The sequence below is a fragment of the Pempheris klunzingeri genome, chromosome 9 (genome assembly GCF_042242105.1).
Source record: "Pempheris klunzingeri isolate RE-2024b chromosome 9, fPemKlu1.hap1, whole genome shotgun sequence".
Lineage (NCBI taxonomy): Eukaryota > Metazoa > Chordata > Actinopteri > Acropomatiformes > Pempheridae > Pempheris > Pempheris klunzingeri.
This window is the reverse complement of record NC_092020.1, coordinates 20,469,811-20,541,899: the sequence shown is the minus strand read 5'-3', so window position 1 is coordinate 20,541,899 and position 72,089 is coordinate 20,469,811. Positions and strand designations below refer to the sequence as shown.

Sequence of the window (72,089 nt, the reverse complement as noted above, 5' to 3'; positions counted from 1 at the left end):
AGGTAAAGTGGGTCGTTCATTAATCCAAGATTGGTGGTTTGATTCCCATGCTCAGTGTGCTTGAGCAAAACACTTGACCCTGAGTTGTTTCCAATGAGCAGGCCAGTGCCTTGCGTCACTGTGTGTGTGTGACTGTAAAGTGCTTTGTCTGTTACGGTAGATGGCATTATGTAAAAGCAATCCGTCCGCCGTCAATGATAGTATAAGATAGTTTGTCTTATGAAGGTTTTTGCCAGACATGTGCATTCATTTTGTGCTTTAATGATCCATTATTTCATGTTGCTTTATCTAAATTTTTTATCATCAACAATCATAACAGTAGAACACAGGGTTATAAATATATTTTATCATTAGAGCACTATTATTATCAGGAGAAAAATAAAAGAAGCCACACACAAAGTGATAACACTTTTGATGCTGTGTGTTATTATCTCCATACAACCATTCACTTCCGGCGGCTGTGTTTTCTGTCACATTTAGTCCTTTGATACATGAGCACCTAGTTGGCTGGTGAAGTAGCGACAGCACACTCGTCCTACAAGGATCCTACTGGATATGTCATACTTTCAGTGTGTTAGGAGTCCACTACAGGGTCTCCTCCCAGCTGGATATACCCCCCTAAAAACAGAGACATCCCGATGACATGCCTTAACCACATCAACTGGCTCTTTTTGACACAAAGTAGTAGCACTTACCCCGAGCTTCCTCCATGTGTCTGAGCCGCTCATCCTCCTAAGGATGAGCCCAGACACCCTGCTAGTTTTAGCCCATGATCTTATACCAAAAGATTGTATCATGGGTTGGAGCGTAGGTCGAGTGGTAAATCTCAAGCTCAGCTTTCTCTTGCACTAATCAAGCCTGTTGATCTTGTGCCACATCTTACCTTCACTTGTGATCAAGACACTTCAATAATTTAATAGCATAACTTGGGGAAACAAAACAGTCCCAACTCTGTATATTATCTATCTGGAATTTTGATGTATTTCCTTTATTCTAATGAGGCAACAATTCCACAGTTTTCTTGCCATTTTAACACAAAAAAACACAAACAAAACATTGTCATGAAACTACATACTGATCAAACAGACGTGGGGACAGTATTGTACTGCAGATTCTTCTGATACTTATCACAAGCTAAACGAAGGCTGTTGAAGGGGACGAATCGATGCCAAAGAGGAGCAGTGGGCGTTGGTCAATGACGGAGTCGTGAGTTTTGCAGCACTGCAGCAATCCATCATTTAGGGTTTCCAAATCTTTGCCACACCCGCTGCATATTGATTATACTGGGTAATACACGGTCACAGGGCACTCAGGATGTTTGATTCCAGAGCAAAGCGTATGGATTTTTCCTTCATAGACAGCAGCATACACGCCCTTTCAACCACTCCAGTGGTCTGGTAAATAATTTATTTACCATCTTTTTCCTGCGGGAGCTCAAGTATAAGTAGGCCAACATGTCTGACAGCGTGGTGAAAGACCTCCTTTGCCTGCTGGTGGTAATTCTGTGCATTAAGTCTTCATAGAATTAGATATTAACTAGCTCTCTTTCCGCTGTACAGTCGCGGCTTTGATGCCAGGTCTGCTCAGCGTTTTGATCTCAGAACAGAGAAGCCTGCAAAAAGCAGTCACATGGTTTGGCAGTACTGTTCAGTTCAGATGGTGGATCAGGGGGAAAAAAATCATCCCCGATGTGAAGACCCAGAAAAACCACCACTGATCACAAGCTGGAAGGTAGTCTGTTGCTCCCCCTGCTAGTCAGGGGAAACTCCCCTCAGTCTGTTTGCTTGTTGTTGTGTAGAGTTCTGAGGACATAAATATCATTTAACTTCAGTTCTTTACTTTTTATCTTAAGGGAGAGTTATTTTTTCTTTATATAGTCAACAAATCTCCAGAAGAGACTAAAACTAACATATTGAACTAGTTAGTAGTATAATTTCATTGTTAATTTTGTCTTTTTTCAGGGAATTGTTGATAACACCAAAAGATAATAACACCAACTTATTTCATTGAATTATCAGTAAGTGTCTAATTGTCTTTGGCCCATGAAACCTCTTAACTGCTCTATTTAATTTCTAGACTTGCGCAGCCACAAAAATGGAAAACGCTTTCTCTTCAGTCCTGAATTATAATGTATAGCCTACTTTTTCAAAATATGTGGGCTTCATTCAATAACAGTACTATGGGGATTATCCTAATGGTGTTAAAAGCATTCAACACCCACTAATAACATTGTGGTTGCTCTGCCCTTGTGATTTTAGTAAACAATTATCCAGCATAGTGTGCAGCAAATTTTCGAAGCAGCTAATGAACATAATGATCTCCCCAAATGGCATTCAAAAGGTACACACAACTGCTGAACCATGGGTATCTTCCTGGCTTCTAAGATTTATGATTAGAAGTTCCACAGACATTGTTCTCGATGTGACAGAATCAACCAAAACTAACCTGAAACCTGTCAAATGAAGAGAAGGTGTCGGCCTTCTTTTGTTACTGGAGACATCAAGTTAAATATGCTGGAAAGAACCTCCACCTTAATAAGTAATAACCAACTGCAACAGTGTCGAAAACAGCATTGTTTTGACACCATTGAAATTAAAGCAGGTGCTGTGATTAGCAAAAACTAACAATAAAAATACATTCTTGAAGGAGATGGAAATACTGTGGTTTAACAAAAGACCAATCCCAGCAAACAAATATGTCAGTAGAAGCTATTTTGCATTTATATGCTTATAAAATACAACTGTACAAACTCAGGTTGAGTCAAAATGATGTCATGTGGCTGACATTTTTTATTTGGAACCAAACTGTCACTTCCTTTTGAAAATTCTTCCTTTTTTGCACACTGATGATTCTTCAATCAGCATGTAACAAGATGAAAAAAAATACTAGGCAGCTGTCACACATCATCAGGGAAGGGGGAATCAAACATCTTGAGGGTCCATGATAGAAAATTAATGAGATTTTTTCTGTACGTTGTCACAGTTTTGTCACAGCTGGACTCTGAATGGTTCAGTACCCTCACTGGGGATCTTTCACTATAAATCTTATTATGTTATTTGTACTTTTATGGCTGGCTACGGCACACCACGTGACCACAGTCAGCCATATGCTTTGGTTAGCTGAAGGGAATTCAAGCAAAATCACGGTGAAACTGTGTTCTGGTAGAGGAGCTGCTGCACTAATTTCAGTCCACAACACCCACCTTCTCATTATAACAGGATAAATAGTAAATACAGAGCTATGACTTATTTAGCATGACAGTGTCTCACTCTGGCAGATTCAACTATACTAGTATATGCTGGGGGTGACTGGGAAACCGTGCAGTACCGGGGGACAAGTACATGTGTGCTTTCCACATCAATGTTTCAGGATCTGTTCACTCCACTGGTCTCCACAGAGGCCATGGTTCCACTCTCTGCTGCCCTTTTTGCTTCAGGCCACCAGCAGACACACTCAGCTGTATACAGATCTGAAGCTAGTGTGAAGGACAGACCATGGTGACAACTGAACATTCTGCACGCAGAAAGAAATGCAGGATTAATGTAACTATTGTGACACAGTAAGTGACAAAAATTTGTTGAATTTTTATTTTTAAATGTCTGCAAATAAACAAATATTCTCTCTTGTCAGTTTGCAGAAAAACACTGGTTAAGTGATTAAGTTAATCTGGACATTTCATTTTGACCATTTGAAATGTTAAGAAATACAGCTGAGGAAGATCTCTTTAGGCCAATATGGACATAAAGTCTTTAAAATAATTTGAATAATAATATGAACACCTACAACAACTGAGCAAAATCCATCTGCTGAGGAACAAGAACCACTAAATAAACCTTGTGGTGGGACTGTTTTGTCAGTTTCACATGTAATCATTTACCTTTTGAGGTAAGTCTGATATTATAACTACATTAGGGAGAAGGATGGGTTTCATGACCCCTGCAACATTTAATTACACATGATTGTTAAACACTTGATTATAATCAAGATAATTATGGATGAACTGAATATTTATAAGCCCTAAGAATAGGCCATCATGGAAAGTTACTTGTGTTAAGCAAGTACCAAATGAGATTTAAATGAGCAGGCTAATTAAATATCTAAGAGGACACTCTTCATGAGGGCAGTGAGTGCTTAAAAACTGCCACACTTGTCTTATTTTATTTCTTATTAAAATAGATATGCATGTGCCTTGCGCTGCAAGGTCAGCAAATCTTTGCAAATGTTTCACTTAAATTAAGAAATAAAATGTTGGAATCAAGTGAACTCAAATTTGAGTCTACAAGGAATAGAACACAACAGCAGATTTTCACTCGTGACAACAGTGTTTTTGGATCATGAATTTGCTGTTTTACGTGGATTTGAGAATGCTTTCAAGGATATGTGGAAAATACATGTGTACGTAGGTCCTGCAATGGATCCCATATGTCCCTGCAACACGAAACAAGAATCAATCAAAAGCGAGTCTAGACATGATGAATAGCAGACCGAAGAAACACAAAGTGATTTAATCAGCCTCACAGAAAAGCAGGTTGAAACCGGGTGTCAGGCCACAAGCAGAGACAGAGGCCCCCTCGAGGTTAATCTGAACTTTCAAAGAAATCCAATTAAAATGGCGGCACTAAAGAGACAAACACTTGCGGCACATCTTTTGTGTAACACTGCTTCTGTACAAGAAAAAAATAAGGTATTTTCTCCCCATGACACCTGGGGAAATAGGGCTCAGTTGTGGCGGCTATTATAAGAGTCAGCGTTCCCTTTTGTTCAGTGGAAATGTGGAGTCTGCACCGACACAAAGACTCTTTGTTTATCCGCTCAGTTTGTTTTCCTGGGGCAACATTGCCAGCTTTCTCTTGAGGTGACAGAAATGGAAAGATAAGACCACAGTAGTATCCACAATTGAACTGTAACAAAATTGGAATTGGGTTCTACTGAGTATATTTTCAGATACCAAACCTGCCTCCCATTGTGAAAAGAGGAAATTGTAAACCTTCAAAATATTTTCTTTTATGACCTGAAACTGTTCTCATGCAGACACTTTGTGCTTATTGAACTCCACTCTCTCCACTGTCGCTCTCCATGCTTGGAAATGATTTCAATAATCTTTGTCTCAGTTTGAAGCTTTTCCAACACATTTTATGTCTGGTTCTTTTGATTCTATGTTTGTGAAAAGGAATTTCACAAAGTTTTCCACTGGAAATGATGAAATCATGATTCGATGCCACTTTTACAGGACTTGCAGACCCTCAGTCTAACAGGACTGTGTGCATTGTTGCAGTGTGATGTGTCCGTCCACCTGAGAGACCGTGACTACTGGAGGAGGAGGAGAATCTCTGCACGCCAGGCAGGGAGGGTTTAGGGAAGCCTGCAGCCTGCAGCAAGTGTCCACACAGCAGAAACAACCAGGTTAGACATCTGGATTAAAATAATAAAGGAAGAGGACAAATCATTCACTCATCTACTGTTCAAGGATTCAGTATAGAAAATAATTGAAGTTCATTTGTATTGTCCTGAAATGGACAGAAGGACCTTTTGCTTTAACGTAACTTGCTAGTCTAGACTGTGGGAGGAAGCTGGAGTACCCAGAAAGAACCCGGGGAGAGCATGCAAACTCCACCCAGAACGGTTCAATGTTCTAACCACACACCACAAACCAGCGGATTTGAACCTAAAACCTTCTTGCTGTGAGGCAACAGTGCTAACCACCGCAACACCATGCTGCCCACAAATGAAATGTATATAAAATGAAAGACACAAAACAAATACGATATACATTCAGTGTCAATATTTTTCTGACTTGTCAGGTACATTAATTAAAAACATTTATTCATTATGCTAATAGAAAATGTAATCCCCAAGAAGCCGCGGCCCACTGAATTCAACCACTACCGACCTGTTGCCGTCACATCCATAATCATGAAATGCCTGGAGAAGCTGTTGTTGATCACCATCCTGTCAACCCACAACTGGACCCCCTCCAATTCGCCTACAAGACAAATAGGGGCACAGAGGACGCTGTAGCCTGTCTGCTGCACCTCCTTCTTCAGCACCTGGACTCTCCAGGTCACTTTGCTCGGATACTCTTCGTGGACTTCAGCTCTGCTTTTAATTCCATCCAGAGGCATCTGATGATCCAGAAGCTGCATCACCTCATCATCCCCACCCTGCTGATCCATCTCATCCACAATTTCCTCAGCAACAGGCAACAGGTGGTACGGCTGGGCTCAACTACATCTCCTGCTCTCACCACCAACACAGGAGCACCGCAGGGCTGCGTGCTAAGTCCATTCCTGTACACACTCTACACAAATGACAGCATCAGTCCATCACCCAGGATAACGTATCTAAAATATTCGGATGACACAGCCATTCTTGCCCTACTCAAAGATAATAACTCTGTCATGGACTACCACATTACTGTCACACACTTCACCCAGTGGTGCAAGGATAACCACCTGGACCTCAATGTCAGCAAGACAAAAGAGCTGATAGTCAATCCGCCTTCACCCCAGCACCCCATTGTCATTCATAACCAACCAGTTGAAATAGTGGACAGTTTCAAATACCTGGGAGTAACAACACACTTACCTTTGATCAGTAAAGCTAGTGGGAAGTGTTGTCTTGTGAAGTATTGTTAAGTCTGCTGTTGTTGTGTTGTCATGTCTACCGTCTGACTGTCAGTTTGTCAAGCAGAATCAGTGCTGTGAAAAAGAATTTCCCCCCTGGGACAATAAAGTCTAATAATAATAGTAATTCAGCCAGCACTACTTTTCCTTCATAACCTATTTGCTGTTGACAGTTTAGTTAGTGGAGCTTAGTTGTTACTGTACCTCCTCCTATGCTATGCATGCTCAGCTCACATATAGCATGTTAGCTCACTTACTAATTTGGCACAGTGCTCACCCGGTCTGCCTCAGCATCACTGTTTCCGGTTTCAGGTCCAATTTCAACTGTGAGAATCTCCACTGTTGTGCTATCTGAGAGTACTGCATGTGTTTCATGTGCAGTAACCAAAATGTAATGCATCCAAACACTGTCATGCAGTTGAACTGACTCGCTGGCTTAATGAGCAGTCATATCTGCACCTCATAATATGACTCAGGCTTTATTGGGTCCTAATAAAGCACAGACCTAAGGAGTCATGTATGGTTCACTTCTACTACTTGCTACTACGAGCATGTTGTAGCTCTATGACCAGTGACTGCTTGAGACTCAACATCCACGTTACTGTATATCCTTTTCATCTGCTTGATCATTTCTGAGTCAGAAAATCTACCCATTTCCCCAGAAAATCCTCCTTAATATTTACACACCTGTTTCCCCCCCTTCTGTCAGTTGATTCTTGCCAGAGCTAAACATTTGTAAGGTGTCACAGATAAGGAGTGTGCTGAAAAAAATGTAATGGTAATCCTGCTGTTTAAGAGAGTATTTGCTAATTATGAATGGGCTGTCCTAGTTTATAATCAGATATCTGCCTTTTTCACATTCCAAAAAGTAGCACATTCATAAAAACTTGAAGTTTAGATTATAACAAAAATTATATGGGTTTCAACCTTTTAAATGATCCAAGTAATTATATTTTCAATGGATGTGGAGCTCAAAAGGGAGGTATTTTTCTCTGATCTGTGGACTTTGAACATGTTCATCAATACTGAGATGCCCCACAGCATATGAAGTACTATATTCAATCAATCAATCAATCAATCTTTATTTATATAGCGCCAATTCACAACAGTGTTATCTCAAGACGCTTTGCATAAAGAGCGGGTAAGACCAAACCCTTTAATTAAGAGAGAAACCCAATGATTCAGGTATTCAAAATTAAGGATTCAAGAATCCCCATGAGAAAGCATCAGATATTGTATTAGGCAACAGTGGCAGGAACCCCCCCCCCTTTAACGGGAAGAAACCTCAAACAGAACCAGGCTCAGATGTGGGTGGCTTTCTGTTGGGGTTTGTGTTGGGTGGAGGTTGGATATTTGAATGGTACAATTCAGTAAACTATATGAGGCATAGTTGTGGTACATTAAACTGCTTAAAGTAATTGGGATTCTGCATTTTAAGCACATAGATCTCTTAGAATGTCATGCATTTACAAGGATCTCAAATTAAATGACCTTCTCCTTAAGCCACTGGCTTCAAATAAATATCATGAGTTGCCCACTTCCTTCACAAAAGCCAGCATTTCAATTTCAAAGCTGCCCATTTGCTTGAAGCAGAACAGGCCCCCTCTGCATAAATCTTGGCCCATCTCTTGACTGTGGAACAAATGAGTGCCTTAAATTAAATTTGAGACAATTAGGCCGCCTGCTATACGTAATTGGTTTTCTGGATGGATGAAACGGTCACAACTCAGACCGGGATGAGAGGAAATGTGGGCGGATTAAGGGATGCAACAAGGGAACTTGGTCTGAGGAGTCCCAGATGTTTCATCAAACAGTTTGGTAATGAGATATCAAAGTGTTGTGTTTCCACAGGGAACAAGTACAATCTTTCTCTCAGACTTGCATTTCCTCTTTTTCTCTTTGCTCCTCCTCACTACATGGCCAAGGCCTTGAAAGCCATAGAGAGCGTGATTTACTTTACTTACCACTCTCTGTCACAGCTGCCTCAGAGTCAAAATTCAGATGTCAGGCTCAGAGCATTACGCACTGTTATCAAATTTCCATAGACGACTGGCAGTTCAATTTTGCAGCTCAGCAGAGCTTAATCCAAGGGAGCACTTTCTGGGAAGTAAGGCTGCAGATTTATCCCAGCAAAATGTGCTGCAATATTTAGTGCATCCTGTTTGAAAGTAATAAGTCCATGCTGAGGAAAAGACCCAAACCAAGCCTGTGAGGCCATAATACAAATAGGCCTGTTTAAGACCATATCTTGTAAAGTACAGTTTTAGGAGAGGCACTAACCCAGAGCTGACAGAGAGAGAGAGAGAGAGAGAGAGAATTCATGAACAAGCCAGGAAAGTGTAAGAGGGGAGCAGTGTAAGTAAAAATGAGCTGACTTGCAGACTTCCACATGGAACAAACTGCATTATTGGTTCAGGCCTTAAACATTACTCATAAACATTGAGGGCATTACGCATAACACCTTAGAAATGTCTCACCTCAGTACCCCCTTGTGGTAATATAAAATAGACAGTGAAAGACAGCTCAAGATGCTTATAATGAATGAAACACTATAATGCATAGTGTTTAATTTGCCCTCTTCTTCTTATTGAAGTTTACCAATAAGTTTTTGTTTGTTTTTTTTTTTTTAAAAGGAAACACCAGTTCAGTCACAAACACCATCCCAATGCTAAGTCCGCTCACACTTTTCACTTCAACCATTCGACAGGTGAATCTGCACCACACCTGGTTTCACAGTGAGATTGCTGGTTGATGAACTGTAAAATGACTTTTTTTTTTTGTGCAGACAGCAGAAGCAGTGTGGGAGTGACACCTTCCTTGAAGAAAATGTTATTGGAGCATAGCAGTATTTATAGACGGAGCAAAAACATGTGGGACCATGTAGTATTCATACCCCCAGTCTACATTTTCTATTTCTTTTTATACATAATGCAGACCTCTACATAGGATTAGACAATTTAGAGCTTGTGTGGCAAAAGTTAGCATCATCATATGCCAGCTAGCCCTTCAGACTCAGAGGAGAAATGTTCTCTAATTGAGGTCAGGAGTACTCTTTAACTGAACTTTTTAAAATCCTTTTCAGCCCATTTGTCCGCTCCTTTTAACACAGTGAAATGGAAGAATGTCCCCCTGGAGTCTAGTGCTGAAATTAAATGCCTTATAATACGTCAGACCTCTTGTCACTGAGGTGGATGGAAAAGCAGCTCCCACGTCTGTCACTGATACGTGTGGGGAAGGTCTCTGGGCTACTTTATTCATTAAACGGGCCTATTATAGCTTCATCTGCTGCAATGGCTGCTGTGATCTTATGTCAATGGACTTGTCAGTCAGACTCTTCCCCGGATGCTGTGATATCAATCGAGGTCCCCTGGACTAAAAGCTAAACAGAGGAGAAAGAGACTTTCCGAGCGTGATGACAGCCAAATAGCAGTCTTATGGATTTGAAGCAAATTACATTTACCTCTCAAGAGTTCATTTCCATATAATCAAAATATGCAAAACAGAAGAGAATCAGTGTGCATATCTTTTTGGAGCATATGGTGTATCAATTGGATATAGTTTGATGAGAAAATGACCAAAGCTTTCTCAGGGTGGCTGCCTGTCTCTGAGGATTAGTCGTGCAATATGGAAATCCAGCACTTGTGGTCACGCACTGTTGATCACACTGTACATTACATATTCTACAGCTGGAACCATACTGTGTTTCACACTGCTCCCACACAGAGAGCTATATCATTTATGAACATATCCACTGTAAGTGGGATACTGTTTTGTTTTCTAGAGACCACAGACTTAAGATTAAGAAGACCTTACTTGCAATTATATACATTTTTATAAAAGATTTCCTGAAAACAGACATGATTTGATGGATAAAGGCAGATGCCAATGGGTGTAGGAGCTTTTCAGAGCCCAACTTAGTGAACAGGTAAAGAACAAAAACATAAGAAAAATAATCTGCGCATATGCAATATGCATACACATAACAATACAACCCATTTGTTATCTTATGTCATCAATACTCTCAATGAAAGCAGTTTTTGGACAATGCCAATGGGAGGATGTGCAGGTAGTTTGTCATTTATGTATGGCCAAAATTGTTCATCACATTTAAAATGGACACCAGAGAGCGGGGTTCACGTCCCAACTTAGGTCAACACCCTGGTTAACATTATGCCTCAACCTTAAAGTATAAATACAGAGCAAGAAATGATATGTGTAAAAGGGTTAAGTTCATGACCAGTAAAACAGACTTTGGTCTTGAATGACCAGTAGCATACAGTGGCTAATGCTAGTTAATATTGGCAAACATATTGTTAGTTTCTCTTCTCTACTGGTACACTATGGTTTATTGTGGCCGCAAAGACCACTGGGACATTCTATTCTGTAGCTTTGTAGGAAATGTAGGGTCCAATCAATATTGGGTGTGTTCAAAGATGCAACATGATGTTTTACAGTAGAGTAACTATGTGCTTAACCTATTGGATTATTTCTACATGCAGAGCAGTTCTGAAAAATGTTTTAACCGGAAAAGCACTGCAGTCATTATGTCATCAGTTATTTTTCCTGTCTTTAATGTCTCTCTCAATAATTCTGAGATTCTGACTCAAGAGGCCTTTAATTATCATGTAGTAAATCAGCAGTGAAAACAACCAGATGGTCACTGATAACAATAGGTCTGCCCAAGCCATGTTCTCATATCTTTATCCATCCTCAAAAAAAAGGATCTTTTTCCAGATTCCAGTTCCAGTCTGTGCACAATGGCTGTTTTATGGGTCCGGTGCCCAGTGGAGAGCAGTTAATTGACATTGACTGTTGCATGTCTACAGGACACCAATAGAGCCATGGATCCCCTGCAGCCTGAGTGCTGCTCAGGGAGCACAAAGGCAGCTCGGTCTGAAAAGGCTACCTCAGAGCATGAATACTAATGGAATTGATTTATACCTCCACTTCCTGCAGGGAGACTTGTGGACGTTCATTACCAAGGAGGAGCCAAGACTCTTGTGTGTGCTCAACTGCCTGAAGTGGTGGAAAAGCAGGTGTGCAGCGAGACTGGCTCTGAACAAACCGAACAGTTAAGTCTGGTGCCATTGTGGACCTCTACCGGCTGTGTGAATAATAATAATAATTGTAATAATAATAACAATAATAATGGCACACAAAAAGACTTAATAAAAAGAAACCTATAATGGTTACAGTATAGTAAATTTCAATGTCATTTCCAGCACATTTTATTGAAAAGACTTGTAAGGGGATTCTGTACCAAACGTTTCTATGGCAAAGAAAACAGTCTTGTTTGTAGTTCTATATTACCATTCTATAGTTAGTACTAAATATTGTAGCTTAAGAATAGTCAGCTCAGCTTAAAATAGCTCAGTAGTGGGCTAGCTAATTAGTCATTTAGAAGTCATTAATAAAACTAGTGCCCAAGACATATAGGCTTTTATGTAAATAAAACTGACACGAGAAGAGAGATTCTTAGCCGAGAAAGTTAAACGGTTGTTATTACATGAATCTGGTGTCACTTGGACATTGTGAACACTTCTGCAAGGCAGAATTTATGTCCAATGCCAATATTCAGTGCCATAGCAAGGAATAGTGCACTGTTTAAAGGTACACTCCACCACCTTTACTCATGAAGTTCTCATCGAGGTGTGTGAAACTCAGCATTTGAAAAAGGTTGTATACTGTTGTCTTCGGCTCTAGAGGAAGCTTTCCAAATTTTTAGATGGACCCAGATAATGTCATACTGATGTCACCAGGGTTGCTTTTGGCTTGAGACTGAGTTTATAGCATAAAGCCTGCTTTAACAAGAGGAGATGAGGAGTTTGAAAAATGTTGTAATTTACCAGACAGGGATGGTCTGACAAAGGATGCTATTGAGTTGCATTATGAGAAGTGTAGGATTGAGAATTTCTGAATTTTAAGTGACATTAGAAATCAGGATATCTCCACCTCTACTGTACATATTTTCTAAAACATCTTTGACTTAAATGCCTCTTGTATCAGAACAACCAAAATGTTTGACACTGAATCTTTCATAAATTAACCATATGTTAGTCATACTGAAGCTGCTGCACACATTTAAAAAAACTGATGAATGCAGTGTTTAAGTCTATTTCAATACTAGGTAACAGTGGAATGATAAAATGCACTGAAGCATGATTCTTAGCAAACAAAAATGACTGCATGTCTTGCTTCTTTGACTTGAGTGTGAGCCAATTCTATTGATCTTCTTAGTAGCTTAATTTGCTGCTGTGGACTAACTCATGTATAGGAGACTGTAGCTAATTGTTAAACTTCTAATGCCTATAGTATGGTACCATGCTGATAATAAAATAAAGAGCCTGTCTCTGTGATCTGTTAGGGAACTGGCACCACATAAATCACTAAACATCTGTTGCAACAGACAGTAAGAAAGATTTTGTTTCCTCCTGCTCTGCAAACCACATGTGTTTATCAAAGCATGACAGGATACCACAAAGCTCTCAGTATCAGCCAAATGAAAATACTTATTTATATATCAACTCAACCACTAATAAATGAATGTGTTCAATTATTCTTTTTTTTTAAGTTTCTTTTTGTTACAACACAGCTACATAAAATTTACTGATGTATGAGTGGAAGGTAAATAAAATGCCACTGTGTGTGCTGACAGGTGGTGAAAGCAACCTTTTGAAAGAACCTGATTTAAAATCCAAAGCAAAACTCTGACAAGCAACAAACCCGAAAATGTCAAAGCATCATAATCAATTGATACCATTTTAATTTCGGCCTCTTTTTTGTGCTGGAATGGAACCCAACTCTGAAGTCATTGCCATCCCTAATCCTTGCTTGCCATTTCTCCATTATCTTTCTGGTGAATTTGTTTGATGTAAAAGGTTCGCTGATACCCATATCATAGACCCACTTATGACAAACAAACTGCTATGAGAGATATGCCATTTGGATAACTTTGATGTCCCAGCAGGGGTTTTGAAAAACCCTCCAATCACGATTTGAACAACACAGTGCATTCTGTTTACAGCCCTTTTCGCTTTTATTGAATAGATGTTGAAATTCTGTCTGAGAAAAAATAAAACGTTAAAAATGCACAACAGCCATGTTGAGATGAAAAACAGGATTGACTGACAGAAACAGTAACATGTGATATACATTGAAGGTCTTTGCACATATAATTCCTTAACGAATGCCATGCAATGGGATATGCTCCATGACAGCAGGTCATGTCTCAGTCTCACAAGTCAGGGATGATGTTGCCTCCCAAACCAGAAATTCACTGTATGTCACTACCACTGCTTCCATATATTGTTTTTTTTTTTTTTATTTTACACAAGGAGAGCAGTAGCCAAATGCCTGCTGCAGCACTGTTTGAATGCAGAAACACAAGACGATGATAAATTATATGAAATCACTTTATTCTCAGAGTGTGCGGTGATTCCATTTTTGCAGGAAAGTTACAGATTGAAATATCTGTCTAAAATGGCATGCAGTGAGGCTAACAGGTGGAGCTTTGAAACACAGAGAAGACACAAAAACGATTTTTATCAACAACCTTGCCTACATCGCACACCATAAGCATGCATACATTTTGTCAACAAATAGGGAGATAGAGAGAGCAGGAGGGAAAAGGGTGAGAAGATTTTGCAGTACAAAAGAATGCACCAAATTAACATGTTTTTTAGTTGTTTTTTTTTTTGAATACCAACCACCAGAGGACAGAAACAAGACCGGTTACAGACGAGAAAAGAAAAAATACTGCACGAGATTAAACATCTTCTCAACACATACAGAACAGAGAAAGACAGATGCAAGGAGAGAGGAACATCAGACAGTTACATTCAAGTCACATCAAAGGAGTATTTCTTTAAGTGGAATATTTTTCAGGCAGTTTCTTAAATCGTATTAATGGCTGCATGAGCGGCACAGATGAGAGACTTCCAACTGAACACTGACGTGGATTTCTGACGCGGAGTCTACTGGACGACTAAATATTGATTACGCATGACTTGGGCAGTTTGTTTGGGCAGTGGTCTATAAGCCATTTAGAGCGCAATCAATTGGCATTTACATGATGAAGATAAATGGGTTTGTGATGGCGTTAGAGGATGAGATGTGATCTGATTTCAGAGCATACCAGTTTGGAAAAGCTTCACTGGTAGCCTGAAGAACTGCACACACTGATGATGTTTGCTAAGGTGTGTTGCTGGGAAAATTCTATAAATGGGTTGATTGGGCAGTAATCGTAGCTTTCTGGAATATTCTTGAGCCAAACAAGAGATATGTCATTCATAAATAAAAGTTGATGTAGGCTTGTTGGCCCCCTGGCAATGACATTGTTCAATCTTTAGCTAAGAAGGCTAATTATACTAAGAGAAGGCTAGTTATGGTTTAAACTTCTATTCAAACATAAAACTAAAATACCTGAGAATTTCAAAATAAATAAGATATGCACTAAATAAATAGAATGAAATATCCTGTCTAAGTCTACGACTACCAGCACTATTCTTTGGTTTGATTGGATGACTGATTTGATAATGAATTTGAGTGTTCTTGATGTATGAATCGATAACTGTAAACAACTATCAGTTAGCTAACTATCTGCTAACACACTGTTTGAACGAAGGCTGGCAAAGGCAGTTTACGAGTACAGTAACATCACAGAAAGTTCATTATATATGTTCTACAGGTGACGTTACCACACAGTGCCCTTGGATGTTTTTTTTTTTTAATATATTCAACATGATTACAGAGCTCACAAATCGCTGAAAAAAGCTAGATCTCCCTTATCTATGCCACAGGAATGCACAAGTTCTGAATTAGGATTATTTCATGTTTAGCTAGCTTGATAAAAACAGTGGCAATGTGGCCAAAAAGCTGGTTTAGAAAACCTTAATTACGCCTACAGCTACTGTGTGCATGTGAATCACAAAAACATTTTCTAACAAAATTTTATCACAAGATTTAACTGGTTCCTGCTAATAGCACATTTATGCTTCCCTTAAACCTCATATGGGATATTTTTCTGTAGATGGCAGCTAAAACACTCTACGATAATTGACTTGGTTCAATTTCATTTCAATATGTATATTTGAATCACTCAAGTGTTTATTTTCGGGTTATAACAACATCAAATTTCATTGTGATCTACTTGTAGGCTAACAAAGGCATTAACTGTAAATATCCAAGTTTGTGTGTTACCAGCACGAGTCTGGTGGAATGTCTGAAATATCTGGAATGTTTTAAAAAGACACTGTGGAATGAAGGAGAAATAATAAAAAAAAAAAAAGGCAAATGGAAAAACATTTGATTTTATCTTCAAACAATCCCCTTTTAAATTTGTGCCATTACATTTACATGCAGGACACTCTGCTGAGCATGTAAATGTTTTCTGTGGTATGGTCATGGAGCTTTCACGCAGGGCTTTTTAAAAAGTCCCTCATAATTTCATGTAATATACCTACATGTGTTACTGTTAATATTATTAAATCTGCCGTTAAAAATCTGCAGTTTGCCTTTTGGTTCGTGATTTCAAACACAAATCCTGGTTGTGCTCATTCTGTGACATGTGACTGAACGACATGAAACAAATCGTCCCACCTTCCCCCTTCTTCTCTTTTATAATTAAATATGTCTGACCTACAAGGCGTCACAGTCACTATGCAGACACACCTGTGCCTTTAACATCAACTAACACATCAAGGAGTAAGTTTAAACACACAACAATGAAGATTGTCTGTTATTGCTGATTTGGGACTTCTATCCCATCAGTAAAACCAACGGACACAGGACAACTTCACTTCGACCAATATATTGCACTATTGTCACTGTCTGTTCACATATAGTGTTTTCACAACATAGTTGTGTTTGTGAAATTTCTTTTTCTTACAAAAAATAATGGAAATGTCAAAACAAATCAAAATGAACTAGCCTGACTTTACACGTCCTACTGCAAAAGCAGAGCGAGCGACACCTGCCACAGGACATAAAAACTGAATGTTCAAACCACACATGTATGTATAGCAAGTGAATTCATAATAAGAGTTTAGTTTACTGCTTTGAGACAAACTTCATGTATGGAGACCGTTTGTAGCTTTCCCCATGGAAGAACATTTCAGACACAAAGTCAGTTATCATCTACTATACATGGTGGACGAGATGTCAGTCAAATAAAAATGGAAAACCTGTTATTGCCTCAAATATTAATGTATTTCGCTTCATCATTACACATGAAATGCTATCCATATGTGTACTTCACTTCACAAAAGGTCACTGCATGCTTAAAAAAAGTACAAAAAAAACCCAATAATGTCTCATTTCAAATGAATTCCTTCACTTTCTGGTTTCACAGGTGCTGTTTTAACTCTACCAGTGCTCATATTATACATTCACAATAAACCAAAGAGACCATGAGGGACAGTCTATGGGGTGAATCCTCACAACGGAGAACTAATAAAAATGCAATTTTCTATATACACTGTATGTATCAAATATTAGCAATAACATAACAGGAAAATTCAATCAAATTTTGATATGATTTGGATAATTTCTTAAAAGTTAAAAATATGGCTTATACTCTTATTTGTCTTGTTATATGTCACATTTCACTCTTATATAGTTCTCTTTTTTATACCCAGAGGCTATTTACAAACAAAAAGGGTGGATGATGAGTGATTTCTGGACTTATTCTAAGTGCTTGACATTTTGAAAACATGACATAAGCTTTGCCTTGATGTAGATCTGCGTGGGTGTTACATACTTTTAGTAAGATAGGGTTTTAATCCCAGGTTATCAAGAAAGAAGCTCTGTAAGGGAGATTTAAAAAGTACATATCACCATCAGAGATCAGATATTTTAAATCAAGCGCAAAGTCATGGCACGTTGCTCAAGTCCCCGGCACTTAGAAGTTGGGTTGAAGAGGTGGGGGGTGAAGAAAAGTGTGACTGCAGATTTGGGTGGGGCGGGATCGTACGGCATTAGTCTTGGTTTGATGAAAGTTGTAAGAAGTTACATCATATTTCACCCAAAACACTGTTACTTTTTATTGAACATATCCATGAGCGGAGCCGGGATGAATTTCATGACCGTATCCACGATGCTCTCCTCTTCCTCCTCGTCGCCGCAGCCAGTGGGAACCGCCTTCTTCGGACGGGTAAGGCTGCCCTCGGCGGCCTGCTCCAAAGCAGCCGCTGCCTCAGCTTCCTTCTCCTCCTTCTTCTTGATGCCATACTACAAGGGGAGGAAAAGAAAATAAAAAACAGGCAAAGATATCAATCCCCATCTGAATAGGATTTCTCTAGGGGTGATTGGATGGCTGGTTTGAAGTTAAACTTTTGACTTTTGACATTCTTTTGACAATCACTCATCTCAGTTGTGATAACATTTTTTTTCTCAATTAGTACATTTTGGGATCTCAAGTTAGGGTTGGCATTTTAAACAAACAAGACACTTATTCACTTTCTTGCTGAGATTTGGGGAAGGTAGCAAGCCTGGAGAAAAATGGTTACAACATGTAAAACTACAATTGTTTGGGGAGAGGACCGGACTAGACCTACTTTTTAGTCTTTAAGCAGAGCTTGGCTAATTGCCTCCTGGCTCCTACTGCCTAATCAGCATACACATGAGAGCGATATCAATCTTATCAGCTGACTCTCAGCAAGAAAGCAAAGTGTATTTCACAAATGTTCAGCTATTCCTTTAAGCACTGTTGCTATACGATTTCTATGTTTAGAACAAAGTTGGAAACAGCGTCTCTCACTTCAAAAGTAAGCTAGGCGTCTAGTGCTCACTCACTGCTGCAGGAGAACCTTCTCATGAATACTGACTCCCTTCAAAATGTGGCAATTTTTACTCTAAAGATAGAAACGCATGAGGCATGACATGATCATTTCATGCATTTAAGGTAAATTGGTTGAAAATGATTAATATTCTTTCAAAGTAATTTACATTCCTTTATTTGCATGACTTAGCCTCAGGCTCCTTCCTTGTGAAGTTCAAGCACAGTGTAATGTAGCTTTTTGGGTCCTGAATGTTAAGCAGTTACAATCATTTTTTCCAATTAGATACAGAGTTGAAAGTGAACAGAAATGTGGGTTTTGTTCTTGTGGTCAGGAGGGCACATGGGAGTTTAAACTGCTGTTTAATCTAAAGTGACCTTCCTGGATATTTTATGTACTAATTACAGGCAGAGGAAACCAGCAGCAGGTGTAATGGACAATGCTGACTATTAGCTCACAAATCCCAGGGGCCCAACAGTCCTCCTTTAAAGTGGACATAATATGCAAAATACACTTTTTCATGTCTTTTCCACATAAATGTGTTCCAGGTGAGTCATTTGAGTCATCTCTGTCTGACATTCAATAAATGTAAAATAAAAACGTAATGCAAATTGATGATATCACTGAATCCATCCTGCCAGCTGTGTGCTTGATGCTTGAGTGTCTCTATGGAAGCATGTTTCTTTTTTTTTGTTCTTGTCTATAAAAATCTAGGCTCTTGACTTGATCACCACTGCAAAAATCAGATAACAGATAAAGTCAAAATGATCTTACCAGTGTAATAAAAAGGAAGATGTCTATAGTCCATGAAAAGCAGATATTTAGGAGAAAACATGTTTTTTTTTCACAATGATAACAACTTGAAACAAACAAGTCTGGCCAGGCTCAGACATTTTACTACTAATACGCCAATACAATGCTTCCTCAAGTGAACTTGAAACTTTTATGAATCTAAATAGATGGAGAGTGCATGGTGTATTTCTGACCTGTAGATAATTTGAAAACAGTATCTTGTCAGTTTCCATTTCAGTGTAAAAGTTCTGGATCTGTGTTCGCTGCTCTTAAAAGTCTATTTTGTGTGTGTGGTCCTAGTTTGAACAAAAATCAATACAGTTGGACTGCAGAGAAAAGGTTGCAGAGCACAGGAAGGTCAACAGGCTGAGCGATAGTTGATCTTGAGGCAGAGATGCAGAAAATGAGCTGGACTCCTCCATGACCCCTTTGCTGTACTCACAGGCACATGTTAATGGGATTCTGGAGCAACGGATATCTTTAAAGGAAGATTACTAGTAGCCATTTCCTGTGCAAAGATGTGCACAGGGCAGTATGAGCATCCGTGTGTGTTTGTTGAGGTAGAAATGTTGCCAAAAAGTATGCAAGCGCCAAGGCTTTTCAGTCATTTCTTAAAATTCAGATTTGTTTGCCATTCATTCATTGGCATCAAGCTCTATAAAATCTCCTGTCACTAAACCATCTTTTAGCCAAGCTTTGATATTTCAAAGAAATGTTCCAAAAGAACCTAGGGGGCATTCTTTAAGATGGGAATGATGGACTTTGTATATAAACTATAAATATATGAAGATATGTTTGTAATGGAAGACTTTATAGGCCAAAGCAGTGAACACTGACAAATGATGGTTGTGGTTTCTATAATTCTGTTCTGAAATTTCTTTCAAAACTGGATTTAAAGGATTCATTCTGCAGCCAGCAAAACCCTTTGGGCTCCTTCTCTTCTGAACTCTTCATTCCCTGTCAGCTAAAAAGACTCAACTTTATGATCCTTGGTCTTTATAATGCAATTCTTTGTCCTCAAAACGGTAATAAGTACTAAAGTAGGTACTGTAAAAAGAAACTATGCAACTATAATGCTTAACTACAATGATCGATCAGCAAGAAGTGTCAGTAAAAGATGGATCTAATCTGATACTTGGATTAATCTTCATCCACGCAATGTTTATGGCTACAATAACTGCAGACAAGTTCAACTAAATCCTCTGACATAGATACTTAATTTTTTTTTTTTGAGAAATGTTTATACCACAACTAAAAAACATGCCTCTCAAGTTCAACTTTACTATATACAGTAGTTTAACATGCACTGTTCCTGTTATGTACTTCATTATTTGATAGTGAAGATAAGAGTCTACACGATTATCATTTATATACCTTCAAAATAACTCCTGTTAAGATAACCAAATAATGCAATATTTGCATCTACCCTGAATTAGCAGTGAAATAATGTTTTGGGGGGAAAATTTTAGTGTATGTTGAACTAATTTGCAAAACAGGGATTATATTCATAGCGGTATGTTGAAATGGTGAACAAAACCCTCAAAACTAGTCCAGGTCCCATCTCATACAACTGACCAGCTCTGGGGTTGGGAGTGTCAGTAGGTCCGTTGGGTAATCTACCACACTGGTCCTGATTTACATATTTTAACAAATATTAGATGGATTACCAAGAAATTTTGAGCAGACAATCATGGCCTCAAGAGGAGGAATCCTCAAGACTATGGCGATCCTCTCACTTTTCGTAACACCACATGACGTTGCCACTTTGGGTTCACATAAAAATTTCTGAGAACTGCTTAATGGATTAACATTAAATTTACCTCTCCTGTGGTGAATTTAATAACTAACTATTCTCTGACTTTCCATCAAGTGCCATTATCAGGCCAAAATTTGTAATCATCAAATAAAGCTAATGACATTTAATTCAACCTCAGCCATACTTTTTGTTCAGTAATAGAATAGAAAATATGATAATACATGATAATATTAAAACTCATTGTGCTACGCCCAAATACAGTTGCTACTCAGAGAGGCAGCTAATCAAGAAGATGTGTCATGGTCATGTCATGGTTAGTCCTCCTTTGGCTTTAAGTCAAACAGGTGTTTCTGTAAAATTTGGCTACAGAGACAGAAAGGTTGGCATAACAAAGCAGCCTAATAAGCTACGTGATACCTTTTGCATAAGTGGAATCATAAGTCTTAGTTCAGCACCGTTTCTTATTGATTTTATAGCAGAAAAACATTGGTGTGATTGGATATCTCCTCTGTATCTCCTTCTGCTCCCTTGTTTGCTTTCCCTCCATGCCTCTCTGTTTCGTTCTCTTGCAATCTGTCTTCTTCTCTCTCTCTCTCTCTCTCTCTATCTCTTATCCACAGTATAAAGGCCTGCGTCAGTTGAAGTGAAGACAGTCAAGCATAGTCAGCCCTCTCCACTCACTATAATCAAACACTTTCCAAAGATATGTTGTCATATCGCTCTGTCTCCCTCCTCTCTGTTCTATCACAATTGTTCAAAAACTAAACAAAAGAATGCTGGAACTCAGTAGACTGCAGAGCTGATCCTCAAACTCCAAAGATAGCTTTACAAGGACTACACATGGAAACGTTTTTCATTGTTCAAGTCAAATATTCAATAAAATATTAGCAATGTCAAACTGACTTCAAGCTGACAATTTGAGACCATCAATTAACATTTTATCACAGATGAATTAAGCATCAATTTATCAAAGACAAGATGGTCTTAGCAAGTCCAAGTGCCAGGTATGACAAAAAAACCTTTTGAAGCTTGGAAATCTGAATTTCATCACTAAGGAATTCTGCACGTGTCGACTGAGCTGCATTCAGCCTGACAGCCCATTATTCCGAAACCTCAATAATCTGAAAAACATCCCTTTGAACCGAAAACCCATTTGTCAAATAGCCACTTATAACAAACAGAAAAACAAACACCCATTGCTCCAAAAATACACACTCTCCCTGCAGTTGTTGATTCAGTGACGGCCGGCTCTGTTTATGGTGCTGGATAGGCGGGGTTTCTGCCCTTAATAGGATGTCTTTCTGGCCTCACACCAAATTCAAAAAGCGATTTTACAATGTTTTTAACACTGAAGACTGCTGTTCATTTCCCGTATCCTGTTACCTATTTCCCAAATCATATTTTTTCTAAGTCTAACCATGCCATTTTTGTGCCTAAACCTGACTAACAACGGCAGGGATCGTGTGTACTTTGGAGCAGTGAACGTTTATTTGCAGGATAGCAGGCTGTCAGCCAAAACGCCTTTTGGTCCACTGGGACATTTTTCGGAGTATTGGGGTGTCAGAATAATGGGCTGTCGTAACAATGCAGTCACCAATATACCATGCTAGTGCTTACAAACCTGACCAGTCTGCAATGATCTAATAATCTGATCTAGGTTAGACCAGTTTTGTCTTAGTTTTTGAATTAGTGGAATTATGCGTTTGTACTGCACTGCGCTGAGTATGTTCACACAGGTCCAGTTATGTGCTCTTTAAATAATGAAGTCAAGCATTCTCTTTATCTAACAACTGGTAGTGGGCCTTCTCCCAACTTTTTTAAAGTAAATGTAGCCCATGTCTCTTATGGAATAAACAAGCAAACAAGAAACAAACAAATTTCTCGTTGCTAACAAGAGAGTTACCTCTGTTGACTTATTAGCTGTATTTGGTGTATTTTTACCTTATCCCTGATGCCCTGTCGGATGTTTTCTCTCTCTGCTTCCATTTTTGCATATTTGGCCTTCCTCTCTTCCTCCTGTTGCCTCAGCGCCTCTTGCCTTTCTTCCTCTTTTTTCTGAGCATCGGGATCCTTCTCCTCTTCCCCACCAAGCATCTTGCCCATGTCTTTGGTGGCCCCTGTTGTTGGTGAAGACAAAGAGAGAGAGAGAGAGAGAGAGAGAGAGAGAGATAAAAGTGATCATTTAAACACATGTCAAGCAGAAATCTTTGACAAGTGCCTCTGGAAATTCTATGTAATTGCAGATAATGTCAGCTATCAGCTGTTGCTAAGCATTTGATGTGCTCAGTGGTACTTCTAATATTTGGATAATTCAATAGACATTGCTTTGCATTTCAAGCCTCTTTCAGGACAGCAAAAGAGCAGCTCAATCTGCCCCTGGCTGAACCACAGACAAAAGTGTCCGACAATAGAGGGAACAAGGGGTGAGCGCCATGAACAAGAGCCTGAGATAAAAGACGCAGCAATAAATTATTAGCAGTTCTCTTGATTGCCTTTGTGCTGCTCACTTTGGCCTTTGCTATCTCCAACAGCAATTTACATCCTCATGCAAAGCATCCACTTGGACAACGGGTCAAGACCTGGGAACAAAAGGCTTAGAGTGTTGTTGAAAGGACCATGATAAACAGACACTGGGGCTCATTTTGCTACTGATCCCATCTTCTGTCTGTTCTAGATAAGCTAAACAAGACATCAAGCATGTGGTAAAAAGATACTTGTTATTATGTCCCATGTTTATTACGATTTTGGCCTGTGTATTTATTACGATTTTGTCATGCACGCACGACTGCTACTTGTGAATCCATTCGTGTTTTAAATGTAAATGTATGGTTTTATTTGATGATGAAAGAGTGTCTAGAAAAATGCCACAAAGTAATTTTCATGATTTCCTCTTCTGCTGTCTCGTGACTTCTTCTGTCTGTGTGGAGCATTTGGTGTGTGCTGCAGACATCAACTGACTGGCTTCATATGTCGCTGCATGGCCGCTGTGATATGCTGTAGCCCATTATCTTTTCATACAGTAGAATTCTCTGCAGCTCTGCCCTTTATGTAGGGATGTGGAGAGTAACGTTGAAAAGCGGATTGGCAGTGGATGGGTCTGTAGCTAGCTTGACTCACATGCAGAGTTCTTGTTCTGTCGCAGACCAACTGTTTATGCTCGCTTTAAATACAAATTTGAATCACTAACCTTTCACAAACCTTAACCATACAATATAACCCGATGTGTCAGAAGGTTTGGCACATGGGGAAGTCATGGAAAGAGGTGGGCATGATCAAAAACGATTTGGTAGATGATAGGATGAACCATCTGTCTATCACTGTCTAACACAAACTAACTTCAACCAGTCAGATCAATGAATCATACAACGTATAGTCAGAGTAAAAACTTTTGCTTAAGCCAATCACTCAGAGTGCTGTCATTTGCTCTTTTTTCAGTGAAGAAATACGGCAATAAGTGATACTTCAGCAGCATCTGCGCTAACTTCTTTTGGAGCTGCCATTGTCCTTTTCAAACTAACTCTGGCTTCTCACTGTCATCACACCTAAACACTGCCCATAGCTTATGCCGATTGGTCCAAACCAGTGTGATACAGCCACAAACGCATAACTTTGAACCTTGCAAGATAGATTTTCGTGTGACGGTGATCTTGTGATTCCAGTTGCCCAGCAAGGTAGCATACTGTTCAGTACATAATGTGGCACAACCGCCATCACTCCGTAACATTAACCACACTGCAGCAGCCATGCACATATTTTGTAGACAGAATTCTAAAATGTTGGCACTGAACATTAAAAAACAAAATGAAAAACGTCTACTGGTGTGTGCACTGCGTCAACACTGTTGGAGCTGTCAAGACTCAGATGAAACCATTTGCTGCCGTTCAGTCTTGTACAACATGAAAGCAACTTCCACAGAGAGAGGTAGATAGTCCCTCACAATAAACATTTTATTTTGTCAGTTCCTTTTCCATTGCCATTTTGTTGTGCTTGAGTGAAATGTTTTCCCAAGTGTGATGCATCCACGTCAGTTACACAAACAGGAACAGATGCAACTCAGAACCTAGAAAACACAGACTCTCTTACCTCTTACCTTTACTGTGACAAAACTGCCTTGCTTCAGGTGAAGCAGAGCAGTTTTTGCTTCAAGTATTACATGCGGTACTGCCACCTCAACATATTCTCATTATACTCTGAGAAGCATGAGCAGTGTGGCTCTCACTGATCAAGTAAAAAGCAAATGCTGGAATTATCCTTTTCAAGTATGACACCTTAAAAAAAGCCATAGTTAAAATCAGGAACTTGTACAGATAAGTTTTAAGTGTCATCCAGCGTGTTGAGCTGCTCCTGCGCTGCTTTTGAACATTACCTTTTACAAGGGGCTCTGGCTGTGTATTTTCACTCCAGAGGCATTAGCTTTTCTTTCCAGCTCAGTGGTTGGAAACAAGCCAGTGCTCGAACACTGGCCCGACCCTGAACCCACGACTCTCTGCGCACTTCCAACTCACTGACAAGAAATTGATTTTAACGAGAGCTGGACCTCCTGGACCTCACTGGGCAAATTTGAAATATGCCTGGCTCTCTCCCTGCCCTGAGTCCAGCACACTTCCTTTGACTATTAGCACCTCTGTCTATGCTCCACTGCTATGCTGAGCCTTGCAGGCTGTCTGGAGGAACAACTCAAAGACACAGCCATCTGCTTCAGCTGTGAAATTGATGCGACAGCGGTGACCTTGAGGTTCTTGGCCGCAGTCCGAACTTGCCATGTTGATGGGCCGAGACAAGCCCCAGTCCTTAGTCATACGGAGCAGGGTGACTGCTAATTAATAAACAGACATGTTGGTGTTTCGTGTTTTTTCATTAACTCCTTAGTGTGCAAAACTCATGACACGTCAGCATGCTAAGAATGTATTACATTCAGTAGCTCTGGGCTTTTCTATGTCAGTGTCACGTGTAAAATATAGTAACATGAAATACCTAAAGGGGCCATTAGTGTGGAGTTAGGACTTTATCCAGTCCACGTGAAATGCAGTCAGACTTTAGTGTATAACTAATCAAAAGAATACATGTAATGTCTATTCTAACAAATCATAAGCAATTCTGATTGATCAGAATGGCACTTGATTCAGCTTTTTGTGTTTATTCTTTGTTATCATTTGTATTGTATAGAATAAATTTATAGAATACATAAAGTCATCAGATATATCACACATGGAAGTTCATTCTAGACACTGGAAAATAAATCTTAACTCAAAGTCAAACATTTTTCTGGTGCTTTCATCAAAAGTCTCAGGACCAAATGGCATCCACTGATGAAGTATCTCACATGCAGTTGAAAGCAAAATGCTGTACTCAATTAAAAAATAATCAATGAGTCACTGTAAAAAATATAAATAAGTAATGTAGAAAGACTAAATATAAACCATGTTTTCACTTTAAGGTGTAGAATGTATTCATGTTGACTCATGTGGCCTCATTTTAACTCTGATCAGTCTGATCACCGTACACTTTAAATGTAAAAAACCTGTAGTAGCTAATGCAATATGAAATAAGCTGTTAATTCATGGTTTTGTCATGAATTTGAAGCAGCTAACGATAGTCAAGGAGTCAAATAGATGCTTTGAACTTTTCCAAACTGAACTGTTGAATGGGACTGTCAACTTTTTCACTTTGTTGCTGGTAGCTCGAGGAGATTTCCCAAATCTTGTATGCATAGCAATCTTTATAGAAGCTGAGTAGACTCTGATGGAGAATACCCCTCATCACTTGAGGGATAATAAATTCTTCTGACCAAGCTGAACAGAGAAACTTTTGAAATTAAAACTTGTTAGACGCTGCAGATTAAAATTAGAAATAGCATGACACGCTTTATATCTTCTTTGAGCTTTATTAAGTGTATCCTCCTACTTTCTTGTCATCATAACCTATTCTCACCTTCTCATCAGCACTGCCAGTGAAACTGAAATGTTAATTTGTGCTGGCAAATTCCAAAATATGGGGTATTTTTAACCACAGAGTAACTCAATTTGACAAATATAGTCATAATAGTTAAAAATGTTTCAAATGTGTGTAATTCTGTTTAATTACACAGCAATTGCAATTATAGAATTGGTGCGTGAATAGATAAAAAGAGAAGCCATAATCAGTTTTACCCTAAGGGTTGTCCTGAGTTTTAGTAGTTTGTGTGAAACTCTTCCAGTAGCCTATCCTTCACTAAACAGCATCTGGACTAGTAAATGTCAATGATCCAGTGTGTAGGCTATGTCTAGTTCACAAAGTTCATTAACTTTGGGTACATTTCAGTATAAATCAGTTTTTATATCAGACAGATACACCTCATCTATGGACTGCTGGTGACGATTTTTACCATTTTGCAGTTGACACGACTATATCACTTGCATTTCACATTCTGCAGTGCCTCTCCCAAACCTCCACATGACTAATCTCGATGCTCAGGGCTAATTAGCTCGTCTGATTGTGACAAAGTTGTTGTGTAGCGGAGCGAAACAGTTGCTGTTCCCAAAAGCCTTGGTGTCATCAAACGCTGCCAGCTGTGGAGTCTGGGAACAGTAAGCAAAACGAGAAAGCTCCAGAGTAGGAGCTGAGAGCCTCGGCTATGGTTAGAAAAACACAGAACCAAAGTCTAAAGTACTTAATTAGAAAGCACAGTGAGTAAATCATTCCTCAACACAATTCTATAGCTATAGTCAATGATGTATTGTCTAAAACATTTGTAAAAGGCAGGTACACATAAAGGTTTTAATTTGAGTTGTACACATCCTGCCATTAGACATGACTAATCTGAACTAAACGAGTCAGTATACTACATGAATAGCGTTGGAATAGAGATCAAAGTTATGGTCTCCTTCCCATTAATGACCACTTGCTATCATGTGACAGAGCCATCAAGACTGTTTATTGAAGTCTCTAAAAGTGTGTTTGGACCGTTGATCTCAGATTTTCAATCCAAATGTATTCAAAAATTGTTGCAATTATTTCTGCAAAAATCCAATGAATCATCAAATCTAACATTCTGGCTACAATTCAGCAGTTTAAAATCAACCCCACTAAAAATGTTATAGCATTAGAAATGTTCTAGGAGACCTTAATGCTTATTGTAAAGAAAACCGAACCTTATAAATAGATACTGTAGACCAGGGGTGTCCAAACTACGGCCCGCGGGCCAACTGCGGTCCATGCTCCAATTTTCATTGGCCCGCACGAAATTCTAAAAATATATTGTAATTTGGCCCACACATGGAACCTGCGCTGGACTGTGTTGTACTTCTTATCCTCACCGCTAGGTGGAGTAACTGTCTTGAACGAGGCAGCTTCTCTATAAAATGAGTAATAGAAGAAGAAATGTGCCACAGGTGACCCAAAATGGCGGGATTAAGGAAATGCAAGAGAGCAAGTGAGTGTAGAAAGTTTCAGACGCGGTGTGCGATGAGAGCACAGCTAATAACTAATGAAGATCACTTTTGCATTACGGAGGAGCTGCTTGATGTTAGCAGTCTAAAGAGCACCACGACGGGTGAGGATGTTTTTGAAGCTGTGCCAGATGCAGTTGGCATGATCAGACTTAAATGGGACGAGCTGTGTGGAGGTGCGACGGATGGGGCTCCAGCTGGGACAGGTGAGCGCAAAGGAATCTACGGTGTCCGCCAAGGGGCAAGAAAGTGGAGGTAAGGCTGTTGATTCGAGCAGCAGGGCTCTAGCACAGACTATTTCAAGCTTCCCTCTCTGATGCTGATGCTGATGCTGGTGCTGTGGGGGGCGGGGGGGCTGGCTAAGTCGTGACTCTGTGCTGCAGCGGTTTTATTCCCTGAGATCAGAAATGGACCAGTTTTGAAGAGAGAAGGACCTCTTCATGAGCTCAGTGACCCTCTCTGGTTGGCATGTTTAGTGGATCTCACTGATCACCTTAACACACTGAACAAGAGCCTACAAGGCAAAGACCAGCTTGTACCACAACTAATAAATGAAAGCCCACTAATGGAAAGGCTGTTTTTTTTCTTGAATCATATTCAGTTATCAAGCAGAATTTACCTACATTTGATTGATTTTCCAACTTTAATCCACTAGAGATGAGGCCATATACATCACCTCTAGTGGATTAAAGTTAGCAGCATAACTCACTTCTAGTGAGCGGCCCAGCCCTTTGTATGTTTTTCTGTATGTGGCCCTCAGTGAAAAAAGTTTGGACACCCCTGCTGTAGACCAAAGGACCAAAGACCTGGTGATGAAAGGTAAAAGCTAGATAAAAAGTCAGAGCATGCAGACCATGACTGCATCAAATTACATAATAATCCATCCAACAGTTATTGAGACATTTTACTCTGAATTACAAATGTGAACCGGTAGGTGGCACACAAAGAAAAAGTCAGAAGATCACCAAAGTCATTAGGAATCTCCCTCTGGGCACCATGGATATCTGTACTAAAGTTCAAGGTAATCCAGCTGTTCAGACATCTCACAAAAAAAAAAGGTCAACCTCATGGTGGTGCAGTTGAAAAGTCAATAGGCTTCATTATCTGTGGGCCATGAAAAACCATGGCAAAAGATCTGTGGCTCCAGTAGTTAATGATGTATTTCAGTCTGGACAGTCTGAACAGAGACAGACATCGCCATCCCCAGAACCACGCTGCTAGGACGACTAAAACATGTTTGAATCATTCCATTACAACACAGTACAAACTGAACCTGTTTAGTGGCACCACTGCCATGATAGTGGAGAGTTAGTGCTAACTAACCGTGCTAACTCATTACAGCTTTAAAGGGATTTTTAGGTCAGCTGAGGCCTGAAGGCTAATTTTAAAAGTAGGATAAGGCTTTCTCTGCTACTGTGAAGAGGAGTAAAAATTGAAAAGGGATCAGGGACAAGTTTGGAAGTTTGGATGGTCGGGTCACGTGGTGGATTAGACTGTGTAGAGTTATATAAAGGCTAACTTTAGATTTGGAGAGCATGTGAAAACATGAGGAGATAGTGTCTGGAAGTATCTGTGGTGCTATGTATGTTGGTGGATGAGGCCCTGCTGGGTGCTAAATAACTAGAATGAAATGTACAGCTCTTAATTTCCTCTATGCATCTGTGCAAGTATGATGAGAGTGTCACAGTAAGTGTGCACAGTCGCTGTGCACTGTTGGAGCAGAGAGTATAATTGAGTACGTGTCCTCCAGATGCGTTTGAGGTCCGAGAGCGCTTCCACTCATGTGTATGTGTGTGCGCACCTGAGTTGTGCGTTTCATGCTGACGGATGAGTGAGACCACATGAGAAGAGTTCCCTGTGGAGCCCAAAGGCAGATGACGAAGGACGGAGAGAGACAAAAAGAAAGAGAGGGCTGAAATTGAAAACTGAAAAACAAGGACACTGGAATAAGGTTGACCAGAATGAATGAGTGAATGAGCAATGACAGATGAAAGAACTGAAAGTAAATCCACAACTATGATAAAGGGAAGTAGAGAAGAAATGGGGAATAATGGCCAGAAAGAAGGAAGAAGGATTAAACAAAAGGGCAACGGTATTGTGAAAATGCAAGAGAGGCCAGGAGATGCTGCAGAAAAAAAGTGATAGTGCAAGAGAGAGGAAACAGCGGGACCAGCTCAAGTACTCTGTGTTCCTGCTCTCCCATCTGTCACTAGTCCTCAGCAGTCCCACGGCTGCCGACCGGCGGGCCACTGCTTTACACCACACCAGCCGTCCAGACCATCATCATCAGCATCTTGCCCCAAGCGAGGCGGGAAGGTGGTCCCAAAACCCAGTGGAAAGACCACCAAGGGAACCTTACGGTGAGGCAGAAAACAACATGACTGCATACAGAGAGAGAGCAGACTGAAAATATCAGCTGTGCTGTTATGTCTTTCACCATCCTCCAGAAGTTGCATTTCAAATCTTTTAGCAGCTAAGGCTGATGACCTCAGGTCACAGAACATTTACTTTATAGTTCATTCTCACCATTGTCGTCCCCGTCACCAGCAACACCAAGCTGTTTTCAGCAAACAAGCTCTGCTGTCTGATGCTGGGAAGGTAGTGCAGCGTGGGTTTATCAGACAAGAAAAAAAGTAATCGGCTGGTCAAGAAAATGGAAAAATGACAGAAACACAACTCCATTGGATGTGTACATAGATAACTGTTTGCTAAAATGATTGTCCGATCCAACAGTCTGAACAATTGTGAAAAGAACCCCAGGGGCATTACATAGCGTGGTGGAGCTAAAGTGCACAGTGAACACAGTGTTTGCTTGAAGTCAATGTTAGTGCCATACATTTTAACTCATGGTATTGGTTGGCTTGTCCAAGGACAGCGACAAGGAAACCATTCCAGTCATTGCCAGAGTAACGATGCTACACATAGTTTATTTTACTGGCTTACTTTTCCTGAGCAATCTGAAAAATATTCTACTGCTCCAGGACACACACACACACACACACACACACACACACACACACACACACACACACACACACACACACACACACGATAAACCTGGTGTTCTTGGATTTGCAATTCATGCTTTTTGCCTTGACTGCATACAAACACGATGTTGGTGAGGTGGAACAAACCAATCAGTTAGCAGTGTGGGTGTATATACAGCAACATGTTCACATCCACAGCTGGCCAACTTCGTAAAGGATATGTAGAAGTCATGGCTGCATCGTGATGCTTTAAAAGATCTGTGGCTGTGTTCCAACTCCTACACAAAGTTTTATCAATGTCAGACCTTCAAAAGATGAAAAGAAATCTTTTGTTAAAGCAGCACTGAGTCACTTTTCACAGTGAGCTGTCTGTGCCAGCCCTTGACAACTATTGACTTTATCAGGGAGACTGGTTTGGTTTTTGGAACACAGCTGTCCTTGGAGAACTCTAACAACACTTTGGGTAAAAGCAGAGAAAGCCATGTTCTGTGGAGAAAATTGCTTCTATCGTCTATTGCCAAGACTGACAGGACTACCAGGGAAAGATTATTTTATAGCTGAATGTTGCCAAGTTTAATCTTCTCTAAAGTGTCCTTGACACAGAGCCCTTTTCTTTCTCATTCCTTGTGGGTTCATGATGTTAAGAGGGTGGCTTTAGTGGCACTTTGTCTTTCAGTTTTTGTCTTTTAAAAAGTAACTGATGCAGGAAACAGCAAGATATTTTCTTCAGGAGTTAGGGAAGAGCATATAAGAGCCAAAAGGAGAGTGAATATTGACTCCAGATTGTCTGCTCACTTAAGGGAAAATCATACTTCTGCCTCACTTCCATCACATAGTCACCATCACCAATTTGCACACAAGTCATGTTCCTTTTAGGCTTCAATGGTTCAAATTGTTGGCTCATACAGATGTGATGAAGCATATCATATTGTGTACATAAGTTACTTTTTAACTATATTGAACACCAGGAACATTTAGATTCAAATTTAATGAACATTTGGGAAAATTGTTCATATTGCTGTGGGGCTGTTGTACAAATTCGTAAATGTAATAAGGATTGACTTGAAGAAATAAATCAAAGTTAAAGGTTCTATATTCTGCTCATTCTTAACTTCATACCTGTATTTGGAGGTCCTACTGAGCAGGTTTAAATGGATTAATGTTCATAAAACACATTATTTTTCTCATTCTCAGACACGACAGCTGCAGCTGCTGTTCTCAGCCTCTTCCTGCATGCTCTGTTTTAGGAGAACACAACAGATTGCATGCCTTATTCTCACCTTAGTCTCGCAACATGTTCATGTCACCGGAAGCTGGCGTTAGTGTGAAAAAAAAAACAAAGGCTGACAGTGAGGCGTATTTAGGAAGTTTTCGGTGGGAAAGTCAGCTGACTGAAGGGCTGAGGAGGTTACATGATTAACAGATCCTCTTATGACATCATAAAGTGAACCAAATCTAAACTACAGTGCACTTTCATACACATTTACTGAAGGGTGGAGTAGGAAAAAAGATAGGAAAGTACATTTAGCATAATATGGGATTTTTAAAGGACAAAAATGAAATGCAATGAACCATTGCACCATTGGTTCAGTAGACATTTGGTGCAAAAATGAGTGAGAACCTCAGTCGCAAAGTAATTGGAACTAAAGGAACCATGTCAATGGTGGAAGTATTTGGTGAAGCTGACAGAAACGCAGAGCAATTTTTCATGTGCTAGAAGGGAAATGGAGGGTGGACACTGAGGAGATGTAAGGTGTGCCCCCCTCCTCCACAGCATTCCTCCGTAAATCTCTGGGGTACGTGGGAAATGGAGGCTTGAGGTACAACAGTGCTGTGCTTTATCACCTGTTTACAACCATTATCACTGGGAGACAGCCTCAAAGAGTCTGGCCTCGGTGGTGAGTGAGCAGGGACAGGCCACATTTATCACCTGTGAGGTTGGCATCAAGGTCGCAAACCATCCATCGATCCACACACGCAAACACACACACACACACACACAGAGAATCCAGGTCACCACAACATGCATTTACTTGTGGATTTCCTACTTTATCTTAGTAATATGGCCAGACAAAGCCCATTCAACTAGATAATTAACACTCAATCATGAAAATGGCTGAATAAATCAAAATGTACATTAGATTGGAAAAGTTTATGGTCAGAACATTTAACATGATCAATGTGCATTCTAAGATCTATGTCTGACCCAGAAAGACATAAATCCCAGTAAGATTTGTAATAATAATATTTCATCATACCCATTAAATATTTCATCAAAACAACAACAACCCACTGAGTCAAAAATACACCAAAATACAATCATTTCCTCTCATTTGAACCATGGCTCATCATATGATAACTGGTTTGTATGGTTTTTAGCTCTGATAGCTTCTTCTGGCTCTTCAGATAAATACTATCTCTGGTGGAGCATGCTCTAACAACCCATGACAGCTCGAGGTGGTGCGTTTGGTCGCGTGCCAAAGATCATGGGGAGCCATTGCAGAACTTCATAAGCAATTACTCAGTCACTGCAGTAATGAGTCATGGGGGTGACGCTGTGGCATGACCAGAGTCTTGAGGGATGTTAAACACAGGAAACAGAGCGGAAAGTTGACTGTATACATTGTCAAGTATAACAATTCCAGACGGGCACTTTTCCTGAAAACAGATCAAGTTATGTTGGGTATGTGGAGGTTAGAAAGCTGGACATGCTAAATGAGGACAACAAAACCTTAATTCAGAAGAGCTGATGTGTCTACTGTACATTACTGTACTGTGTTTCTCTTGGCGCAGATGAGCAATCAGGTTTCAGTGTTAAACTAGTCAACTATGCTCCGTATTACCTGGACTGTTATGAATATGTACTGTAAATTTTATATAGAATAGTTTTTAGTTATTTACTTTAATAACCACTTTTTGTATTTATCAGCTTCAGGGAAAGAAACACCACATAAGGTGCTGCTCATATCTAATTAAATGTATCATTTTTTGGCATTAGACATCACTGTTCCATTTTCACCATCCACAGCTAATAATCATCATGGTTGCTACGCTTTTAGACTCTTTAACCTAATTTTTGCCCTAGTAAGTATGTTTGGATAGTAGGAAAGTAATACCAAGTTTAAGTTGTCACATGCTATCCTCATGAATGCACTAGAAACGTCTTTTGATGCTGCAGTGATTTTGTTTACTAAGAACCTCAACTGAAAGATTTAGTCTGTCATTCAGATTACTTCAGCTAAATCTAAATGGGGAGGTTGATCATACTGGTGAGCCAACAAAATATCAGCATCCTCCTCATTTAATCTCTTTTACTTATTCTTTTTTCACTCTGGGGGAAAGCATGGGATGCTGTTGGTGCTCTGCAGGGTTTACAGTAGTGATGATACGGTGGCCATAACAACTTGACAAATATTCAGGGGTATGTTTGTTTTTTGGACCCTAATGGTCTAAGTTACTTAATGCAGCTTCAAGGAAAGCTACAAGTGATGTGTAATTTATCACTGTTCCAGCTGCATACTTAACTTATATATATATATATATATATATATATATATACACACACATATATATAAGAGTCTCAACAAGCAAAAGAAAAAACACAACACAAAAAGGTCAAATCAAAGAGTACTTGTGCTCCTGTACAGTAAATTGTAGTTTAGACTTTGTAATTTGATGCAATTGCATGATGTTTTGGCATCCATTTTAGGTGGAAGTGCTATTTGCAGAAACTACCACATGAAAAACTACAATTGAACTAATGGACCAATGAATTGCGATGTAATGTGAACATATGAAACTTTCAGAGGATGAGTCTGGGCCTCTGAATATTCAACAAAGCTGGTCACCATGTAAGCAGAGGGCTCATGTTGGTGGATTCACACATTGCATTAAGTTCATACAACCCCTGTACTGACTGTGCTGATGTCACTTTATTGACTGAAGGGTCCAGCCCTGGTGCTGCTGAAGAGTCCTTGAGCAGATTGCCGAACATCTGGTTGCTTCAAGGGCACTGCCCAATAAAACTGTTATGGCTGACCCTGACCACCATGTCGACAAGACATGGGAGATTGTTTTTTTTCCCAACAGGGATCAATGAGGTATCAGATGGTACTTTGAAGGCCTAATCTTACACCTGTGCTTTTTTCACAGCTATGTCTGGCTTTTTGATCCCAGTGAGTGTTTACATTAAAGGAAATATCTAAAAATAGCCCGCCAGACGGCTCATTAACGGCATCTGTGAGAGACAAAAGGTATCAATGCAGACTCTCTTAATGTAATGAAGAGTTGCGCAAAGACATTTAGTTATTTTTGGGGTTATTGTTGAAATAGAAAACTTAATTCATCACTTTCTGGTGGACTCTCAGAACTGAAGTACATTTGGAAAAGTAGGCAAAATATTTCCCAGATGATAGGAACTACTTCCTTTCACCTGTCATTTTCTCTCAGAGCTTAAAACATGTGCATCCGTCTTGACAGTTCAATGAGCTGCATCAAGCTGGTGATCCTGATGGTGCATAACCTTGGAAGTAGTTCACATGACATCAGTCTGAAGACATAGTGTGTGATTGGTGTCTTCCAGAAGTCCATTCTTGGTATATTACACCCTATTCAACTTTTGTTTAATCAGCTTTATTCTCTAATGTTAAAAGTAGTCTGCCAAGTTACTTTCACAGACATTTAACTCACTTCAGCTTTATGTGACGTGTTTGTACATTCCCCCAATACTTTCGATCATTCACTGTACTTTTTTAGAAAACCACTGGTAGTGAAGTGTACCCGAAAATAGCACCTGCTTCATCTGCTCCATATATAAATAAACAGCAGCTGTTGATACGGAAAATTTCTAGAGAGCAGCACAGCATGTCGATGATTCCTCAGACTTACTGTCAAGTGAAGTTTCACTACAGCTAAGATACTAACTGGCGTGCCAATTAGCTTTGTGCAGATGCTGTTTTGTGAAAGAAAAAGCAGATAATCAACTTTGAAGCCAAAGAGTTAGAATCACATTTAAGTAGTTCTACATTTAAGTAATTAGTTCCTTGATTGAAGTATTAATTATGTCTGGGAATGTTTTGCCATGACTAAGGGATGCACCTGAATAAAGTGTACAGTCCTAATTTATCAAAGAAAACTGATTTTATATTAGTTTTCACACTGAAGTTTAGTTTTAACCATATATCACTGAGGGCACACAAATGTATCAAAGCATATTTATATTTTCTTTTGCACAGTGAGTTAGTTTATAACACCTGAAAATCTTCACTCCTATTTATATACTTCCTGCATACCTGAGTTGTGACTTCTAACACCTTTTGAATCCTAACATACAGAGCCAATTAACAGGTTAACTAATTAACAGATTCCTTCACCTCTCCTTGATACTCCTTTGGTCTACTTTATTCAGAAGTGGCCATCACACATTCTCAGATGAGAGGCCTAAAGTGAAAAATTGAACTTTTCCACATGCACGAATGGAAAAGGGGATTTGTTTAATCGGTCGATGAAGAGCTACATTTAAGTGACTGAATCAATCCTGGATTTGCATTTTCAGCAGTAGTATTTTTCCCACATGACTACAGATGCTGATGGGCTCCCTCTATGGCTCTGCAATAAAATTCTCCATCATCTGTGCAGCTAAAAGACTCTTTCACATTAAAAGGACAATAGCAGCCACTGGCATGGTTTTCATTTTACACATTTTTCAGATATATCATCTGAAAATCAATGATCCGCTCCTTGCCATGATGACATTCCTATCCTTTTGATAGCAGATGTCATCTAAGGATAAAACAGAAGCAAAAGATGTCTTGCTGTTCATAAAAGAATGAACATAAAATACCCCAGGATGTCATAAACCAAGCAGTGAGAGGTTAAGAATATAAACCTGCTTTTCTGTCTCGCTGAGCCTCTTTTTACTTTATTGACAAGGAACTGGGACACCAAGTCAATTGTGTTGCCTGGATTCTCACGAATAAATGAGTTGAGATGAATTGTCACAAAATTCGATTCTAAATTTATTAGCCCAGGAAAACAGAGTCTGAAATGAATACTGAATATTGCAGTGCGACCTTGGAGGAAAGTCATCTTTTCAAAGCTTCGACCTCCGTTGAGAGCACTGTGCTGCTGCTGTCACCTTCCCTAATAGGCATTACCATGAAAACCCCACGGAGCCAAGCTGGCTCAGATCCTCCTTGGGTATGCATTCTCAGCATTATGCATGCATCTTGATCTCCAAGACTCAAGGCTCTGCCTCCCTCTCACCCCCCAGTTATGCTTTTAGCCCCAATTTCGCCTCCGCTAATATCAGGAACTATGATTCAATGCTCTGGGCCTCCTGATGGCTTTGGAAAGCCTCAGCCTGTGAATTAGCTTGATGGATCCATGGCTTCCCGCTACGCATAATCACCCTCACTGCCACTACCTGAGTATACTCATCGATCACGTGGGGGAAATCTGATTTCAATGATAACTAACACCATTACTCAAACATGAGATTGAGCCGACGCGCCAACAACCGTGGCTGGGATTTATGTGGTTTGGGAATTTTTTGAGCATGTGAAATATGAAAATGTAATTCATGCCAATCCCTCTCACTGCATGAGTGGTCATGCAGTGGTCAAAGACAGTGCGTGCATACAGAGTAGGACTGTGGAGCTCTGCATAGACCAGATTAGGTTGCAGTTTTCTAAATGTACATACACAAGTGAGAAAAATGCCAACATCATTTTGGACAACCCATGTCTGGATTGGTGGCTTAACACACCCATATCTGAACACAGTATATGACAAGTGATCGCACCAATGCTTGGACCACCAGTGAAGACAAAAGTGCTAAAAATGTAGTAAATAGAGCAATGTAGGAAACATACATTTATCCCAGTAACGTTGAGGTACTTGTACTTGAGTAATATATTATATATATAATACATTACATATATTATTGTACCTAATACAGCTACCATATTTATGGATGAAACCATTTTACTCCACTACATATAGTCATAAAATTAGATGGAGACAGAAGATAAAAATTTAAATACACATAATATGGTGCTGTATCCTAAAATATAACCAGATTAACACCACTCAGCAGTATACAATGGAGGTAAAATGACCCCTTCCTAACCTTGAAAACTTGAACTTAAACATAAACATGAAAATGCTGATCACATGCTGATGCATCAGTAATAATAATCCAGTTAGATAATGTAACAATGTGATTATTCGGCCTAATGAATATTTGACTTACTTTTAACAAGCACTGATCTTTCCTTCTCAAAAATTACGTACCCAAAATAAAATGGTTATTGCTCTTAAACCTTTTTAATTACAGCACAATCCTACAGCACAATTTAAAATGTATCTCTGTGGAGTTTGCTATCAAAAAGTCATAATTAGTATGAATAATGCTTAACTAAATGTGCAAGAGCAAAATCTTTATGGATATATCTTGTATGCATTCTTGACATTGACATATTGGTGATTGACACTGAATACAGTTGCTCAAAATATTGTTAAGAATGCATTTTCACATCAACGCTACATCCTGAGCCATCTCTGTCCACATAAACCAGCTAAAACCTTCAATGCCCTAAAGCAGACTGATGGAATTTTAAATTTGAAAATCAAAACGGGATCATATCTTTCCATCCAATTCACGTGTTATATCTCCTCTAGTTTATAAAGAAACCAGGAATTCCTCATATTTTATACATTTAGCGAGACTTGTTGAAAACAAGAAGAAAGATAAAACCGCTCCACTTCAAAGCCAAACCGGTCCAAATACACGACTCTGACTGGCGGAGGAGATGAATGAAGATGCAGTTTTTGAAGTCTTGTCGCAGAGAGGGCTGCAAACTCTGATGTAAAGTTCCACTTCTGACTTATTCGCTATCAGCCCGTCTGGAAGCACGACGACAGTTGGTAATAAAATACAGCCGAGTTGATTCATACTGTGAATCACAGCCTGCTGAACAATTGCAGCTTCTCTCACTTTTCTTCAACTCTATAAAACCCTCCATTGAAATGATGACAGTGCTGTATGTAATAAAACATTTTCTATTCTTTCATAAAGACTGGCCACATTAATTCTAAGTCTCGTGAATTTGAAGCATGTGATACAGCTTCTTTGTGTTACTACTTTTGTTAGCTGAATCAAAAGCGTGTACAGTTGCATTATCAGTCTCTGCTCTCGCTGTTTTCTGTGACCTCTCGTGTTTCTCACTGTGTTTTTCAATCTCACCCACAGTGGAGAAAATTTGTTTTTTTGACTTGAGCAAAGTCAAAAGTTGTCAGCACGCATATTAACTGGTGTGGGTGTCTATCAGGAACCAGTAAGATGATTAGATATGAAGTTTGACGGCTTACCTGATGCCCAAACGCTGCACAGTGGTTGATAATACAATGGGACGGGATTTAACAGCCCTTTATCACAGTGGCAATCATTTTTCCCTCCATCTGGATGGATTGATGAGTCTCACTACTCATGTTATGCAAAATAATGCAACAATAATACCAGGAAGGTGCAAATTCCTGGCCGTACCCGGACATACTTGCACACTGAATGTTGCCACATGATGTTGCATTGCGTTGCAGCACAAGTTGAACCAGGTTAAACGTTTTGCTGGACGACCTCGCATCTTTTTTTTTTTTTGCCATAGCCCTCTGCATTGGCCTTCAGTGAGCTGCAAGCTTGAATTCACCCTGGGTGTGCTGTTGATGATTAATGGTTAATTGTACACGACGACATCAAAAGGAAATAACAATACTGTACATACCGTAAATGCATACAAATTGAATTTTAAAACAGGAGTTGAGACGATTCCTATGCAATTAACTATTGAACTATGAACTACTGTATTTTTTCAAGCACAGTCATATTATGTGGCTATTTCTGGAGGGGAGTTAGCTTTTTGAATTTCAAACCAAAACAAATGCTCAACCTTTTTGGCTCACACCGTCCTCCAAAAAGACACAACTCCTACTTGTCACCCCCATATGAGTAGCGAGTAGGCGTAGTTGAGAGAAATCCAACTGCAAACAAGCAGAAAGATGAACTTTCCACACCACACAGTTTTTGATTACACTTTTCAGGTTATGCTGCATGATTTATCTCTGGAGGAACGCAGGAATTTGCAAATATTATGTCCGAAAAGTGAAGGCAAATTGGATATTAAATGTTTTTTGTGCTGAATGTCCTTGTTTTTCCCTGAAACTTGTCTTGACCCACATATTTGAGAACCATGGCTGTGGCGCATCCAGCTAGTTAGGTGTGAAAAGTGTGACTGCAGCAGAAAATCCCATAATGCCTTTCCCTCCACTGACTTTCAGTCATAGCACAGGATCTGGCACAGTTTCAGGCTGGGTTGATGTTCTAGTATTTCTAGATGTCCTCTGATGTTCACCAGGCGACCAGACCCCTGCCTCTCCCACAGCTCTTTGAAGTTTTTCTCAGGCAAAAAAAGCGAAAGAAAAGTGTAAGAAGTGAGCTGAGAATCGAGGTCAGCGTTGGATTCTGAGTGAGTTTTCTGTGGAACTCACTGATCTCCCACTGCTGTCTTTTCTTTCTGATTTTCAAGAAATATAATCCCAATGTGATGGAAGAGAGAGTGAGAGTAAAGGAAGGTGAGAACCAGAAAGACAGAGGGGACAGACTGAGGCAGGGAGAGTAAAAGAAAAAGATGGGAAAGAAATTGGAAAATAGTTGAGAGAAAGAAAGGCAGAGAGTTGATTGCCACTGAGAAGAAAAAGGAAGTAGAGTGTGACGGCGGGGTTTAGGATGCTGACTCATCCATGCCAGTGACCTTGGCTGGCAGAGGAAGGGGAGCCGTACGGAATATCAATGTTTCCTCCTCTACAGTGGAGATGACAGAGATGGGCCACACTTTACACGTCCTGAACCATGTTTGACAAAATCTGACAAATCTGGTTACAATCAGCTTTAAAAAGGATCTTAGATTTTCATAACAAATCTTTCTGGTTAAAACGTGGCTCTATCATGTTTGTGCTATTACTCTGCTACTACTGTTAAGATCCTGGAATCCCCTGTAAAAGTTGATGGTATTAGTTGTATTTTGCATAACATTAGTTCATCAAAGGTAATCATTAACTAGCTATATGACCAGCAAGCTAATGGAAAAGAGACAGATTTTAAAGTTAAGATGATCCTTCTACCCACTGTTTAGGCCAACATATTATGGTTTATTTGGACACGGTGAATTTCTTTAGTCTGATTAGCTAGTGGCACTAAAAGGTGCCATCATTCATCAGCTATCCCACTTATCCTTAGATTATAACTAACGTGCATGTCTTTGGGCTGTGGGAGGAAACTGGAGCATAGAGGCACTGGGAGAGCATGCCAATTCAACACCGAAAAATTGGCTTGAACACAGAACCTTCTTCCTGAGCTAACGCTACAGTGCAATGCACTGCACCAGTGTGCCGCCCACATAGAAAGTACGTGTATAACATGTAAATTGGTTCTGAGCGGATACACATATGCATATGAACATATTTTACAGAAGACAAGCAGAGTTACATGGACATGCTGTAATAATACATGAATAAAGATCATTAGAGATTTCAGCTCCATCTCACAGACACTGGTTAATGAGCAAACTGACATTATCTAAAAGACTATTACTGGTTGTCATTATCAATCCTTAACTGTACTCATCATTTGTTGTTACATCGAATAACATATGTGAAACTTCATAGGCTTTAGCCTCAGCAGAAAAACTACAGATTTCTCCCCTCTAAAACAACGAGTCACAAATTTTAGAAATCACCTCTTCACAGCCGTTGTTTAAAAGAATACCTCCAACATGACATCCCAGCTTGGTTTGTGTTTGACAAATATATCTGGTTCAGCTATTTGGACTGTGGGTGGATGCAGCTCTTAAAGAGATGACACTTCAGGTGCATTACATGTGTGAAAGCAGTCGGGTTTGTGAGTGTCTGTCCTGCTAAAAGCCTTTTCAGTGTTATTTTGATGTCTGGCCTCAGAATCAGAAAACCGAAATTCAGCAAGAAAGATATTTTTTTTGTGATCACTTTTATCATCTTGGCTTCATTACGCCAAACAAATGTAATCAAATCCAAAGAAGTCAGCGAGTCTATTTCCATAAAGCTCTGACCCCTGAAAACAACTGTATCAAAACACGTTTCAAGCTCTTTGACTTTAAATGGATTGCGGGTGCATCATGGGAGTCTGTCAAGGTGAGGTCAGTGAGGACACTGTGAGGTATTATTAGACGGAGAACAAAGATGGATGCTCTACTCTGGAACTCTATTCCTCCAAGGGAGAATCATTAATGCGGTTTATCATGTCTTTCTATATCACCCTTGATAAAATTATCTCATTACAAGAGGAGATTTTCCGCTTGAAGCAGTAGGTTATGTATCAGTGTATTTCAGTAATCCTAAGTCATCCCAGTGGGAGGGTTCATGAGGAGGTTTTCTCTGCCAATGTACAACTTCCTACATATTACCTGCATTTTCCTTTTTTTCTAAACAATATAGCAGGAACCAAACATGAAAAAAGTTCAAACAGCATAATATCAACTGCTGCAAGTATTTTGTTGACTCTCCTGCTACAAAATTCAAGGTTGCAGAAGTTATTACAGTATAGGTGCTTTTTAGAAAAAAAAAAGACAGATGAGAAAACTAGTGGAAGTACAAAGAGCAGGAGTCACTACGGGAGCAATGCAGAGAAGAATAATTCTTTTACAATAACTGAGTGTTTTCATTTGTACTGACAGTTGATCCTTTAACTAGCGCGGAGGATTATCACTGTAGCAGAGTGCTGCTTAAGGATTTGTTTGTTCACAAAAGGAGCGACGGATATGACCTGTTCTGAGACAGTAACTTTTTTTTATCTTCAAACGCCTTTGTCTTGCCAAGTGCTCATGATAAAAAAACCCGGATGGATGTTGCATTAGATTCTCCATGCTAGAAATAAATGACTGGAAATGACTTGGCCCTGATTCACTTACTGTAATTTATAGCACTGACGCTGAATACTTTTATTGCTAACCCTCCAAGCATATACTGATCTTCTGCCTCAGATAAATCTAAAAAAAAGAAAGAACTTTGCCAAAGTTAAAGTACTACCCTGGTGTATCTTGATCTTAACTCCCTTAAAAGCTGCACTTTTAATATCGTTCTAGTATCAAATGACTATGTGTAATTTGAAACTAACAGAGACGAACCCTCCAGTTCCCCTCAACTCCAATAAATATTGAGTTATCTGGATAACTTTACTAAATAAAACTTGTGTTATATCTCCTTGTATAAGTCCATGTTCAAGATGTGATCAGTCCGGGGTTGTACACAGCAGATAACCCAGCAAACCTGCTTTGTGGAACTGATCCTGGGTTCACACAGTTCTGACACACGCACACATACAAACACTCACAACTCATAATCACACTTGCTGCTGCCTGGTCAGCAGCACCAGTGAAGCCAGCGCTCGCTCAGACCTCCTGTCGGGCTCGATGTCTGAGAGCCAGCGGCTGTGTATGACTCACAGCCAGCAAGATGCATTCACCGCCTGCTGTTGCGTACATACCAACACACAGTCACTACACTGTGTATGAATGAGTACACTTATGCATCTGACAGGAGCAGCTCACTTGGAAAATTAACCTCTATCCCTCTGGGTTGAAGTGGCCGGCTAAGTTAACTCTGGGAGGAGAGGCTCGTGTGTGCCAGGTTTTGGGAGGCCAACTGGACCTAGAAGGTGTTGGAGGTGGGGAGTGAACTGATGTCAGAGCAGCTATTGATCCCTCAGCTGGCTGATAATAAAAGACCTCTGGCTTGGACACCAGATTGTAAAAATGAGACCGTGCCTGTTTATGTCATAGGGTGAAGAGAGTGGAAAGTCACCATTTATATCCAGTACAGTTTCTGTGCCTCAGTAGATCTTCATGGTTTTTAGTATTAAATGCCTTTTAAACACATTTTTTCCTTTGGTGCTCTGAAGTGATACTTGGTACTGTGTGGCTCTCTATTCTAGCACATTGGCTCTTAGATAAAACAATGACTATGAGCTAAAGTGCATCCAGCTTTTATTTCAGGATGTTTTCATCAGATGAACAGTCTAGAGTGCAGAGCCAAAGAAACTAACAGACATCAGAAATTGTGTCACTTTCCAGATTCTTACAGCCTGCACTATAATATATTTATGTTCCAATGTATGTGAATGGAATAGTTTGACAGTTTCGGGGGTAACTAATATATATATTTTTTATCGTCTTTGTTTGGCCAATACTAATAATAATAGAATAAAACATATTCTCGCAGGGTCCCAATGCGATGTCTTTAATGTTTTGTCTGAAATCCAAAGATATTCGATTTACAAGGATATAAAAACAACCATTTTGATGGATTAACTTTCTGTTGATCATCTACTTGACAGGGATATGATTAAGAAAATGACGTCACCTACAGAAATTGTAAACATCACCTAGAGAAAGTCATTCGGAAACAAACAAGCTATAGCTCTTGGAGGATATGTAAAGAAACATGTCAGCGTTTGAGAATGACAAAAGTGTGCCAGTTTCCATAACCCATTTCCATATCAAATGAGCTTATATCAAGTATTATTTTATTTTACTTATGCTGGTGCAGCATCGCTATGCATTATTCTTGCAAGATAACAAAACAGACACTGTATACAAAATGATACAGTATTCATGAGAGCCATGAAGCTCTCAGTGTTTGGAGGTTTTAATGGAAAGGTGGAAGTGCACAACAGTTTAAGTCAACTGTACTTTGACACTCTGTGTGACTTCAGTTGTTGTGAACAGAGCAACGATGCTCTGAACCTGTTGACACAAAGTTAAGTCTCCGTGATGTGATGCCATGCTGCAGCTGCTGTTGCTCAAGTGTTTCCCCTCGAGGGCGAAAAAGAGAAGAAAGTAATTAATCAACACTTCTCATGTCACATGACTCAATATCATCTCTTCTTCACCCCAGCTGGAATCATCAGTAATTAGCAGATTTACCATTAGCATACCATCACAGCGGCATTATAAATTAGCCTCTTTCTCATTTGCAATCTCCTCCTCACATCTTCTCACTCTCATCAGCTTTTGCTGCTAACCCTCAGCTCATGGCTTCCCTGAAGCACAAGAAACAAGGAAAGATGACAGCCTCCAACTGCAATCTTCTGCAAATATTTGCTTCTGTTTCTTTTTTTAAGTGTCAAAGTCTTTGACGCCACTGTGAATGTTGGTTTTAGGGGAAAATGCAATTGTTTTGCAACAATTAGGGACAGAGTTGAACTGTTCATGATTTCATATTAATCTTTTATATATCTGCACTTTATAGCTCTTCTTAATCCTGTATTTTGCATAGCCTGTCCTTGATTTTTTGGGAAATTAATTATTTAAGACCTTATCTGAAGGTTGGCGAGAATCTAACTTATGGTCTCTGCAGTACTTAAGTAAGGTAAAACAATGACAAAAGGAGAAAGAGGAATTTCTCAGACAGTTAGTGGATGCCATTTATCTTTCCACAACAGACATTATTCAGCCTAATCTTGGAGAATTTGTTTTGTCTGCATTAGCTGGTTACAGACTTTCCCTCATGAAACTTTGTGGGTCTACCTGCTGCTGTGAGTTCAATCTTGAGACAATCACATAGCAATAATTATTATTATTTCATATTAGGTTATGGGGGAGGTCATAGTGTTGGAAACACGATTGATCTTCATGTGATCTTTTACATTTTTAAAGTTGTAGAATCAATGCCAGATTATTCATCCCCTGACTGCTCAGGTCAGTGGTCAAAAGACTGAAAACCACGAGGGGAACTAGTCATTGTTCACAATGTAAATGCAGCTGCAGAGGCACTGATTATATTGGAAAGCAGAATCAGACTGAATACACACACTAGAGGCTTACATGTTGTTTTGTATCTGAAACTAAATTTTGTAAACTGCGAAATTATTTCATGTGCATTGATGAATTACTTTTAGAACTTACTATTTTCTAAAATTTCAGATGTGAATCAAAGTTTTTGAGAAGAAGAAAAAAGTTCAAGTCAGTTTATCAAAAAGGTACATATAAAGAAATTTGAATATCAACTCAAAATGAAATTCTAAAAATACAATTTGCGAGACAAACAATTTGCAGATTAACTGTGCATAATCAGCAGGTCATTTGCATTTCCTTTTTTCCTCCTCACTTTCTATTACTGGAAGCGCTGTCTCAGCCGTCAATGTCTCAATAAGACGAAAAACAACATATTTTGGGTTAGAGACATACCAATTGAATAAAATTGGTTTAAACCAAAAAAATTTTATCGTTTCAGTGAAATCTGATAAAAACACTGATGCTGTACCTTTGGCACAGGTCTCTTTGTAGCACTGTAGATATGGATTGAGAAGAGATCTGCTCTCAATTGTCTTGGTGGACAAAAACTGGCATTGATGTCTGAACTGTGCACCGCCCTGATAAGAAAGCTGCCAATTCACTCTCATAATCACTCGGGTGATAGAAAGAGCAATTCTCCTTTTCAGTATGACCTTGAGGCTGCTATTGATTCTATCATTTCTACCTCCAGGGAATCAGCAAGATAACATGATTTCAGTGATGTCACGTGAAAGTGAAAGTGTTTTGTGTATATGAAGCGTTCGTGATAGTCTGAACGCCTAAGGAAGGACTGACCTTTACAGCAAAGGTTTGTCTCCCCTTTTCTTTACAATCATAAGACATCTATTCCTGCTGGTGTGTTCTGTGGCAGCCTGGCAGACATCAGGGTGATGAGGTTGTATTAACTGTCTGACAGGAGGTCATTTCCTTCCGCCCTCATTCCTGACCCTCTCACCATGAGCGAATACATTATCAAACTGCACCCTTGAATTGATGAAAGGCAACCCCTCCCTTCACCATCTGCATCAAGATACATCCTATCCAGACCTTTTTAAAGTAGCAAAATGTTGCATCAATAACATGCAAAAACAACCTTTATTTCCATAGCTCATACTGATAATATTCATGTAGTGTACTTATTGCCATAGCACACTGCTTTTGAAGTTGGCATACAAGAAATCTCTGTACATTCCTGTTTAGCCAGTAGTACATGATATATTGTATGCTGACAAACATCAAACAACAAACATCAAAATGGAATGCCATTTACTGAGTTGTTACATATTTCTTTTATCTATTTGTCTATTTTTTTGCAGTCACGAAGAGGTCCTTCGTTTCTTTGTGCATCGAATTGTGGGATAAAGTGTACATCAGTTGGATAGGATTTTAGTATGCACACTGACTTTCCCTATTGCCAGGCAACCAGTGGAGACTCTAAGAAGTTATTTGGCCCAGCCTAGAAATAGTCAGAATGGTAGTTGAAATGATACTTTGAATTTCAGATTAAAAAAGAGAAAAGTCTTGGTAAGTAGGATAGATATTGGAAAATGCTTAATACTGAGCTAAGCCTTTGATTCATCCCCAACAACTTCCCTTCAACCTCTTATATGTTCACCCCTTTAATTTATCACAACTTCATTTCATTCTAACAGCTCCTTGCATCCCAGAAACAGGGCGTTCTCCACATGTGTCGACTTGATTCCTAATTCCTAAGTCTGTTTGATGTAGTGGTTTGATTTCCTAGTCTTGTTAAGGTGCTTGGAATTGTGGTGGTTATGTTTGCACTTTAATGTTATTTTGGATGATCCAGTGATTCATTAAACCAGCTATGTGAGCGGACTAATTTCATGCTTCTCTCCTTCGCTGCCAGTGACACATTTAACTGTCCCCAAAATGGAGGCACTTGCCATCCAATTCACATCTGCAAACTAATTAAAGCTCCATTGTGACAGCTGGCTTCTTTTCCATGTCTGTTGTTTTTTCCACAGTTGCTCTCGTGTCAGTGGCTTGGTGTCTTACAGAGAATATATTTGCTTAGTTCCATTAACTGGCCTTCAGTGATCGAGTCTCTCCTTTTGTTTATAGTTGTTCACGCAGCAAGCACATACTGTTCAGCTATGAAAATGTTATTAGCTAACAACCATTTGCTCAGACTGTGGAAGCACTAAAGCTAGTTCACCTATAGAAAAATATAGATAAAGCCCCTTTCTTTTGCACTTTGCAATAAAGCGACATGTTGATCATGTGGATAAGAGTAGCACAGGAGGAAGCCTCTTTGAAGCACTGAGAAGAGATATGGAGTTAGAGTCAGTTAAAAGGAGTATCTAACCTGTGATCCTCTCAGCCAGTAATAATGGTTGGACCTCATTTCTCAGATACTTGCTGCTGCTCTTTAGGGGGAATGCACCAAGAAGCTTCATAAAGCTTTTTAGCAGTCAGCAGAAGTTTATACTCCCACACACAGCAGCCTGGCAATTCTGTCTCAACACCCACATCTCCGGAGCCTGTGTACCTTCACAAAGGTTCACAGAGAGCAGAGTAACTGATGCAGCTTGAAGACCTTCAGCGCTGAGCTCCCCTATTCATGTTAGAAATGCGGACTGCTTATCTTCACCTGTCAAAGACCCAAAAGGAAGGAGGGCAAATAGCTGTGATCTATTACAAAGTTCCTTTCTAAATTGCTTGTTGTGCAAAAAACCTTTCTGCTATCACACAATTCAGCCTTGAAAGTATTGATCTGCTGTGCCTCAGCCACAAATTGGAATGCTTTCACTGCTTTCTGATATACTTGTCTCTTTTCTCCGCATTTTTGGCTACCTAAAATAATTCAAATGATCGTTTTCATACCAATATTGCATGTTGCAAATTTTATTTAATGTTGCAATGTTTGCTCCATACATAAGGGAGTAATCACATGCAGGCCTGCTGTCTCTCCATTTGACAGTTAAGAGGGTTTTGTTTTTAAATCTGATACCACTTGGCTTTTAATGAATAAAATGTTCTACAAATAAATTGTAAGGCTTCACCTTAATCTAGGAGCAGCAAAAAGAGGTTTGTGTTGCTTATACAAGATTGAAAACACTTTTCAATTTAAAGAAACTGCATGCTGTTTTAAATTTCTGCTTGCCACCGTATTGGCTTACATTGCGAATCCCACTCTCTCCAGATAACTTTGCAAAAGGTAAATTCTGAATGTAAACTTTGGGTGTGTGGGTCTACAAATTGCATGTGTGCTTCACCACATACCGACAATGTATAAAAGTCCAGACTGGAGCTCGCTTGGACAGCACATTCAGCCTTTGAAAGCTTAAAATTGGCATTAGGATTGTTGAGTTGATTCCCCGGTGTCATCACCTGAGCTCAGGAGTTTGCTGGAAGCCAGATGAATCATGCCATGACTCAGCGCTGAAGGGATATGCACGAAAGTCGTCAGCTACAGTAATCTCATAAAACCACCAAAGAATGTCCTGCGGGACTCCACTATAAACTGCACTTAAACTCCCTCTGAAAGCATTCAGCAACAGCTCTGAGAACAGCAACCTGGCCAGGTGTCAACGTGAAGTTATGCAAAGTACACATGCACGAGGACCATCTGCATGATTTAGCAGTACACCAAGCTCAATGAAAGGCACACTTCCATTCATACAATGTAATCTTACTTTACCACAACTAGAATAAAAAGATGTTATATAGACATGTATACCATGGCAAAACACAATTGCCTGCTGGTGTTTATTATATAACAACACATCTCAAACAAAGATCAGGTAAACAGCTTAACCACTGTGCTAAAGAAATGCATAAGATATATTAAAGAGCAGGTAGCCATAGCAACTGTAATTCTCGCTCATGCTACATTGCCATTTAATTGTCACTGGTGAAGAAATGGGTCTGAATATGGGATAAAATTATTACAGTGATTCTGTTTTTTCATTCCACCTGATATGAGGACACCTCATCATGCATTACTGCCTAAGTAAACTTGGTTATCTGACAACTGGGTGGCCATCATCTCTTCCTGTCTGTGTACATACGACATCCATTTCATTTCTGTCCATCCTGAGAGATGGATCCCTCCTCTGTTGCTCTTCCTGGGGTTTCATCTATTTTTTCTCTGATTAAAAGGGATTTCTTGGGCAGTTTTTCCTCATCCAAATCAAGGGTTTAAGGAGTGGGGGTCATATGCTGTGCAGATTGTACGGTGTACATGAGACAGTGTTCGATTTGGTATTCCAGTTATTGCAAATGACTTACATTTAGGACAATAAATACAACTATTTGAGTTTGGTTTTATTCACAAATTCAGATTTGGGGTGTTAAGATCAAGCTTACATGTGAGCCAGATAGAAATCTGATTAAAAAAAATGCAACCACCTGAGCCACTTTGCCCTTTAGATCTGATTAAAAACACATGAGAGCACCACAGGAAATTTGAAAATCCAAAATGTGACAGTTAAAATGAGGCCTCCTCTGCATTCATTCTAATTGTTTATCTTGCTAGCTCATCTACCTTCTTTTCTGCCTCCTTGTGTGGAGCTCTGGTCATTTTACGTCCTGCTCCTGTTCTTCTATCCAGAGCAGTAAATGAGGAATTTCCCCGAGACAGATGGCAGATGACGTAGCCCCGATCTTATCAACAGAGTCAGGCCAGCGTTGTGGGGTCTCTGCCCCCCACCTTCACCACCCTCCCTTCATCCTCATGTTCCTCTCCACTGGCAGTTCACTGCTATCAGGCCAAATACCACAAGCTATTAATCCACAAAACCATACAATATCGTGAGTGCGTACATTTTCAGCATGGCTTAGCCCAGTAGGAATCAAACCACAGAAACCTTGGCAATGTTTGGAACTAAGGACTTTTCAGGACACTCGGCATATGACAACCAGCAGGACGTGAAGATTGGCCTGTACCGACTGCAAAAAGAGAATGTTTATTAGGAACCATGTCGAGAAACATATAGAACCTAACTATCTGTACTATAGGATGATGATTTGGAAGAGCTATAAATGCATGAATACAGCAGTGATTCATTTATGTATTGATTGACCTGTGAATTCTGCGTATATATAGCCTAGTTGGCTTTCAATGTAGACTGAGGACAAATATTGCAGAGCATTTTCTTGCAGTTTTAAATTTCTGGTTGCTGTCTAACATTTCTTATGCCATTCTCTCCAAACAAATAACTTAAAGAAGTAAATGCTGCGGGCAGATTTAATGTGTTTGGGTGTGTGTTTGTGGAGGTGTCCACAAAGAGCATATGTTCTTCACGCACCAGCAATGTATAAAAGCTCAGCTCAGTCTTTAGGATCTAGAGCCCTGCTGGCTTTTGTTCTTGCCAGCTAATTAGGGACTCATTTACACGTGGGAGGCCAGGTGAATACTGTTAACACCAATTAACTGGTAAGATGGAAAAGCAGCAGTGGTCTTATCTATATAGAATATAGAGGATGGGATTTTTGAAGGAAGGCACATGTATTTTGTCTCTATTGATTGAAAGCCATGTATATATATTTCATCATGATTTGAGAAAAGGCTCCAAGCTCTAACAGTCTCTGTGAATATTCCCTTAGTTGTCCATTGTTCAGAGGGTCATGTGTCTGATGCATTCAAGGATGCATTTTTTATTTCTTCTGTTCCAGCATACTACAAATTCATGATTTTGGCCAGTAAAACTTACATTTCTTTATGAAATCTCCCTTTTTTCTTGCTGTAAAGACTAACAATATTTTTGATGACTAATCTGGAACTTGGGGGCATATATCTATATTTATCCAATGAAATGGGACTCGGGGTGACACGCTAATCCCACCCATCATATAAAACTGCACCAGACCATGAGATTGTGTTGCAGTAGCTTGGAGCAGGAGGTGTGTATTTGAATGACTTTTTACAAAAATATGTTTGAAAGTGGCTGAGGTCTCGGTCCTCCACAGTCCTCCTGTATTTGTTAAACATTTCCCACACTGGAGCCATCCAATTGAAAATATCTCTCTTAACTATATCCTGCACAAAACAAAACAAACAAAACCGACATTTTACAGATGTATGGTTTGCACTGGAACATTTCTTGTTCGTTCTATCAATAGAGTCGATATAGTAACATATTAGCAGTGAGGATGAAAGCACCAGCCTCGGTGTAACCTTGAGTGAAATCTCAGTGGGTGCTCCTCTGCTGCATGGCTTTGATCTTCAAGCCTTTCAGCTCGACCTTGTGCCATATTTCAGACAAAGTCACTGCTCTGATGTGTTCAGACCCTCCCCTCCTTTTTAAAGCAGAGCAGCAGCACAGACACCCCATGGATGAATGTAAGTGTGCAGGGTGAAGATAGACACACCTGCAGAGACAGTTTGCAGCAGACAGTAGAAGTGCTCTGATTAATGATCCAGCTGACCAAATGGAGCAACACAGTTTAATGGACCTACAGCAGCTCAGTCTGTAGTAGACATAAATGATGACCCTCTTAGTTTGTTTTTCATGGAGTATGTGTGTGTGTGTGTGTGTGTGCGTGCGTGCGCGCGTGCGCGCGTGCGCGCGTGCGCGCGTGCGTCTGCATATATTGTGTGTGGGTGCACAGTGCAACTCAGAGGGAATCACTCCTAATCTTGCTTGTTGATGACGGCCTAACTCAAGCCGAGGAACGGACAGTCATTCAATGCCAAGGTGACATATTGAAGAGGGCGGCCATTTTGGATGCCGGTCAAGAAGGTGCAGTGAAGGTCAGCTGTTGCTTTTTGCCCTTGCCAGAGAATTGCACATTGTTCTCACTGGGCAGAGCAACCCAGCATGTTGTAGCAGAGAGCCAAGTGGAAAATTAGTGGTTATCTAAGTAGGGAAGACGTCACAAGGGTTATTTTCGGCAACAGTGGTTCCTTTATATAATCAGGCTCCAGTGTAGTAATGTTCAACTCAACCAATCACATTATTTCTGCCATCAGAGCAGCTCTGCCTTAGATGTTTACATAGCTTAAAATCAGTCATATTGATCATACAGTTTATTTGGCATGGTAAGAGTCTGTATGGACAAATTAACTCTAAATTATGACACAGGAGGGTTGAAACTCTCCAACTTTCGAATGTATTAATGTGTCGCCAAATCCAGATTTGTGGCACGGATGTTTAATAATGGCCTCCCCACTTCATGGCTCAATATTCAACACATAAAGGTGAATAAGGAGATAAACAGATTTTCTGTAAAATCTGTAACAAGCGCATCGACATTGCAACAAATAATCCTTTAATCATTCAGTCAGTCAGTCCAGAATTTGATATAGACTGAATGGTCTGTTCAAAAAGAAAGATTCCTCTTCCCTAAGACCCTTTAATGGAGAAATAAACTGCTACCAATGATCTTTCAGAATAGTAACTCCAGATTATGGTTGGATGCACTAATTAGTCACCTTGACCACTGCTATGAGGAAGGATGTCATTTGAACAGTTTGGACAGAGATACTGCTTGGACGTATAAAGACTTCTTCAGCTATGTTCAACTATACAGTATATACAGAATATCACCCCTTTGTTTTAGATGCGGATTAGAGGAGGGACCATTCCTACATTCCTCTTTGCAGTGTCCCAAACTTCAGGGGTCGGTATGTGACACCCTATTACTATTCACGGCGTTGTCCTCCCACTGCATATGGGGATTCGTTTACTGGGTAACTTTACCAACTTCAACCATAAATAGCTATGCTATAAGGACCAAAGAAATTGCTGAAAAATGTAATATGTTAAAATCAGATGACCCCCTAGAGAGAATGTATACCCCTAGAGAAAACATCTTACTGGTTGATGAATAAGAGTTAAACATTTGACAAGCTATGGCAACCCTTTTGTGGGTTATATGGAAAACCCCCCCATCTCATCAGAATGGTTGTGCCTCTGTCTCTCTGTATTAAGGATGAGTTTAATCATTTGATCCTTGTGGTGATATGTTGCTCTGCGTCTCTATAAATATGTTGTTTAGCTATATTGTTGTCCTCATGGACAGTGTTTATTTGGTTTTAATTGTGATCTGTTTATTGCTTGTGTTGGTGTTGACTTTCTGCTGTCATTTGCTAGTTATATGTTGTTAGTTGTTGTATTTGGTTTTGAGAAAAGCAAACTGAAACACTCTAATGTAGCTTAAATTTCAACTTTCTAACTCCCTGTAGCTAAAGAATCCTGCTGAGAATAAAAGCCTTTTACTTTACTTTCACACTTTGGTGGCTGAGCTGATTAATTATGTTATGATGCTGAAGTTATTAGAAAACTACCTCTGTGTTTTTTCTGTTCAACTCTCCTGACCCAAACTAAATGGTTGCTGTTTGATGTTAAATTGCCATAAACGGACAGTGAAGGTCGACACAGCGATGTTGCATAATGTAGGTGCAAACATTCAGGCCAAACAGATGACTCATTTTCTCACAGCACAGCCACTGCAGAGGTAGAGAGGGAGCCCATCTGTGGTGTGCCTGTGTCTGACTAATGTGCTGCTCGGAGTGTCTCTGAATTTGGTTGTGCTTTTGAATGAATGAGTTAAATTGTGTATGAACTTTTTAACGTGTACATGTGAATCTGTTCTCTTTATGGCTTTTGGTAACATTTGTTTGTATGTGTATACACGTGGCGTTTATACTGAAACTTGTTTTATGAGTATGCTTGTGTATATATGTGATTTTTGGGAGACAGACATGTGTTTATGAGTGTATATTTCATCATCACAAACAGATTACAAGCAATACGCTGATTTTTTTTCAGCCTGATTGCACAAAGTGCCCCAGTCCATCTGCGGGGGTTTTTAATGTTGTTGAGCAACAAGTGTGACTCAGTGATTACTTGACCATGTGCTTCTGTGCTTCAAAACTCACTTCACGACCTAACTTGTGTGGGAGAAAACAAACTCTGCAGTTTCTACTTCTCCTGCAGCGGCCATTGATAACTTCACGCCCCTTCGTGTGTGTCACAGCAGCAGGTGTCGTCTCTTTGCATCAGGATCCTCTGGTTGGCTCAGCAGGAAACAGCACATCACTGATTCCTTCTGACCTGAGCTCAGACAGCCCTGCCACTGTCAGTGTGTGTGTGTGTGTGTTTGGGTGTGTGAGAGAGAGAATTATACAGCTGCTGACCCCCAAAGAAAGTTCTGGATACTGCTGGGTTGACTGACCTGCTGTCCTGGCCACTTCTTCTGTCTGCCCTCCATCTGTGTATTATTGCACAGTCAACCCTTTGCCTGAAGTGCAAACTACACACTGTGGTAATTTGAACTATTACAGTGGAAAAAGAAAAAAACAACAACAACTGAACATCCTCAAAAACGGTGAAGCCAGCAATTGACTGACATAATCTAGCAAGTGTGTCTAATAACTCCGATAACAGACTACATGTAGGTCTATGTGGTTTCTTTTTTTAATAGAAAACAAATTATCTGCACATCCACAGATCTGTTCTACAATAGAGGGGACTAATGTTGGCCTGGTAAGCACCAATGATCTACAGTAGCAGCATGTCAAAGGAGGATGCAGTCTTAACAAGCGCCTCGCATATTACTTGTCTGAGATGTAAATAAATGTAATTAGCTGCTAGCGTAGACTCTACAAGCCACACTATCAATGGCACGGCCACTCGTGCTTAGTTTTTCTTCTCATTAAATATCAAAAACTTTTCAGTAAAACTTTTAATGGTTTGTGCTGATTGCTGAAATGGGGAACCTCAGAAAGTTCCATTCATTTATTAAGAAGCAAGAAGCATATGATGTTAAGAAAAAATTTGTTTTGTTTGCAGTCAAAGTCTTAAAAACATCTCAGTTTTATCAAATGTATTTGACGGAGAAAGTAATAGTAGAAAGTTAACATTTTCCCCCATCTATCTCTGCTGCAACAGTTTGATTTGAGTTTTATTTGCCCTGAAATAGTTACTGTAGCTCTGCATGGACACAGTTTTTCAATGCACAAAACTGGGATTATAACCAGATGATATTATAACCGACATTTCAAGCACGCTCACTTCTGTTCCTTGTCCTGTTGGACTTGTTCCCAGATCTCAGCAATTCAATTGGTGAATAATGTTCTTCACAGTCGATAAGAATGACATCCAGAATGAAACAACAGCTAAAAAAGAAAAAAAACAAAAAACATTTCTGGTCTAAGAAAAACCTCAATGAACCCGTCTTTCAAGTGCATTGATACTTCCCCACTTCAATCTGACCTACCCAGCTGGCTGGATGTGGCTGGGCGGATGCCAGCTTGTGTTGTGATAGATTCTTGGCATTGATCTCATGAATGTATATACTCTGAGTGTGCTCCAACAAACCTGTAGGATCCAACACCATTTACTGTCCAATATATTTGTGTTTTAAAAGGCTCCTGCCACATTTTAACATGAAAAACAGCTAAAACTTCTTATATGCACAAATGAGGAGAATGTTCATGGTCACAAGTCACCCATACTAGATGGATGTACTGTATGTACAGATGTGTCAAAAATAAAACTCCAACATTGATAGCTGTAACATTTCACATTACATTTATAAATGGTCAGCTGGGAGCTATAAAAACCTGGATCATAAAATAATAACAGCTGGGAGAGAACTGAGTCAACTGCAAATGTCAGTGAAAAATGCCAAATGAGAGCTGCAACATTCCTGCAGAATAATGATGATACACTGAACACAGCTAGTACAGCCACACATACACACACACGGAAAAACACAATCGAGAGGGTGCTCCATAACGCTAATGTGTGCCATCCAGTCATCCCTCTCACCATATCGTATAGTTAAGTGTCATGCAGCCTGAGTGTACGCTATTAACTGCTTTCTAGGTCAAAGCGTGAATCAGTAATAAGCATCAGCGGCTCTCATGCAGCACGGCATCTCTCGGCTCCACAGAGATGCAGGTGTTTAGATTCCCTGAACTCCCCACCAAGATCAGAAAAAAAACAATCCATTTGGAGATGTAATTAGCACCAAGAACCAAAAGAACTGATTATGTTTGTGTGTCTAGGTTCAGAGAGGCTTATTGTCTGCAGTGTGGTTTTAGTGCGTCTAGCCAGTGAAATGAAATCGGCGGTTCACACTAGGTGAACAGAGTTATCAGAATGACAGGATTTTTCTGGACAGGACTATCAGCAAAAAGCTAAATTATGTTATCAAGGCATTAGTTCTGACCATGATGAACACAAATTAGGATCACTACATTTTTTTTGATACAATTATTATAATGAATGTATGCAATTTATTGGTGGTTCACAGCCTACTAGCTTGTCCTTGTGTCTTCATGACAGTTCAGGCACCATGATGCACCATTTCTGTATCAGAATTACTGACACAGAAAGGCTGTCTCTCTAAGTTCCTCTACCTGATCAACTTTTCATTATTGTATTATTGGTTTTGTATATTATATATTATATATTATATATATATATATATATATATATATATATATATATATATATATATATATATATATATATATATAATATAAATATATTTGTATATTTGGTTTTATTGGATCAACATGCAGTCTGACACATCTTTCAGTGAAAGACAGTCATCACCTAGTCCCTGGTACTTAACGAATTGACATCCCAAATCAAATGTCATTTCAAAGAGTTGATGTCTCGTGTCTGGTGCATGCGTGCATTCAGCTATCTAAACTGGCTATTAGTCTCATTCCTCTCCTGTCCTCTCTGCTGTTTCCACATGGAGAAGACCTCATGGACTTTTCATGATGAAAATGAAAAGATTTGATTGACAGGCACGTCGGCCACATGGGGATTCCCTCTGCAGTAGCTGGACTGCTGCCCACGACAGACTGTCGCAGGGTAGAAAACCCCCACAGACTTCAGAATGTCAATAAATTGCCTTTATTATATAAGGAAGAAATGTAGTTCAATGGTGCACAAAGACCATCTGGTTGTGTGTAGAAGTCTGCAGCCAAAGGAACCTGGCAGACTTAAGAAATTTCAGCCAGGTTTGGATCCATTTGAGATATGATTTTAATGCATACTGATAATCTTGTTTTTGTCTTGCCTCATCACTCTACACAAAACGAGATTTTTCTAGTTGGTAAAGATTGGAAGTTCTTCTGTTTGCTAAATTCCATTATTGTTGCATCGAGCCAAATATTATTTTGATTTTGATGTTGACTCATTTTTTAAAGATTTGTTAAACTGGCCTATCTGTATTTTTTCTCCCCAGCAATACAAACAATCTTAGCGTAACACGTGTATACAGAGAACTACGCAGTTTTCCTCCATCTTCGATTCATGGGTTAGCTCAATTTTCCAGTTATTTCTTAAGTGGATGTTAAAGCTGTAAGTGTATAGGTGCAGTACTCTAAGAAGATCCTTTAGCTGTTTAAACATTAGTCTTACATTTAGACAAAATCAGGATTTTTTTTATCATTTACTTTTGAATAGGACTTGATTTGGTTTCAACTCTCTTGTGGAAACAAAATGAGGGAGCCCACAGTGGAGGGCTGTGATTGTACTATTTCAGTTGTATTAAGATACTGTGTGCAGCTCTGAACATGAATCCCATGGCTGCTGCAAAAGAGCATGTGAACCCCAAACAGTTCCAGAAGCAGCCTGAATTCAAAGAAAACCGTCTCACTTTTTAATTGCTGACAGTGGTCCTGACTGTGAAGGCCTCGGAGGGGCTTCACAAGTTACCAAACTAGACATTTTGGACATGTCTGCTTCTGAAGACAGTGGTCTGTAACTTGAGTTTCAGAAAATCCCCACAGGTTGGTTGCTGTCACTTCACCATTATAACACATAACGACACACAGAGTGTGACACGAAGAGCTTCAGGGTGAGTTGCTGGACCATGATGACAAATAAAATATCAATACATCAATCATCTTCAAACTGATGCTTTTTTTCAAATTGTCCTACTCAATAGAACACAGTGACGTACTATTGTAAAGAAAAGGGGGTCTGGGCTATGGGCTCTTTTTTTCCTTCTGATGGTGTTTTTGAAAGTGTTAGACAATAATTTTACACAAACCAACTATACTATACTATACTATACTATATAGTATATACAGTAATTTGTGTGATTTTTTTCCTTTAAGTTTTTAACTGCTGAACATTTTTTTAAAATCCCATATCATAAATATCCTAAAAAGGTTGTTGGGTTTTGACTTACATAGCTGATTACAAACAATCATAAAGCAATGAAATATACTGAATTGACAGTAAAACTGCGTAGTGATCAGACTTGTAACTTGAGATAAAATAAGCACAGTAAATGCAGTGGTTTCTAATCTTCGATCTGTCTCTCTCTCTCTCTCTCTTCCGAGCATTCAGTCATGTGTGGACCATCCAAAATAGTAAACTGTGAGGAGAACTGTGATCGCAGCCGACATGTTGAATCAGTTCCAGAGCTCGAGACATCAGCCCTGCTGGGTCTGGTCGGACACCTCAGCAGCTTTCCAGTTCACTGCAGAGGTAATGGACGCTCAGATCATAAACAAGAACCTTGAGAGCAAAGTGAGTGCTTATTGAAGTATCTCCACCTGAATTAGCTGAAGAATTTTGTTTGACACTTTTGAAAAAGAAACAGTGGTTATTTCCCTTAAAGATAAACCGTTGCTCTTTATCGTCTGCCTACTGAACTAATTAAAAATGTTTCCTGTGGTAACAGTGCTCCTCACTTTTATAAAAATAATTTGCACTGTTCGTGGAAGGTTTTAAAACTTGGCACATGGAGTTGCATTTACTTCAATTCATTAATAAAAATGTTCAATTAAGAACAAGGTCTTATTTTGAACTAGTGCTTGATAAAGTTTCCAGACATTTGAGGAGAATATTTTGCTAACAGATAGCTCAGAGACTTAATCCCTTTCCTTGTTAGACTATAATGAACCTGCTAATAGATACCATATTACCACATTATAATCTTTATGACCACATTTACATACGCTGGGCTATAATACAATGAGTTATGTGAACATTTACATATTTGGTTGATGAAAAATCCCCCACTTTTTCACAAAATTAAAAGTCCTCAACTCATAGTCCAACATTTTAATGCAGCTGGAGCCAATTTTTGGTTCACAAAGGAGCTTAAAATCTGTGCTTTGTTTTGTTTTTCCAAGGTAAGAATCTGCATCATAACTAACAGAAGTGTTAGTGCTGTGCAGCGGAGGTGTTTAAAGACAGCAGATATCATTACTGCATCAATTTATCAGGATTACATTTCCTCCCTTCTTAACTCATTTCTCTGAATTGGGTTGAAATAGGTTGATATCTGCCATGAAACATTATTCTTCCATGCCAAGTCAGCTGAAAGCCAGTTAAGTGTGAAGAAACTCATTTGAATTGCTCACAGAGACTGCCCACCCGTGCGCAAAGGTTTTATATGAAATCCAGCAGGAAGCTTGTGCTATGTAGAAATGACATGTCATGTTATCCAAGCTTGTGGTTAAATGGTCAAATCTTGAAAAGTGTGTAACATATGTTGGTGGTCCGACTGAAACCAACAGTGCGTTTTACAGGAACTACAGAAAACCATGAAGTAATATTTGTGTGCAGGGTTGAAGGGCATCAAGAAGATGTTGTAATATCACTGTCACACTGATGGGACTGCTGCTACATACAAATCTCATTTCAGCTTCAAGGATGGCCATGGTTCCATTGTTTAAATCAAAGCTGAACATAAAAAGAAAAAAAAAAAAAAAACACTTCCCCTCTCCACTAGCTGTGTAAAGGCTGCGTGTATGAATCTGTCCTACAGCGCTTCTAAAGACAGGATGTGGGAGGATGGAGGCCATGCCTCTAGCTCATAGAGGCGCCGTCCATATCAGACTCATTAGCAGGGTGGATAGAGCAAACTGGACGGAGAGGAGGGATGAGGGGAGAATCAAATGGAAGATGAAAAGGAGGCAGAGATGGGGATTAGCACGGAGGGAAGACACGCAGAAGAGAGTCTCTGATTTACAGATGTAGGTTTGTTAAAGTACACACTCTGAGGGAGAGGATGTACGCTATGAGGAAAATATCCAGATGAGCATTAAGAAAAGTCAGGTTTGAACACATTGGTTATATCCACTAGACACCATATTGTACTTTTTTTTTTTCTTTTTCTCTCTTTGAACAAGTAAACAAATAACAGCCTATAAACCCACTGGGGTTTGTGAGGTCACATAGGAGTAATATATCTTCATATAGTCAGATACCCTCCAGGGTTCTTCAACTAATCCTAATTAATCCTTTAGGATAATTATGTTTTATCTCCTATGTGACTGCACAACCAGAGCAGAGGGAATTGCCTTGGACAGTATATTGCGTACTACATTTTTACAGTATCAATAGTGCTGATGACACTTTACAATGAATGCATGGTTTCATAGCTGTCTCCTATAAGGACCACTTTTGCATGTATATATGACCATTTACACCCACTTTAGATTATTGTATGCACTGTGCGTGTGTATTTGTGTTATATGAGCACACTAGTACCCCTTTGACAGCACCTGCCATGTTCAAAATATATTAATTCCAGAGGATATTACAGTTCCATTACAGTTATGTGTCTCCAATTTTTGTGGAAATCCTTTTAAAGGGGAAGCTGTGGCCTCAAGGTTAGAGAAATGGCCTGTAACTGATCAGTTCAGCTCTCTGACCTTCATCCAGCACAGTGCAGGTGCCCCTGAGCAAAACACTCATCCTCCATCCAGTAGAGCTGCTTCGTACCAGCTGATCAATGAGGGAGATCTATGCTGGATAAATAAAGGTTAAAACCATTCTTGCCAGATGGAGTAACTGTGCTAACATGTGCAGCAGTAACACCTAATATTCTTTCCTCACAAACTAATACTGCTGGTTTGCACAGAAAATGGAGTCATGAAAAGCAAGTCACAAGAGGAATTCAAATCTGAAAATGGTTGACAGACAGACGGCAGCTTTTCTTTTGTTTTAGTCCCCGAAATCCCTGAGTCACTGTGCATATCTGTGTGTGCATCCTGCCCAAATGCACTGCAGTGTATCCACTATTATTATTATTATTCTGTTGACACACAGAAGTTTGTCTTCTTGGAGAATATTTACTTGTTTGTCCAGTAGATGTGTGAAAAAGGCCCAACTGCAGGGTGTTCTGTTTCTACTGTTGTTGTACGGTTCCCCCACAGTTCTCTCAGCGTTGCCCTTGCTATAGTTTTTAATTGAGCTCTGTGTGTGTTTGTGTGTGTGTGTGTGTGTCTGTATGTGTGTGTGCTTGGCTTTGTTTATCAGTACGCCTGTAGGTTTGAATGAGATGTTTTTGTCCTGCTGGTGTGTGTCAGTGGTCACATGTTTGTGTGTTGCTTGCCAATTTTGTGTTTTTCTGTGTTTGTGTCGGCGTCATCTTTCACTCTACTCACCCACAAAACACACACACACACACACACACACACACACACACACTTGCACTTTATCATCTCATGCCAGCTAAAACTGACTACTAAGGTCCACCCCAGTCTCTCTTGTCTGTTTGTAACACACACTCCCTCTCTCTGGCTTGCCACACAAGCAAACACTCAATACTCAATCACACACACACACACACACACACACACACACACACACACACGTGTCCCAGTTTCCCCTGTGGCTGCCTGATTGAGGTTTCCTTGCCTCACCCTTTAGATTTACTGTAATCATAAAAGGTGGGAGGGAGGAAAGAACAGGAAAGAAATTTGAAATTGAAGGATGATGGGGCAGAGAGGGGATAGAAACAGCGATGGAGTGAAAGTGGAGAGGGTTAGGGAGCTGTGAATGGAGGGAGAGTAAAGGGGTAGGAAGAAATGTGACTGGGAAGATGAAGAAGGTTAGAAGGAGGAAGGAGTGTTAGAGGGAGAGAGAAGTCGAGGAAAGAGCAATGGATGAAGGAATGAATAGAAGTAGGGGAGGAAAGAGGATAAGGAGAGAAACTCAGAGGCGGCAGAAGACAGAAAACATCTCCCATTAAACGGAGATTACAGCTTCTGCCGGTCCAGAGTGCAGAGCGACTTTACAACCTCTGCCGTCAGCTGCTGATGATATAACACCCAGTTTTAAAGATCAATTTGTCACTTTTCATCTCCTCCTACACCTCATTCTCCTCCTCCTCCTCTGCCGAGGCTGAGGGCAGAGGAGGAAGAGGGAGGAGGGAGGAGGGAGAGGCAGGAGTTGCACAGCTTCTTCGAGAGTACGAGATGAGAGAGCTGACTTCTATTTACGAGCACTTTTGATGATGTCATATGCCATAAATCCTCCCCTCTCGTAGTTGCGTAGTTTCTGCGTGGTTTCCCGCTCTGGACGTTAGAACTCTACACACACTGACAAACACACACACGTTGCTCACACACACACACACAACTGCCAAGCAGATTGAATCAATCCCCCATTTGTCTTTTCTCCCTACATGTCACTGATAAGCTATGGCCACTGTTTCTAAAACTGAGGCTCAGGGACTGCAGCAGTCCTTGAAGTGGTTCTACGGAGGTCTAAATCAAAAAAGGGAAAAGGCTCGATTTTACTCACTTCAAGTTAAAGGACCACCCAGGTTTTTTTTGCATGCCTTAACCTGGGGTTGGGCGATATGACGGCATATACCATGCAACAGTAGAAATGTCTCCACCAGTAGAGATTTGGCAATATCATTTCCAGGATCTAATCTCAGGTGATCTCGCAAATCCAGCTGCCAATGTGCTGCTAATGTGATTTGGGCAGACACGGATGGGGAGAGTGAAACAGAGCAGGAGGAGGCATTCAGTCAGGCATGTGTCTATTTGCACATGTCTTTTTTTGTCTTTGGTTTCAAAGACTGTTGTCAGGCTCTCATGTAAGGCAGGTGTTTTTGTTTGGATGGAAGTTAATAAAAGAAGAAAATAATCAAATGTAATGAGGTGCAGTGTGGTTATTTTAAACAGTACCTTAACTTAATTACAGTCTTCTGATAAACACCGTTACCATGATACAAAATTACAGATACTGTGATAGAAAATATTGGCCATATTGCCCATCCTTACTTTAACCCTTTATCTGCCAGTCATACATTTTATATTTGTGCTGACCATTTTCTAACTTGACTCATTGACTTGTGATGATACCATAAAGGATTTATTTTCAGTCTGGAAGCAAGTTAGTCAACACTAGATCAGCCGAGACACATTTTAAACATCTACTGCCGTTTCTGTCGGTTGACCATGCCTGTTTGTGGTGCATTTTATACTCCAGCAGAGCACTTGTGCAGTACAGTTCTCCGTTGTCTAAGGTCAATATGATTTGCTAATGGACAAAGGCGTTTGTCTCATAATTCTCGTGAAGACAAACTTAGACCCTGCTAGCAAATCTGTTGGCATTCCATTGAAATGCCTTCATTGAAAGATTTTCTTGTCTTATATGCTGATTTAAGCAGGCCTTGAGTTTGTTGAACATGATCACAGCTGGGTGTGGTCGCACGTGATCGTGTCTGTACTAGTAACCATACCCAGAGTATGGAGAAAGCATCTACTGCAGTTACTGCTAGTCAACAGCACGAGGAATATTATTTTCTTGGGTACAGTTACACTTAAATCCACATCACTAGCAAACCAGCCAAAACATACAAAACAACCAGCATGGTCTTTTCTTCTATCCCGGTGCAGGCTGTTAACACCCTCAGCAAATGAGCCTTCATCTTCTGGGAGTTCTTGACATGAAAAACTTTGGGAACTTTTGATCTATGTCTTGCATTTCAAAGGCTGAAAGGGTTGTGGGTGACAGAGATGAGCCCTTCCTTGGTGCAAAGTGAGACGACCTTGCTTTTGACTGTATAAAACAGACAGAATACAAATCACAGCCTAGATGGGAGCAGATGGAGTGTGAATTTCTCCTCTGAGCTCACAGAGAGAGAGAGAGAAGTGAGATAATAGCCCACAGCTAATCCACTGCGCACTGAAAACTCATTACTCCTTAAGAAGAAAACGGAAAAAAAAACTTGCTCCCCAAGACGGAAAGAAATACTCTGCTTAAGGTGAAGACCTTGGCACAAACTGCCTGGTTTTCCTCATGTGTGAAATTTCTTTTATGCACAGTTCAACGGATTTGACTCGTCGTCTTTGTTGACGAGGAGCTTTGTGCGAGGCCGGTGGTGGGCACCCACAGCTCCTAACACACCCACCAGCAGTGAACCACACACACATCTAAATACATGATAAACACACAGTGACTGTACCTGACGTGAACAAACAGAGCACAGCCGCAGAGACCAGCAGCCTTAAAGCAACATACCAGTGAGTCGCATACACATTTTTGCTCATCATTTTTCAATACAGGCCACACACTTGTATATTTTTGGATGCGTTTTCCCGCCATTACTGATAATTATTGATTTCCATTCATTTCTTCTCACTCTTGAAACTTGCTATTGTACAATCCATTACAGTTATTACTAAATCCGCATAAAATTTTGTCAAAATCACCATCACGCTTTTTCCTTTAGGTGCAGTTAGACTTGAAAAGTATGCACAACATTACAACAGTGAAGTGAGATGGACAACGCAGGCCTGACGGCACAACAGAAATGAATGGAAACCAATAGTTGACTGTAACCATTTCAAAAGCATGATTTGAAAATTGGTTGTAATGTGAAGTAAAACGTTTGGTAGTAAATTAGTTTACACATGCAAAATCACTGGTATATTATCAGTTAAAACAGTCAATTAAAAATTCCTACACCAAAAATGAAGTTATATGCATCTGAATCTGTCCTGAGAGAATGATACATTTGCTAGATTTAACTTTTCTCTAAAAAACATTACTCTGTAAAGTATTAATTAGTAGTTTCAATGCAAATACATTTTTTATGTTTTTGAATCATTACCAAAGCTCTCGCTGGATAAACTGAAGGGGAATAATCAAGCCTATCTTGTCCTGTGAAAATGTAAATATTGGAACAAGGAAGTAGGCAAACACACTGCAGCAGCCTTGTCACATTGCTAGAATAATGCGAACACCTGCGCAACTGACAGTTTCACCCAAAAATCTTACCATAATACATGTTTACAAGCAGGGTACGTTTACACCTTAAGTCCCACAGTAGACAGGACTCATAAAACAATGTCAGCATAACACCAATTACAGCATTTTACATCAAGCGTCCTGAAAAGAGCCTTCATGTCTGAATGTAAATAAATGAGAATGAGGTGGTTTTGTGTCCACATTTGACTACAAAAGAAGCACACACAAGGAAGGTGGAGCTTCACATTCAGCAGCATCCACCATCAGCTCCAGAGAAGGATGGTTGCATGTTGTATGCTACAATAAGTCATGTAATGGAGAACAGGTGGTCAAGCAGTGTGTGTGTGTGTGCGTGTGTGTGCGTGTGTGTGTGTGTGTGTGTGCGCGCTTAGTTTTGTAGCCATGTGATGAGAAGAAAGAACTCTCAGTCATCTCCACTGTTTATTACTCAACTGTCAGATGTTGATGTGAAATAACCAGCGTTTGGGGCCACATTAAACTGAAAGTGCTAAATGCTAAGTTATATTAGAAGTACATTTATAGCTACAGTTCACTGAATTAGTATCTGCACTGTGCACTGTGCAGTGACAATGAACAGAATCTGAATGTTTATGCACTATTGCGAAACTGGAAAGTGTAACTGAGAAGATGACACAAAATTAGACAGCAATTTGGGATTAAAATTGAATTTATGTTCTTATTTAATCACTCCATTAACTGTTAGTTGCCTAACGGCCCAAATAAAACTGGACTAAGACTTACCAGAGATCTAATAAATTCTGTTTTAAGTCTACAGCTCGGTTCAATATAAGAAGATGTGAACAGAGTCACCCACTGGTTTGTGGACTGCTGTTGCGAATCCTCGAATTTGGCATTTCGCCATCTTGGTTTTGGAACTTGAAGTGACATTCAGTCCATGAAGTCTCTGGCTCTGATTGGTTAGAAATGGGCACGACCCGTCTGTGATTAGTTACTCATTAGTTGCTTTGTTGTCCGTGTCACTTTTTATGGGAGCGTGCTTCACAAAATCAACACCATGTTGTATTCACGAAGACTTGAAACTAACAACTGAGACCATAATCTCATTGAGAAAAATGTTTACAGAGATGTTACTTCAAGTGAGAAGTAGGATCATTTTGTCATTTGCAACCAGTGGAATCGCCCCCTGTTGGCTATTAGAGAGAATGCAGGTTTAAGACACTTGTGCCTTGGTTTCCCTTTTCAGAGCCAGAAGCTAAGCTCACATCTTCTTCTTTCGTGTATAATTTTGAGTGTGCTCTTCACACTTGCTTGAAATGGGCAGGACTCATTTTTAAAACAAGATGATGTCACTCACATGCCTGCATGCACCAATCAGCAACATCCGAACCAAAAGGTTGTGGCAGCTGCGGGCTTGTCAGTCACATTTGATAGAAACACCCAGTTTTGGATGATTAAACTCTTGATAGATGATAAATTAACATTTATCGTTGATTGCTGTTTATCTAATCATGAATAATTATTGTTATACTTGAGACTTGAAATGTTTTCAAGGGCTTTGATTCTATAAGCACTCTGGACACTTGACAAGCTCAAAGGACTTTCAGTTCAGATACATTAAAGTCTGATCATCTCCTGGCGAAACCAACAACAGCAGACCAGGGTTGGAGCAAACACTCTCACTACAGACAATCAGCAGGCAGCACCTCTGCTGTGTGAAACCCATTTAGGTCCTTCACCTTCCACTGCACCATCTGCATATTCATACATGTTAAGTTCACATTCCTTCAAAATTCATTACTCTGTTATGATAATCTCATGTCAGGGGAGTCGTTGTAGCTCAAGCAATTATAAAAAAAAATGAAAAAAAAACATTCACATGTCTGCATGCTGGAATGAAATTACTGGTGATTAGATTCTGCCTTGATTATCATTTTTTTTCCCCCCCTTCGGGTGGAAAACGTGCACCCAGCACGTCGAGATAAGAGTCACTGCAGCGTCCAGTCAAGAGGCGCCACCACAGAGTCTGATTCATGGTAAGACTGAGCCACGGGGGGAGAAAAAGACCAGTTTTAACACCTCTTGGTAAGCAGGTGGCAGCCACTGGAACATGAAATGCCCTTTTGGTCACAATCGCTCAGTCAACATTACAAATCACCAGCCCGTTACAGTCAGCTGTTCTCATGTGTGCCCCAGGGGCCAAACGCGCCCCGTATGCAGCGAGCATGCAGAGCCCACAGAGAAGGGAGATTAGCTGACTTCCTCTGCCCAAACTGTGTCAGATTGAGGGATATCACGATGTGTGAACTTGTGCATCCAGACACGACATTTGGAAAGCATCGAATATCAAAAAGTGAAGCAGAAGTTTGCAGAAAAAAAAAAAAAAAAACCTCCGAGAAAATCATTGGACTCACGCACGTTATACGTATTTCCACTTTGGGTGCAACAGTGAAAAGAAAAAAAAAAAAGAAAAAAAAAAAGCTCGTTCTTACCTCCCAACGCTTGTTTCATAACGAAATTCATGATGATGATGGCTTGTAATTCCCCGCCTTCCTTATCCGAGCGATGTTACATTCAATTGTTACGGAAAAGTAGAAGTCCTTTGTAGCCAGATCTGGAAAAGCAAATGACAGGGGATAAAAAAAATAAATAAATAAATGAAAAAATCTTTCAGAAAATCAATAATCCTATCCTCAATAATCAGGAAATACATCAAGAAGACAGCAAAAGCGATGACATGCTATACAGGAAGATTGATGATGACTTAAAATAACATTAGGTAGGATACGAAGATCAGCTATAAACTCACTTTAGACCACAGACAAGCTTCCTATAATAAGTGTTTGGAGGATATTATAGGATAGATTAAATTTCTTAAATGATCTTAGCTCTAATCACAGCTTGCACCGAGCCGAACAGTCACATATAGCCGTATAGAATCTGGCTTTGCTTGTTGGGCACGTCTCTCCCAATGCACCAAGTGAAGGACACCAAGGTCAATGGTTCAAGCACAACGCCGAACACAGAAAAACGCCAAACACCTCCAATCCACGGACCGAATCAGCAGCTATGGCTCATCATTTCCACGCAAATGTGGCACGTTTCATCCCCCCCACCCCATCCCTACCCAAGAATCCCGGACAGCTGAGTGCTTAGTGTCAGCCACTGGCGGGAGTGTGTGTCACGACAATCGGTAATAATCTCTGTGTGGCTGAGCTCCAAGCGAGTTTGGAGAAAAGTGCACGGTGCGAGTCCTCAGCTTGGCAGGACAGTTCGTTGTCATGCATGTGGACGCCGGACTCAACCACTGCTGTGTATTTTTCCTGATCATGTGGTAAAACTTTCCAGCCTCCATTGGAGGGACATTGGACACAGCCATCCCACTCGGGCGCCAAAGAAGCAGCTCTTCCAGTGCGTTAATGAACCTATAATGCAGACGGATGCGTGCGTTTTCACGGCTACATAAGCGGAGAGCGTGCGGCGGATGTGTTCAAAATCGACCCGATAGTGCGTTAGCGTGCAAACAGACGGAGATGGTGTAAAAAAGCAGGGATGCACATGCACTTCCTTGTTTGAGCACAGGCTGCTTTCAGCACCACCCGCGAGTGGATAGCTCCCCAAAACCGCTGAGCAGCCGCATCAAGCATCGATTTACCTCCGTCCGGCGACCGGCTGGAATCCTCCTCACACACTCACACACACCGAGCAGGGATCAGAGAGCAGAGCTTCGGCTGCAGCACCCTCCGGAGCGAAGTTATCCTGCAGCAGGCAACAGCAGCACAGGCTAATCTAACTGCTCGTCCCTCGCATCTCCGGCTCCCAGGGCTGGAAAAAAAAAAGGACGTCCTTGGTGCTTCCTCCTGCCTGCCGCTTCGTCTTCCTGCACACACACACTCACTCACTTACGCACACGCACAAACACACGCACACACACACATACACACGCACGCGCGCGCGCACACACACAAACGTAAAGAGGAGGAGTAGAGAGAGAGAGAGAGAGGGGGGGGGGGGGGGGTTAGGTGGTTTGCGGAGGGCGAAGCTGTTGCCGTTCACACCGTGATGGGAAGGAGCGACTGGATCACATGGAGGGAAGGAGAGAGAAACGTCCCACTAACGTCCTCCTGGCCGATAGGGAGAGATCAATTATTCAGCCCTAACGCTGGCTGGCTGCTTCATCCTACAGCCCGCCCCCCTTCCCTGCAGCGGGGAGAGGGATCCGGCTTGCACTTAAAACGGTAGTGCAGAACACAACGGGAATATGATGGGTACGGAGTAAATATGTTGGATCTAGACGTCTCTTTGTCTCCTGTAATGTGACAGACACTCGGTTTGCATCCAGGAGGTGCGATGTGGAAAATCACAAAATGTTCCTATGGGGTTCCTCTCAGAGGAATTCCAGTCTGTGCTCTCACCTAGACCATATGGTTCTTTACTATACTTGACTTGTTACATTATAATGTTCCACAAGGCATCAGGACATGTCAGCGGTGTGCACAGAGTCTGTAAGGGGCAACATGGAAAAAAAAAAAAGAGGCAGCTCCTGCTTAGGTGTCATTTTTGCCCAAGGTCACATCAGAGCGGCACCTGGGATGCTCAGGTACCCCTCTGATGTGACCTGTGGAGCTAACATTAAGCATGGTTGTTCTGTTGTGGTGGAGACAGCCCCTGTGCATGGCTGGCTGAACACTATGTCCAAGCTTTTAACCCTTGCGTACTTTCATAAATGAGCCCCCAATGACTCGTGGAGCATTCTGTGCATAATCTGAGAGCCAGGCTCGAGGTCACATTTATATTTAATGTTTTCTTCTCTCCGAGCTGCATTTCAAATGTGTTTTTTCTGCATTTGCAGGTTCTCTTGAACTTAGGCTAGCTTATCTCAAATACTGTAAAAGCTTTACTCAAAAGCAGAGACATTCTTCCTTTCTAATGCTGATGATTTTAAGATTTCAAGTGGCTTCGTTGACCTCCACTGAAATTCAGCCCCAGATTTTGAGAACTTGCAGAGACACATTCATACATGCTATATGATAACTGTTGATAATATATATATATTATATATGATATATATATATATTCTGTATCTACGATAACAAATTACAGGTGGACGTTACATCACACTTAAAACCCTGCTTATTATTTCTATGGTTGCTGCTTTACAACAAATGGAAAGAAATGTTGTGTTTGGGGACATGTATACAATAGAATAACTCAAAGTATTTTTAAGGTTGAACAGGTTGGTCAAAAACTGTAACTGCTCGTTTTATGAGCTCCTTTTAGTCCATAATGCCGCTCTTATCTGAATCTTGCTTGCAGGGAGGTTTAACCTGTTAGACTGATCCTTTCAGTGACACCAAGCATAATACAGTATTAAACTTTATACTGATAAATGATGTGTTCTGCAAATTTATGCAAAGCTGTGACACTAAAATTTCACATCTTGCAACCTTTCAGCTGTTTCTCATTTAGCATCCCGTTCAGCATTCCCTGATGTTTTTTGGATTGCATGATTTGTATGTAGAATCATGTCAGCTTGACGCTCTACACTATTCAGCTGTATGGCAGGGACTTGACATGTTTCCTGGATATAGACTGCATGTAGAGAATTTTAATCCCTGCTCTCATTTTGCCTCACCTGTTCACTTTATTTGAGGTATCTTGGTAACAAACGGTTGAGCAGCCTGCCAAATTGTGGTAATTAGGCTTCCTCACTTCCCCCACCATATTTTCCCCAAATACTGTGGCTCAGACGGAGATAAAGTTAAGTCAATTGAAAGAAATCTTCTGCTCTGTGTTATGTGTGCAACTGCACAGACATGAAGCTTGAGTTTAGCAGCTAAGCTGACTTCACAGAAATCCCTGCCAGTATAAAATGATGTAATAAAAGCAAATGGTATTACCTACGTGGGGCTTTTGTGTGCAATGCTTT

At 40.1% G+C, this 72,089-nt stretch overlaps 1 protein-coding gene across 1 annotated transcript; it reads right to left on the bottom strand.

The window, feature by feature from the left end:
• Positions 1 to 16,071: 16,071 nt before the first annotated feature.
• LOC139207412 (complexin-2-like) lies at positions 16,072 to 68,740 on the bottom strand. The gene is made up of 3 exons (XM_070837128.1): positions 68,653 to 68,740; positions 22,887 to 23,062; positions 16,072 to 17,849 (listed from the first exon to the last, which is right to left on the bottom strand). The coding sequence occupies exons 1-3, from the start codon at positions 68,681 to 68,683 to the stop codon at positions 17,655 to 17,657; spliced, it is 402 nt and encodes a 133-aa protein (XP_070693229.1). The 5' UTR covers positions 68,684 to 68,740; the 3' UTR covers positions 16,072 to 17,654.
• Positions 68,741 to 72,089: the final 3,349 nt, after the last annotated feature.

Excerpts from the sequence above, each read along its gene's own strand:
- LOC139207412 (XM_070837128.1), bottom strand. The coding sequence starts at position 68,683 with ATGAATTTCGTTATGAAACAAGCGTTGGGAG. Across the intron at positions 23,063-68,652 it reads TATGAAACAAGCGTTGGGAG|GGGCCACCAAAGACATGGGC; the intron begins GTAAGAACGAGC and ends CACCAACAACAG. Across the intron at positions 17,850-22,886 it reads GACAGGGCATCAGGGATAAG|TATGGCATCAAGAAGAAGGA; the intron begins GTAAAAATACAC and ends CTCCCCTTGTAG.